The sequence below is a fragment of the Cryptotermes secundus genome, unplaced genomic scaffold (genome assembly GCF_002891405.2).
Source record: "Cryptotermes secundus unplaced genomic scaffold, Csec_1.0 scaffold843, whole genome shotgun sequence".
NCBI classification, from domain to species: Eukaryota; Metazoa; Arthropoda; class Insecta; order Blattodea; family Kalotermitidae; genus Cryptotermes; species Cryptotermes secundus.
The window spans coordinates 766953-839041 of NW_019731994.1; the positions used below are offsets into that span (position 1 = coordinate 766953).

At 43.8% G+C, this 72089-nt stretch overlaps 1 protein-coding gene across 1 annotated transcript; it reads right to left on the bottom strand.

Moving 5' to 3' along the window:
* Nucleotides 1–1316: 1316 nt before the first annotated feature.
* Nucleotides 1317–52117, bottom strand: LOC111867483 (follistatin-related protein 5). The gene is made up of 16 exons (XM_023857407.2): nucleotides 51965–52117; nucleotides 43197–43353; nucleotides 30467–30694; nucleotides 29468–29646; nucleotides 28068–28208; nucleotides 27097–27229; nucleotides 22807–23091; nucleotides 22269–22366; nucleotides 20409–20604; nucleotides 18289–18410; nucleotides 17099–17236; nucleotides 13027–13242; nucleotides 10984–11134; nucleotides 8362–8562; nucleotides 5874–6020; nucleotides 1317–1820 (listed from the first exon to the last, which is right to left on the bottom strand). The coding sequence occupies exons 1-16, from the start codon at nucleotides 52115–52117 to the stop codon at nucleotides 1591–1593; spliced, it is 2775 nt and encodes a 924-aa protein (XP_023713175.1). The 3' UTR covers nucleotides 1317–1590.
* Nucleotides 52118–72089: the final 19972 nt, after the last annotated feature.

Genomic DNA, 72089 nt, shown 5'->3' on the forward strand with positions numbered 1-72089 from the left:
GAGGGAGCATGATGCTTCAATGCAACATAATGCCTCTATCTTCAGGGCTGAAGAGTAAGCCAAGCAAGATACAAGCAGAAGCAGGCAGCAAGCTGAACTGAGTTCATCCTACTGGAACTTGGAGATGTACAAAGAGCTGTTTCTTAATTCAGCAGATCAAGAGACATACATCACTTTCCCATTCCAGAAGGATATTTGGGGTAAATGGCCCATCTACAGTTCAGCAGACAGCTTATTCTTGACCCTGTTCTACCCATCCAGGGAGGGGGACAATGAGAAACTCAAACTTCCATCCTGTGATAAATCAAATGAACCAGTTTGCTGTGCAATGAGGCCTGTGATGGTGGACACTGCATTTTTACATGTTGGAAACTGTAAAGTAAAAAATAAAGTAAAAGTATACCTGTAACAGGCCATGGAACCCCATAAAGTTGTGAAATGTTGAGGTTCCCATATTTTCTAGGCAATCGGCTCATAAATGGCGGTAAAGTTGTCAGCCTTATGTGCCGGCTGCCCTTTACTTCCAAGAATATTCCTGGTACTCATTTCTGTTAAAGGCTGAGTCGAAACCAGGGCCACAGTGCGGCTGGAACGGTTAGGTAAATTTAAAAAAATCCAACTCATCAGGATTTGCTCCCACGACCTTCTACTGCGTGCCCTCTTACGTGTTGGAAGCTATACCTCATAAAACTGAAAATCAAGTGAGGGGGTGACATGCGAGAAGAAGGTTGACTGTACACATGTTTGTGAGTAGCTATATAGGCTAAGAAAGCTAGGTGTTGGTTGCTGATCAAAGAAAACAAGTTTACATGATGCATCCATATCTATAAGCAAGCACATTAAAAGGTAACAATATTTATGCTCAGAATATAGAGAACTTTGTTGTCAGAACATTAAACAGGTGTATTATTACACTCCATTAGAATATTCTTATGAAGTAATAACCTAAGGTGCACTTCCTAGTGGTGAAAAAATGTTTCTTGTTAATGAGTGATTTCATTTCATTGTTTTATGTTGATTGCTAAGAGAGATATGCTGGTTTATCCAAACACTAGCCCAGTGAAGGGTAAAAGTGAACTCTACATCAGGCCAGCAGGAGATATGGGTAATCAAATGCTATTATGCCAGCAGGAGATATGGGTAATCAAATGCTTGGTACTTCAAAAGTTAATAACAACAGGTAAAAACTAAGCAACCATCCAAAATATTAAGATTACAGTCTTCTGGAATGTGACACCATGTATTTTTGGTAGATGTGTATGCCTCCAACTTCAGAGTCAGGGAGTGACACTCTTCTACCCTGAAGATGGAGGCAGCAGATTCATCTAAGACACTGGTACCTATTCACCAGACTACCAAGTGTCACAATTTTAATATTCTCTGCAGTGGGAAGCTCAAACCTCCTCTGCAATGTCACTACTCTTTTCAGCATCTGTGCCCGTGTTCAGCACCATCCTCAGTACACTGCACTTCATCACAATGAGTAAAGTCTGTGTAATTCAATTTGCTAAATCACAACAATGTGTCCACCAGTGTAAAATAACAAAAAAAGGCTGTCTGATATAGTATTGTTACTTAGGTCACTTTTGTTCACTGGAGCTGCATTGTCACCCAGACAGCGGTTCTTGGATGAACAAGCCCACCAATCTCGCAGTTCACCGTTCGTGTCTCCCCATTGACTACGAACAGGGCTTCATTGGCCGGTGTGACCATGTAGTGGCCGAACACTCCAGAGGCCGCAATGGGCCGGTTTGGTGCGTCCCACTGGGCAAGGGCAGGGTGCATGGCCCTGCCCACCCCCGTGATCATCTCCACTTTTCCTACAGCAAGATAGCAACAGCATAAGGTGACACAAGAAGGAGGTGTTACTAACAGCCTCAACACATCAAGCAACCATCTCCATACACACTGCAGCCAGACATGTCACATGGCATTTGTAAACATCTGCAAGATCTGGCAGAGACCTTGAAGTTTAGTTATCATCTGTGATATCATGTAATCTGATAGCTCATTACCGACATTTCAGAGGAAGGTCCTGTCTCCAGGTTACAAAGGTTACATAAACATGGGGAAAAGAACAGGAGCCAATAGTGGAGAGTGGTAGTAAGGAGTGACAGACATACTGAGGGCAGATCAAAGTGGAGGCGAGAAAATATAGGAAAAGCCAGACTACATTTTGCCACATCCTAGAGGACAGAATTCTTTGTAAACACTGTGTCATAGAGAAGCCACTTTCTGTCCATTTAAGAAATATCTGTAACAGCATGTGGTCAGACCTTTATGCTGACACAAAACAAGAACATAAGCAGAAATGAAATCCAACAGAAAAACAACCAGATACACACATTTTGATTATAAAAAGAATTTAGACATAATTAAGGAATTAAATATACAACAAATCGTGGAATTCAGAGTAAATTACATGTCTAATTGGATGAACCATATTCTCAAAATGCCCTGCCCAAGACTCCCATTCCAAATGGTCAGACACCAACTAAATGATTGAAGATCTTTTGGAGACCCAACAGACCACTAGGCCTAGGATGTAGAAGGTTAACAACAATGAACGAAGTCATTTCAAGTTATCAGGTATGTGAGTATGGAGTTGGTATCCCGTGTTCCAGAGTGTCTGTCTCTATCATCGGTGATTACTATGACGAATGACTGTCACGTCCACACAAATTTATACCACAGAGAATGCTCTCAGATGTTACAGCATGGACCACTGAGGCAACAGTGGACAGAGTCAGGCAGCCGGTCATAATCCTTGTTGCTTGTCGCCGGTCCTTCCTTACAATGTCTCCAGATGGCTCTCCCTGCTTTTGTCATGATTGTGGCTGGGTACTGCGAATAGCTTACAAGGGAATCCTATATTTGTGTTGAAGTTACAGGGGTACAGTTGAATCTTGATGGCCTCCTTAACCATGAAATCTATGCGATTTGTTGTTCTGGCCAGGCCAGTAGAGTACACAGCTAACAGCCTGAGAAGACTTCACTCTGTAGAGTCACCATGAAAAGTTCAAATAATATACATCTAACAATAACAATGACCCAAGTTCATAACATGATTACTTTAATGATTTATTGTGATGTATTGTTGCAAGAAAGTGATATTTTATAAAGATACGTGTGGTTATAAATTATTGGAGCAGTCAACCATTATAACATCCACATATAATTCTGGATGATGTTTGTTAGAACTGTTTAGGAATAGAATCCTAATACTCCATATAGGTGACAGTGGTATATTTGTGCCTACAATGATGAAGAGAGAGACAAAAATATAGATGATTTTTAGATTAAGTACATTTGAAGGCAAATGCATAAATAACAGAATAAAATGGTATGGGCACATTTTAAGAATGAATGAAGAAAGAATTCCAGAGCAAGTTTGGAACATGAAATTAACCCGTTGCCGTGGTTCGACGTGTATGTTTCATCAGGGATTTAAATCGTCTGGGGGGGTTCGACGTGTATGTTTCGTCCAGCTGCACACCTATGTTATAACGCCCATAATAATTGATGGTTTTGCTGTAGATTGTTAGATTTTTCGCTGGCCTGTTGTCAGTGGAACAGAGTATAAATAAGACACGACTTTATCTGCGCCTAGTCATCGTTACATATGCCTGTCTTGCAGCAAAGTTCCTGTGGCTCTGGCGAGCGGTTCCTACGTCGTAGTCTTATGAAAGGCGTGTTTTCTTTGCTTTGAAGATATAAACAACAGAGACGTGATGTGTACTGTGTTTATCATATACTATTGCCCTGAGCTGGCCACTCTAACACACTCAATTGGAATTCTTAGAATAAAGGTTGTCCATAAGTTTATTCTCGCATGATCCATTGATTTCGCACAGTACAAAGGCCCAGTTCTTAGAAAAACGCCACAATTTAAGGCAGAACACTGTGGTCACCCCCTGAGACGATACGGATGTGTGTGGGGGAGGGAAAAAGAACTCATTCCTTCATGTAATATCGCGCCAGTTGACGCCATTTTATCGTACTGACCTTGGTGGTCGTTTCGAGGGATGACCATAAATATTTTTTTGAGCCAGCTAGGCTCTGCTTTCGTGCTCTACATACCAGCCAGTACTTAGAATAACTTCATGAATTCTGTGGTCACCCCTACGACATCTACAGCCGCCAAAATGGATGGAATATCAAAGGCATAGCAACAAACCCTTGTTATGATAACTCGTAACGTTGAATTTACTGCAGCTGACCTCACTAGCTTTACTGCTCACGGAAGGACATTTCCTTGAACTGTACCCCTCACGGGGAAGAGGATTAGGCCGTACAGAAGCTGTGTGGTTAAAAAAAAAGAGCAAAAGGAAAGATTCACAATATCGGAGCGAGGAATGGGGGCACCGTTGGGTTACACGAGTGCTTCAAGGCCTTTCTTACACTGCTCAAATAGATACCGGGCGCTCATATTATAAGGTAAGGTTATAAAAACCATCTTTTAAGATCATTTTAGTGAAAGTTTCATGCTTCAAGGCGTACCATTCACTGCTCAAATACTAAAAAACCTGCTTCCATTGAAGATATAAAGGGCGCTCATATTATAAGGTAAGGTTATAAAACCACCTTTTAAGATCATTTTAGTGAAAGTTTCATGTTCCTATCTCATAGAATTTAAGAACAATGATGAATAAATCATTTTCGAGCAAAATTTAAATGGCCGGCTGAATATATTACCGCAGGAGACGCAGCCGCGGAATTTAAATTACCGCGTCAAAGGGTTAAAAAGAAAATTCTCAAGAAGTAAACAGGGACCAAAAATGGCAGTAACATTTTACAGAAAAGGAAGGAAGACTATGAGGGGAAACTATGGGGAGCCTTGTGTGCTACAGAATATCGCGGCATGTAGACTCATTACTGGATAACAACTGTGAGATAACCAACAAACAAGCATGTTTCCATGGCAACAACTGAACTACAACAATGAGGAGTGGTGTTCTCTGTGCAGTTACAAGATGTTACAAGCAGAACAGTTTGTGGAAAGACTCAGTCAGTTAGTCAAAAGTTGCTGGTAGCTGAGGCCAGGGACAGTTCAGGAACCCAAAGGATGATGAATGCCCACCATTGGTAGCCACTACCGAGCAGCGGCCAGGGAAGACTAAGAAGACTTTTGTGTGCTATGATTACAGTGATCTTTGGAGTGTGTAACTCAGTGAAACTGTCGTAGTTATTTGTAGTTGCATTCTGTAAGTGTCCAGTAATTCCAATTACCAACACAAACCTCGTCTACAGTCTCATTCAATTATGTGACAATATAAAGTGAAAATGTCTAAGCAAGAGGAGGATAAGAATAAGAAGAACTGCAATAATTGAGATCTCAGGTGGTCACCTGTTTCACATGAGCTGATATCCTGTTTGTCCATAGTTCTGCTATGTGAAGGAGACGCAGCTTGTGGCAATTTGTCCCTACCTGCACAGCATATCTTTACATTCACTGTGAGCTCATCATGACTGACGTGTAAGATAAAGAAGATGCCAGGACATTTATGGTGTTGAGGACAGAGCACTGTTCGCATAGTGGGGGGTTGAGTCCAGCTGGGTCCACTTGGCACATTGCCCACTTACTGGCCCATTGTACCTGCCCTGGGTGATTACAATGATGGAGAATTTGGTGGAGTGAAGATTGGCAGGGGAAACCGAAGTACTCGGAGAAAGCCTGCCTCAGTGCCACTTTGTCCACCACAAATTCCACTTGATGATACCCAGGTTCGAACCTGGGCTGCTGCAGTGGGAAGCTAGCGACTAACCGCTTGAGATACGGTGCGGCCTTTACAGAACCCTGTTACTGAGGCATTACCCCATCAATGGACACAGGTGATGTTCTATGTGTAACATTCTTGCATATATTTGCTTACCTGTCACAAGGTTGAGGAACAAGATATCCTCTTTCTCTGTCGCACTGGCATACAGATCGTAGCCATGTGTGGTTTGTGATGGGTAGAATGTGATGTCACTGATGTTCAACGTTGTCTTCACATCAAATGAGAACTTCAGACCACTTTCTGCCAAAAGAAACTCACAGATCACCAACTAAGATCACAATTCTTGTGGTTTGTTCATATGAAACATCTAATCACATGAAACTACAGCACATTCTTGGGCCAGGCTAACAAACCCGGCCAACTGATTCACTTGTATGTTGTGCTACGATCTAGAATGCATGAAGCCTTGCCACTTACTATGCACCCTCATGGGTTTTGCTTACTTTGGTTTTGGGGGCAGGCATTTAAGAATGGTTTCACATTATGGGCTGGCCACTGAACCTGAATAAGTATGATTCCCATAACAATTTTACATCACAGAACATACAATCAGAAGCACAATCATCTGACACATGCATCACTATCTGCAAGGTATTAGTGTATTTAGTCTTTTACCTGTTTATGGCTTAGTGAATGACCATGTCAATAGCTTGGAATTTAGAGAGAGGATCATTAGTAAATAACCAAATGGAAAGGATGTCGAAGAAGGTGGTTATCAATTAATATTTTCCTGGATGGACTGAGGAAAACCATGACAAAACTCAAACAAGATGGCTGGTCTTCAACCTGAGATATGAATGTGGGATCTTCTGAATATGAAGCATCAGTACTACCTTCTTGACTGTGACATTTGGTAAAATGCAGATCTAAAATGACACACAGTAACTTCCAGTTATGCTTATGAGCAATAATAGGAAGCAAAGCAATCAAATTACAGTCTATTTAGTGTCCATTCTACAGGCTTCCTTCATGATCTCTGGAAGTCTGACTACTTTGTGGTCACATCTCTCAGAGAAGTTCAGAATATTTTGCAGTATTTGAGGCTCTCACAGTAGTCGCCTTGGAGAGTTCTGTCTTCTGGGATACAGTGCCGTTCATTCTATTGAAAATCTGTCTGCCTCATTCTTTGACTCTGGATATGGAGGTGACATTCTCCTCTGAAATGTATGCTGACTGTATGGCATTAGATCACAAAAGAGAATGCTTCAAAACATTCTGCCACAGCTTTTGATGACAGGTCCATGTACCATGGTAACTGATCTAAGTAACCAAGATTTGATAATCCAATGGTGGCAAATATTAAGACCATGGTTTTCTGGGATATGATACCATGTAGTTTGGCAGATAGGTTTCAGAATTTCAGAGCAGAAGAAGCAACCCTGAAGACAGATATAACATGTTCCTCCACAATGTTGGTACAGCTGTTTACCAGAGTATATGGTTTCACTTCGGTGATAAATGTACTCTTCAATAACTAATTAAAGTAAGCGGGTATGAAGAGATTCACAAAGAGCTGTCAGTGAACCCTATCCTCAGTTACTTAGATCCACTTCACATCTATGCAAACTATTTCTCTAAAATTCATTTTGAAACTCTCTCTCTACCTACACCCACAGCTCTGAAATAAATTGTTCACACAGGAACATTGACACAATAATTTTTATGTATTTATTATTATCCCAAGCACATGTTACTGGATACAAGAGCACAGAAAGTCAGCTTGGCATGAAATGAAAGCCATTATATCAACTGAGGAGTTCCAGCTTCTGTGATATACTGCTCTGTAGTCCACTGAAACTCAATCGACATTTTGAATGAAAATTCCACCTCCATATTCAGGATCAAAATATAAGCCAAGCAACAAACCAGCATGAAGAAGGTTAATTTTCAACAGACTACAGGACATTATCTCCTAGAAGATAGAACTCTTCAAAACGTCTGGTGTGAGAACCTCAAAACCTACAGTTACATAAACTGACATGTATGCTTTGGGTAAGCTATGATAAGTCAGTCAGTATTTCCAAGCACTGCAGCCCTCTCAAAGTGTGGTGGAGGTTCAGGAACCAGTCCAAAATTATGGACCTGAATGAGTGAAATTCTTTTATGATTAATGTACCAAATCTTGGTACTACGTTTATGAAGGATAGCTCCTTGTGGCCTTGAAAACCGGCTCATACAGCCAGAAGAGTAAGCCCCTAAAAATCACGACATCAGTCACGAGGATCAATTCAGCTTTTCACTGAACCCATCAGTCAGGAAATTTGGTGTAACAACATTTAATTCAGATTTACAAGTTATTAAATACTGCCCTTAAGTGGATAGTATTCCTTGCTTCTTATTCAAGATGTCCCAAGTTCAAATCTCAGCCCAGGCACCAGGTATCATGACTGAGAATTTCTGTGGTATTTGTCAGTCCCTCCAGGCATGTGCCAGAATAGTTCTTCAAATTATACCATGACTGCTTCCTCAAAATCCTTTCCAATTCATTATTCACTAATTATTGTAACACTCAATGCTGTATAATGTGAGGTATGTCAGCATCATTAAATAAACCCCAAATTATTAAGACCTGCCAACTCACCAGTAACTTCCTGCACCACTAGAGTCACTCCATCATGACCTCTGTCCAATGTGACGACAGAGCGACTGTTGGGGGACACATGAGGATGCCCAAACAATCCAGTTTTGTGAGCGAGCACTGTATCTGTCAGGTAGTCGAGCAGGATCTGCCCTGTTGGCCGGCCTGTGATGGGTTCCTCACATTCCATGATCACAAAGCCGTCTGCAAAACACATGGCTCTGTCTCATATATAGACGCCTGGCATACCAGCCCTTGCCTTTCAATGTTAGAACATCCTTAGAGACTTGCATCAATTAAAGTCTTGAGTGCTTTTCTTTATGGTATCTATATTATCACCCAGTAGAGTCACATCAGCAGCATAGACCAACAGCTGATGTGTCCTGTTTAATTTCAGTACCACCTGGTTTTCCTGGACCTTCCTAATGGCATATTCTAAAGCAAAGATGAAAAGGAGTGGAGATAAAGCATCTCCTTGTTTTAGACCATTCTGGATAGGAAATTTATCAGACAAATGTTTACCTACATGGACTTTACTATACGTTTTGTTTAAACACATTTTAATCAGCCTGACTAGTTTCATGGGTATCCCAAACTCTATCAGAATCTTGTACAATACTTCCCCCTTAACTGAATCATAGGCTTTCTTGAACTCTACAAATAGCTGATGTACTTTCTCATTGTACTCATATTTTCTCCAGATATCTGACGAATGCAAAAGAGCTGATCAGTAGTTGATCTGTTACATTGAAACCCACACTGATGATCCCCAATAATTTCATCTATGTATGGACTTAACATTGAGACAAGAATATTGGATAAAATTTTGTATAAAGTTGATAGCAGTGATATTCCCCGATAATTCCTACAGTCCATTTTATCACCCTTTTTGTGAACTGGTACAATAATAGACACAATTTTTCTGTATGCCAAATAGAATTACGTGTAAATAGCTTATGAATCTTAGAACGTAATATTTCACCTCCTGCTTGAATAAATTCTGCCAGAATTTGATCACTACCTGGTGATTTATACCGTTTCAATTTTGCGATAGCATTTTCAACCTCAAAAGGGCTAGGATCAAGTACTAACAGTTCTGCTGTATGGATTTCTATCTGCCTAACATCACTGACCCTATGTACATTCAATAACTGAGAGAAGTAGTTCTTCCACCTATTCAAAATGTTGTGGGAATCTGCAAGCAGGTCACCATTCTCATCCTTCACTAAGGTATTGCTAGGTTGGTAACCCCTCTTAAAGTAATTTATTCCTGTATACAGGTCTCTAATTTTCTTGTTCTTACTGGTCATTGCAAGCTCATCAATTTTGCCTTTCAGATATTCCCTCTTTTTGTTCCTGAAATGCCTGCTGGTTTCACATCTTATATTGTTCAGATTATCCCCATTTAACTTGCTTGGATCCTGTAACCATTGCAATTTGGCCTGCTTTCTTTGATCTAATAATTTTGAGCATCCTTCATCAATCCAAGGCTTATGCTTTTTCAGTTGATAGTATCCTAGTCTATCCTTGGCAGAAATTTTTATATTCTCTCTAATAGTTTCCCAAGCTCTATTAACATCCACCTCAGTGTCCAAGTTTTCCAGAGCCGCAAACCTATTTGAGATTTCAACACATTACTGCTCTTTACCCTCTACCTCATTTAATTTCTTGAGATTGAACCTCTCCATATGAATTTTGTGCGTTGTTTGCTTGCTCACTGCCAGTCTTTCCCTAACCTTTGCCACCACAAGGTAGTGGTCAGTATCACAATCTGCTGCCCTGAATGATCAGACATCGAGTATACTTGAATGTCGTCTCCCTTCTATCAAAATATGGTCAATTTGATTGTGTTTCTTCCCATCAGCAGATGCCCAAGTAAATTTATGGATGTTACGATGTGGGAACATTGTACTTTTGACAGTAAGATTTTTTGATGTGGCAAAGTTTACTACTCTTAACTCCATTATCATTACTAATTTCATGCAAACTCTCATTCCAAATCATTTGTTTGAAAATGTCTTCCCTCCCTACTTTGGCATTGAAATCTCCTAACAAAATTTTCATAGGGTACTTCGGGAATTTATCAAATACATGTTCTAGTCATTCATAGAACCTGTCATTTATGTCATCAATTTTATCTTCTGTTGGGGCATGAACATTCATAATGATATCACATCAGCAACCTTTTAGTATTATATATGATATCCTATCACTAACGAACTCTACCCTCTTACCTGCTGATACGATTCTCTTATGTATGTAAAAACCTGTATATAATTCATGATTCTCATTCCCCTTTCCATAGAAAAATGTATATTCACCTGCTGGTGCGATGCCACCTCTGACCCATCTGACTTTCTGTACTCCCACTAAATCTAACTTGTAGTATACAGTGTTCCTACAAGATATTTTTGTTCAAAATCCATTGGGAATCAAGAAGGGGGTGAGAGAAAATATAGAATATAGCAAATATTTTCTACTGTTCGCCCTTGATTTTTCACTTGTCATGCATGAGCAGAAGAGCAGGTTTGTTCAAGAATTAATTTTTAATTTCTCTGAACCTACTAGAAGAATATGCATTTCCTGAACTTAATGTTATGAGGTAACATGCACAGGGTTACTCACACAGAGCAGAGAACTGTATGTGGCGTGGCACACAATTGTATGGCGTCAAGTCAATACTTCTAGTGTAGCGCATGTTGGCCAAGTCCAGCTTGTACAGCCCACGCTGGTTTGTGTGCGTCACGTACCCATACTTGAACATGTGCGTCATATCCTAAACAGTACACAAGAATATCTGGTTCAAGGAACAACTTCACATGGTTGGGGAACTTGTTTTTCATACTAGTATTCAATTTCTTGGCTGAGCCACTGTCTTAGTACTAGTGACTGTAAGAAGTATAAAGCTAGGGTGGCCCCAGTGGCATGACTGTTTAGATTTTTAAACTGTCCCTGTGATATCAGCAATGGCCATATATTCAGGCTGGTGGGCTATAACACCAGTTTTTTTTTATGCTAGTGGGGTGGGACTAAGTCCCTTGTACTGCGGCCACTTCTGGCCTATTGTACCAGGCCCAGATGATAGGTGAGGGTGATTGTGGAGAAATTGGTGGAATGAAGATTGGCAGGGGAAACCGAAGTACTCAGAGAAAACCTGCCCCAGTGCCACTTTGTCCACCATAAATCCCACTTGACCAGACCCAGGATCAAACCCGGGCTGCCGCGGTGGGAAGCCAGCGAATAACCGCTTGAGCTTTGTGCAGCCAATATCACCAGCTTAGAAAGACTTTACAAGCTGCACATCTGTACCAATGCCAAACTGTGAAAGTGAAATTTACAGCTCCTATCTGCACGTAGATGACATTAGGGGTACATAATTAATATGGTTTACAAAAAGGTTTAAACTCATGTTAAATAGGATGTTCTCACAGTGGTAAATATGAAGAGAATGACCCTCTGGGATGTGACACCATGCCACCTGGGGGTAGTTTACGAAGATTTTGGAGGAATATATTGTCTCCATCTTCAGTGTTGGACAATAAGTCAAGCAGAGTTTCTTGCTTGGCTTACTCTTTGAACTTAGAATGGGCAATATTGATCTACCCCACAGAAATGAAGTGAAGTACCTGGGCATGCATCTTGATAGAAGACTGGCATGGGCAGAGCACAGCAAATCCAAAAAATGAGAGGGGGGGGGCTTCCTCCACGCTATGTTGGGTCCCATCCCAGGTTACAGTGCTCTTCAACAGCACAAAATACAGCCCATAACTGTGAATTTTCTTGACATCATTTTAGCCATGTGACTAAGTAAATTAAAGTAAGTGTGCATGGAAGATATGTTACACGGTGTCATGTAGTGCAATGTACTGTGGTGTAGTGCAGAATAATTGTGTGTTTCTAAATGATGCATTTGCGAATGTGTGTCTTGGTAACATGTTTAATAACACATTCAATTAAGTCTGTCTAGTAATTTGGCTGAATTATATATGACCTTTGTGTACTGTAATATTACTTATTGTAGGTTTCCATGGTGTTCCAGTGCTGATGCTGACTGTTCTCTGGGTCTTTGCATCATGTCAATGTGGGCCCTCATCCATATGACACAAAGACCCAGGAGAATCAACATCAAAATAGCCAGGCATCCAAATGTTTCAAAATCACAAAATCAGACTACATGTACGCAAGGTCTTGTTGCCCTAGTATCACAATCTTTCAGTGGACATTATCACTCCTTCCATTTGAAACTTGGCTGCCAGTATCAGTGAGAGGCTTACATCCGTTGTACCTGGACAATAAAGGTCAGAGTCTCCATCTCTGATGAATTCAGATTTCTACAGAAGAAAACAGTTGTGACCCCCTAGTTTCCCACAGAACTGACTTTGGACAGTCCTATTATCTGGGATGCTTTGCCATGTAGTCTGTTAGAAGTTCACTGACAGTCCTCCAAAATGTTGGATACTATCTACTGGAGTACACACTGTTACATGGCCTAATTAAGGTCCTTCTGTGACAAGTGTACAGATTAACTAAAGATGAGAGCAAAAAGGTTAGCTGCATCAGTGCCTGCTGGCTGACATCTACTTCCTGTTGACATGATTTTGTAGCAAATTTCATCATTTAAACTGATGTGTGTCAGTGAAGATGTGATGATATCATAATGGTTCTCACCTGTATGGGGGGCATGAAGAGGCCTCGCACGAGGTCAAACTGTCCATCAATGGGCTCAGGGTGCACTGTGTGATGCTTTCTCTTCTGGGCTGCATCCCGGATAATCTGTATGGTTTTGATGCCCTGGTTGTTTTCACTACGCCAGTTCAGGACCCACACCTGGTCAAGGTGTGGGACATAGTGAAGCTCGACTGGGTACTTATCTGTCACCACAACCTACACATGTCAACAGATACCTCCATGTTACAAACTGTTTGCCAGGCACCACGTAACTGGACCCAGTCATGATTTCATATAATTATCTGAGAGATGGCCAAAAATACTGATCTGATCAACAGTAATCTGCAAGGGGTTCTAATGTTGTGTAGTTTTGCCCACCAGTGTTTCAGAGGACTCCATTAGCTCCATCTTCTGGGACATTCAGTGTACTACACAGCATTACAATCCAGAAGACTGTACTCTACAGTCACCACTGTGAGAATTTCAAATTCAGCACAATAATGTGCAAAGACTGCAAATCTTGTTAAGTGGGTACAAATATTTCAGATGAACATGCCTCCTTCAGCTTAGAAGTCAGCCAAATAAAGAAAATGGTAGGTAACATATATAAATGAAAGGAGAAAATTTGTTATGGAAGATAGGCGTGTCTACTTTTATATAATCTACCAATTTCCTAATTTGGCCCATTTCTACAAGCAGGTGGAGGCAATAAATTCCTCTGAAAGTGTTGGCATCTGCCTACCAGACTACACAGCACCAAATGCCAGAAGAATGTAAATATAATATTCACCAGTCAAAGTGCCTCAAGTCTCAACAGTTTGTAAATCTGTTTTAATGTTTAATATTATTTGGAGCAGTTACTGTCTCACAGTTAGTAGCCTGTCCACTCATTATGTCACCATACCACCACTGCTGTCATGGCACTGTCCTCTTCTTTCATCTCGTCTCTGCCTTAACACAAATATCCCATGATTCAGAACACTTACTGCCTCCTGTCTGCTTCTGCTTACATATTTGTGCTACACTGAACTCTACTCAAACACTGTGCTGTAGTGGGTCTTCCTGTGTTGTTATACATGGTAGAGTCATTAAGTTCGTGGAATGTGGTTTTATCGCATCATATTACAAGGCATTCATATACACTTATGCAGATTCACATCGGCCCTCAAGATAGTCGCCATTGGCCACTATGCAAGTCTGCCAACGTTGATATAGCTGTCGAAAATACCGCTGAAACATACTGGCAGTAGCAAATTGAGTGGCCTCCATAGTCTAGAGGTAATGTTCCCACCTCATGACTCGTGGTACGCGGGTACAAACCCGGTGGAGGTCGTGGAATTTTTAAGGGCGGAAAAATTCAGGGAACAAGTCCTCCGGGAGGGACTTTAAGCTGTGGGTCCCGTGTTGTAGCTTTACGGCATGTAAAAGAACCTCATATCTCCTAAGGAGGTCACTGAGCCAAATTCAAGGACGTTTCCCGCCCAACAGTAGTCTCTACTGCCTCTGATAAATGGGGGAAGCATTACAGATACCGCCAAGACAGTAGAGGCCGAACTCGCTGGCTCAGTCAGGACTGATGGTAAGCACCAGTATCGGTAGGGTATAGAGACTGGTAGAATATCATAGAGGGAAGCACAATAGATCAAACTGGTCGCGGTGCATGGGGAAACCCACCCTCTCCAATAACTAACTAACTAACTACTGGCAGTAAATTCCCATACGACACTTTGCAGACATTCCACGAACTTAGTGACCGTGGTAATATACACATATTATAACCTCAAGAATATACCGGAACCTATGTGCAAGTGAATATGGTCCTCCACATCTCTGGAATAGTGCAGACGAGTGGAGGAATCTCGATATTTTGACCGAAAAAGAGATATAGAGGCCATGCTATGCTGCCCCCTGCTCCTTCTTTAGCTCCCACAGCAATATTTTTAAAATTATTAACATGTAAGTAATCACAGATTTATAAAGAATATGTGGGCATACGCAGACTAATATAACACAAAATGGGCTGGAAGTGATATACTTTTGGAGCGTCACTAAATGAATAATGTTCTTGTCTGTAAGAACATAAAACGAATATTTCTTGAATTCAGTGCATTCCAGGAGTAGACTTTAAATGGGCAATGGTAAAGTGGTAATGAAGTAATGGACTGCGAATAGTCAGGACAAGAGAGACATCCAATGCATACAGAACTTTAGGAGGACAAACCTCTTGGAAATCCATGATGAAATTATGGAGAAAAGATTAAGATACATCTCAGAGAAAAAAATTGTGAGGATGGGAGGTGGATGGAATTGGCTCAGGATCATGTCCAATGGTGGGCTTTGGTATTAGCAGTGTTGAACCTTCAGGTTCTGCTACCAGAGAGATAGTTAATTAGTAAGATGAATCTTAGGGAAACAGGCTGTGAGGTGGATGGAACTGGTTCAGGACCACATCCAGTGGCATGCTTTGGTATTAGCCATACTGAATTTTGGGTTTTTTCATATCAGATTTAGTTTTATACATACAGGGTGCGTCAATAAATTGGGCGATTTGGTAGCTGTGTTTTTTCCTGGATTGATTGGAGTGGGGAGGATGCCATTACTGCCATCCAGCAACCTACTTCAAAGCGTTTTAGTGGCAATGGAGCCGTGGACTGGAGCACAATGTGCTTTTCCTGTGAAAGCATTTTACAAAAACGGTGACAGTTTCATGATTGCTCAGTGTGAATTTTGAAGAGAGTTTGGTATTCATCGCAATCATGCTGTTCCATCTGCCCATGCCATCAAGATCTGGGTTAAAAACTTTGAGGCTGCTGGTTCTACACTAAAGAAGAAAGGTGGTAGCATATACACAGCATGTACACCTGAGAATGTAGCAGCAGTGAGAGAAGCCATTGAACGAAGTCCATGCCGGTCTGCGTTTCAGAATGATCACTCATGCTGTCCAAAGCCAGTATTTGATGGATTTTGTACCTCTACCCCTATAAAATTCAAATTATTCATGCACTACATGAACACACTGTGAAAACAGAGTTGATTTCTTCCAGACTTTTTTGCAATTAATTACTCAAAACCAAGATGTCGTTAACAACTTACTGATGAGTGATGAAGCTCATTTCCATTTGTCGAGGTTTGTTAACAAGCAAAATTTCCACTATTGGTCAGCCACAAACCCCAAAGAAATTTATGAGAGACCATTCCACAGTTCCAAAGTAACAGCATGGTGCGTGATATCTTTGTTTGGAATTACTGGCCCGTGCTTCTTTGAAGATGAGTGGGAAAGGGCTGTAACTGTGACTGGACCACATTACAGTCACATGTTGGACAGCTTCTTAGCTCCTGCACTTTCTCGTCTTCCAGTCAAGGAAGAAACGTTTTTCCAGCAATATGGGGCTACGTGCCACACTGCACGATCTTCCATGGCAGTTGTGAATAACCTGTTTCCTAACCATGTTATCTCCAGATATGGGGACATCATATGGACAGCCAGGTCACCTGATCTTTCCACATGTGATTTTTTTCTCTGGGGGGATCTGAAATCCTAAGTTTTCAAAGTTTCAGCACCCAACACAGTTCAGGAGTTGAAACATCAAAATCGGGAAGAAGTTGAACGAATTCCTGTAGAGATACTGTGAAGAGTAATGAGTGACTTTAGGAAGAGACTTAACGAGTGTCTGCAGCGGAAGGGTGGTCATCTGTCGGATGTTATTTTTGGGAAATAGACTTCTGTATTCAGTGAGTTAATTGAGAAAACCCAAATTCTTTTACGTTTACACTGTATTCATATGTGTTAAAACCAAACAGATGCAATAGTTTACTGTTCATAACGTTTCTAAAATCGCCTGATTCATTGACACATTCCTTGTCTTATTTTCACTTCTAGCCATTTAGATGTGTACTCTCAGAGACAGACATCTTCAGAACTATGGGGTCTACACAATACACTGATATTTTCATCTGTGATTGCACACTCTCATCCTCAAAGAGCAAGACAGTGAAGATGCACATTTTTTAAACATAAAAATGCTATGATACCTGGCAAATATAACCTCACAAAGTGTCATGTGATACTAACATCCACAACCACCATCTGAATCTTGCTGATGACCAGCACTCGGTCCTTACGAGGTTGAGCCACATACACGTAACGGTTGGCAACATTGATAGCTTGGCCCCAGCTGCAATTCACTCCCTTATCACCACAGACATATTCCTGCAACACAGTAGTACCAATATACTGATGTTACAAGCTCTTTGTTCTCACATAGACAGACCCATATACTAGTATGATACTTAAGTATGGGAACAACAACATTTTGGACTAATGGACTAATGTCTGATGAAAGAACAACACGGTAGCTTGCAGCGGCCATCAGAATTAGGGATAAATGTAAAGTTATCCTTGCGCTTAATGGAGACATATGGAGAGCAGAGGTATGAAGCTTTACACATCCTTCAGCAGCACAACAATAACAACAGGAAAAACAATACAAAGGTAAAGTTGTCCCTTTGCTTATGCTTTGCACCACAATGTATCAGAAAGTGGAGATAAAGTTCCACACATTCTTAATGCTGAATGTGAATTGTGACATCAATGCTCTGGCTGCTTTAGCCCAGTGAAACAGCCCCCTGTACTAAGTAGATCAAGAAGGACAAGGATGATGATAACAACAACAACAATAACAACAACAGCAACAACAACAACAACAATAATAATAACAATAACAACAACAACAATAATAATAATAATACCATATTACTTCAAACATAAGATGCCATAAAATGTAAAACACGTCCATATTTTGAATGTGGGTTTTAAGGAAAAAATTATAAAGGTGCACATTCCTTGAACTTAATATGCATCCCAATTTATCAACAGGAAAAATGTGCAAAATGTGCATCTTATATTCAGAGTAATATGGCAATATCTAAACTTTCACACAGATGTTACTGTGGAAGAATCAGACAAATACTGGAAACAGAGGATGAAATATGAGGAACTTATGATACAAATGCAATAGAATACACATGCAAAAAGTGACTCCAGTAATTGCAGGAAATAATTTACACAACATCTGGATGGAACTCTGTGGAAGAACGGCACATTTACTGCAATAACACATATTTCAGCTAAAGTGTGTTTACATGTGTCTGTATGCCCCTAAGGAACTAGGCATGTGACTGATTCACAGGTATATATCTATCAAATGGTAAGATTAAAGTGATATCAGAAGTAATATTAGTCACAGCATCAGCTGTGCTTACCTGGGTACCAGGAATGATGTCTGTAGCCTGTATCTGGTGGTACAATCTGCAAGCTGTGGGCTCATACACAGACACGCCCCAATCATGGAACGAAAAGAAGCGACGCTCCTCGTTCGGTGCAGCTACAACAGCATGTATCTTAGAGCTCAAAATATATGAACTTGTTCATACTGTGGTCTTCTGACTTATGGTACCATGTAGTCTCTAGGTGGTTACCAACATTTTGTTTGCCTCCATCTTAAGGATAGGATTTATATCAGATTACAAAATGGTGTCACAACAGAAGACCATAATATGAACTGTCATCATCATAAAAATTCAAATCTCACATAACCTTGTTGTCGTCACTAATGCCAGCTACTCTATTCTTGTATGTATTTACTGTCTCACCAGTGTACAGTCTCTCCAACCTGTGTCATTACATTCAAAAATATGATCCTCCGTAACACTTGTACAAGAATCGAGAGGTGTGTTCCGAATTGGCTTACATTTATATCTGTAATTATTTATGGTTTCTTTAATGATACTATGTGGTCTAGTGGTCAGAGTTCCTAGCTACAGATTCAGAAGTCCCGGGTTCGATTCCCGGCGCTACCAGATTTTCTTAGAAGTAGTGGGTCTGGGATGGGGTCCACTCAGCCTCATGATGATAGTTGAGCTCATTTAAGGAAACAGAGGCTCCAGTCTAGAAAACTGAAAATTAACAGTTGTGGGGATACGTTGCGCTAATCACGTGACACCTCTGTCTGCAAAAGTTGGCACTAACTTCGCCAACAAGCGGCGGTCGCTCAGTCGGTATAGTCCACTTGCGGCCTAGTGCCATGGAGTTTTTTTTTATTAGTAACTCAGTCAATGTAGCACTGAATGATTAAGTGATAATGAATAATGAGTTTGAAAGGACATGGAAGGAAATGGTCAGGGACTAATTTAAGGTATTATCGTGTCATTTGCCTGCACAGGCTGATGACAAGCCCACAACACCTCAATCAGTACAGCTGGTATGCTGGCCAAGACTCCAACCCAGCACATCCCATATACAAGTCAGAAGCATTAATGATCTGAGGTCCTTGCATATTCTAAATGTGTTCTCTAGCATTTTGTGTCCATCATCAGCCTTCACATTCATTCACTGCAGATACAAATGTATTATCGGAAGAAGTATTCTGCATTACAGATACTGCAAGACCCATATAAAAAATAAATTTATATTCTTGTGATTTGTCATATTGCAAAAACGAAGTGCAAAGTCAGTTGCCAGCCAAAACCAGTGACTATATCTTTCAAATCATGCTAATACTGTTATACCTGAGTTAAAATCCCCTCCAGTGCTGGGTGGTTTAATATTCTATATTCAACAAACATGCTCCGTGGCTTGAGTCCGCAATCAAACTATTCTCAGGTAATAATTTGTCAGTGGTTCCTTATGCATGTGGATCAAATAATCTAATAGGACTGAACATAATTCCACTTGACCCTTGGTCATAAATACGCAGTGTGCCAGCCAGAATTGCTGCGAACTGTTTGGGTGCTTAAAGGCTGGGTTTCTAACAGACTGAATTCAGTATGTACAGGCGAGGTTAAGAGAATCTAAACAGAACGCTGTAATGAGGTCACTGGAGAGGGATGACGTCATTAGCTTCTTCCATGAGAGACATAAAGACAGCCTTGTATTTCAGCACCTTGTTGCATTGATATCAGTTATTTCATCAACATATATTTCTGTCACAATGCGACACAAGATTGTTACAGTCACTTTAATCTTTATTCACAGCATGTTTCGGCCGTATACGGCCATCATCAAGTGTCCTCATTATGCTAAACTGTTCATTGCACTGCTTGTCTCAATTTTAAAATTAAAATTAAAATTAAAATTAAAATAGGTCCCAATTTTAAAATTCAAATTAAAATTGCAATTAAAATTCAAATTAAAATAGGTCGCAATTTTAATTTTAAGATTGAGACAAGCAGTGCAATGAACAGTTTAGCATAATGAGGACACTTGATAATGGCCGTATACGGCTGAAACATGCTGTGAATAAAGATTAAAGTGACTGTAACAATCTTGTGTCGCATTGTGACAGAAATATATGTTGATGAAATAATAAAGACATTCAACTCACTGGGGGTGGGGTCCTCTTGCACAACAAGCGATGAGATGTCACGAGTCATGCCCCCAACATTGCTCGCCTGGCACATGTATGCACCCGTGTCAGCATATCCTATCTTGTGCAGTTGCAGTTCTGTCCCGTTACCGATAATCTTGTACTTGTGTGGCACATCGAACCTGAGGGGCTCATCATTCTTCAGCCAATCAACCTGCAAGCAGCAAGACAACGCTGAGGATCTGTTCATACAACGCTTATTATATTGAATTCATACATTATAAAACACTTTAACCCAAGGAACTGGTGGCAGAGTTAAGTTATCCCTGTGCTTAATTAAACACCATACCATGAAGATGTATGGAGAGATGGGGTTATGGCTCACATTCTTAACCTCAGGACTGGATAGAAGTTGGTGGTCAATTTCACACACCCTCACTTTCCCCTTAAGAGAAATAGCCTCTAAATAACCATTGGGCAGAAGGCCTGGTGGGTCCCAGATCTAAACTGGATGATGTGGACAAGAAACAAATTTCTGCACCAATCAGGAATCAAACCTCAGTTCCCAGGTTTTCCAGTCTGTAGACCAGGGGTAACTGTTCAAATGGTCATAGGTACAATCTATCATCATATGTGCATAAAGACTTTTCTGTGCTTTACTTTTGTCAAAGTGATGCTTTGGGTTACTTGGAGAGAACAAGAATCCACAGGTTCTTCCGTAATTCATTCTGACAATGGCCCCATCACTGGAGAATCAAAATGTGTCTTACAGGTATGTCCACCTCACAAACAAATTGCTATATCTCATCAATCAGCAGAGGTCAAGGAAGACACACATTCCTCGAAGCCTAAGTAAAAAAATACAACACTTTTCTTGTAAAATTTGACTTGCTACAGAATGACTGTGGTGGGAAGACAGGACAGCGCAGGCAGTTGCACGGAGGGGACAGTTCTCTGACACATGTAGCACGGCTCTGACGTGAATCACTCCACATGCTGAGCTGTACAAAGCCAGCTCCCCTCAGTGTGAGATGTTCCCAGCCCACAGGCTCACCTTCTCTTCACATCATCTTGGCCACCTTGCCAGAGCAGATATTCTGTGTGTGTCTGTGTGTCCATAACACGCAGATATTGTATCATGGGATCCTGTATCTTCCAGCTTCCACTACAGCAGCAGTATCAAGCAATGCCCTTCACAAGCTCAGCCTTTTTAGCCTCAGAACAAGCTCAGACATCCCACTGTACCATTACAATAGTGATAGCCTTACAGATACTATGAAAAATTTACACTGAGAAGCAGATTTCAATGACAAAGTTTCTCTTCAACTGAACATTACAGTCTTCTGGTGTGTGACATCATGCAGCATAATAAATCATTAGCAACATTTTCAGGGGCACATGCTTCCTCTGTTTTCAAGGCAGAAAAGAAAGTTGAACATTTAAAGCAGTACAGATATACGGGGGGGGGACCAGGGACCAAAGCTCACCAATAGAATCACAAACAGTGAAAGAAAACTGGTCCTCTTGGCTTTGTTCCCTTTCTTTCTATTGGTACACCTAGGGTCCCAGTGCTGTCCTTCCTTTTACCATGAAGACACAGGCAGAAGGTTCCTCTGTAACACTGATGATGATCTAGGCAACTACATTATGTCACATCACAGAGACAATAACCTATATAGCACTGTTCTGAGGAGCGTTGAATTTCTCTTCAATATTTTATGTTTGCTTTATCAACTTGGTGCTCTTGTTGCACTTATGTTTGTGAAGACCAAGAGCTGGCAATATTAGAAACAGAACATTTTGTGATCTAACCAACAGAGAACTTAACATTTCATTGATCTAGTTCCACACATTCATACATTAAGTGCTGCAACTTACTTTGGGAAAAGGCTCTCCGATCACATGGCAGAACATTGAGGCGTCTTTGCCTGGTCGCCGAGACTGGATCCGTGGTGTCACTTTCACTTCTGGAATAGCTGGAAATAAATTTCTTCTTTACAACATCCACTACATAACATAATTACCAATGTTTCCATTGCAACAAAATCATACAAAACCTTGAATGATAAATCATTTTATTTTTTATGAATGCAGCTCCATATCCAACAAGACTACACTGTATGATATTTGAGTTCTCACAGCGTTGAACACTTGATTATTTCATAGTCACAACACAGATATCTCTGTGCCTTCAATAGGTGGTCATGAAAAAAAAAACTACATGGTTTTAGTCCACAAGTGAACTATACCAACCAAGAGACCGCTGCTTGTCGGCGAAGTTAGTGCCAACTTTAGCTGATAGAGGGTGTCGCGTGGTCAGCGCAACGAATCCCAACGGCCATTAATTTCGGTTTTCTAGACCTCAGCCGCTGTTTCCTTGTCATGGCCCCAAAATATGCAATGAAGTGAGACTTACTGTGCACAGTGAGCACATGTGTCTGTACAACATCCTTGTTGCGCTGTGCATGACATGTGTAGTTGCCGGCATGGATGAGTTGGATTCGAGTCAAGTACAAAGATCCGTCACTGAACACCCGCACCTCATCCTCATTGAGAGCTGACAGATCGGCCTCATTGCGTCGCCACACGATGGGAGGTGGTGGAGTCCCAGTCACGTCACACTTGATCTCAACATTGTCTCCCACACGGGCTGATAAGTGGTTCACCTCCAGGGCCTTGTCTAGTGACACCACCGACACACCTGTGAATGTATGGTATCAGGTGCGCTGAGAGCTGGTGCTCGGCCCCCAGCTAAACTCAAACAACCAGATGTGTGAGACAGGGAGGGGAGAAAGCGCAAGAGAATGAGCCCTTGCTGCTTCTCACATGCAAGTAACGCTTATTTATTATTTCAGACACTCCATGGTCTTAAGTTTCTTCAAACATGTCTTGAAAACTGGATCTGCTTTTGCTATCAGGCATAAGGAATGAAAGCTTCCTGTTCAGTTGGGGCCATCAGACAGTAAAATCGATCACCGGTCAAGTGACATTGAACCCATCTCAGTAGGAAAAATTCCTGCTTTACACCAGTTGATAGAAATAGATCCAGTTTCCAAAATGTCATGTTTTGAAAAGCTCAATGTGATGGGCAATGTCCATGTTTACTGCTACACACCATCATCAGAAACATTTGGACTTAGCTCAATGTCTTTATTTATTTAATTGTTTTTATTTCTTAGAGCAATGAGTAATATAAGTATACATATTACAAGTATAAAACATCCTATTCATTAGGCGATGAAGCAATTCCCTTATTTTATAGTTGTTTCTCAACTGGAGAGATGTGTCCCTTTGGTGGGAGTTGACGTTTTGGTACATGGGATATGAGGTCTCAAAAACAAGAACTTCAGTTAATGATTAAAAATGTTAAAATATATATAATTACAAACATACACTTGAAAAAATTGAAGGTTTGTTTTTACTGTGTTTTGGCTGTACTTTTTTATAATATGATTGGTGGGACACAAGAATTGTCATCATCGTCACCACTAAATCTTGCCATGAGACCTTACCCTGAGATAATTAAATCCAGTTCACATCCACATTTTTTTTAAAGTTACGTATGAATATTATCGTGTGATATAAATCTCAGACTTCAGAGAGTTCTGTAAGTAAAAATGAGGGTTTCTGACAAAAAGAAAACTGTGTCAGATGTTTCTTGTTTCCTCCACAGCCACTACATGCTCCACTGTTATGATGCTTAGTTATTTAATTACCATGATAATACCGGAGGAAGGATACTAACATGAAGCTCTCTGGTCTCTAATTTTCTTCACTGGAGGAAGGATACTAACGTGAAGCTCTCTGGTCTCTAATTTTCTTCACTGGAGGAAGGATACTAACGTGAAGCTCTCTGGTCTCTAATTTTCTTCACTGGAGGAAGGATACTAACGTGAAGCTCTCTGGTCTCTAATTTTCTTCACTGGAGGAAGGATACTAACGTGAAGCTCTCTGGTCTCTAATTTTCTTCACTGGAGGAAGGATACTAACGTGAAGCTCTCTGGTCTCTAATTTTCTTCACTGGAGGAAGGATACTAACGTGAAGCTCTCTGGTCTCTAATTTTCTTCACTGGAGGAAGGATACTAACGTGAAGCTCTCTGGTCTCTAATTTTCTTCACTGGAGGAAGGATACTAACGTGAAGCTCTCTGGTCTCTAATTTTCTTCACTGGAGGAAGGATACTAACGTGAAGCTCTCTGGTCTCTAATTTTCTTCACTGGAGGAAGGATACTAACGTGAAGCTCTCTGGTCTCTAATTTTCTTCACTGGAGGAAGGATACTAACGTGAAGCTCTCTGGTCTCTAATTTTCTTCACTGGAGGAAGGATACTAACGTGAAGCTCTCTGGTCTCTAATTTTCTTCACTGGAGGAAGGATACTAATGTGAAGCTCTCTGTTCACACACTTAATCATTAATGTCCACATTCGTTTTCCACCTTTTAACAATTACAAGTTGCATTTTTGTTGCAAGATGGCTCTCTTCAGTTCGTTTAATGATGCTTACCAGTCACAAAGTAAATGTCGCTTGTATAACTGCAAAATTCTCCAGAGAATGTTGAAGCTTATATATTAAATTAATCCAATGAGCATGACTCTGAGGCCCATGTTGTCTCTCAATTTGACAGTGTGTTATATGAGAAGCCATTTGCATACCATCAGATTATTAGGATAGTTTGGCCCACATTTACTTTATCTACTGTTTTGGAGCTCCCTCCATTCTACAAACCAGCTTTGGTTTAGGGGTGTTATGGAAAGTTAGGTTAGGTCACGTGAGCAGTGCTATTTGGATCCATAAACACAGGAACACAAATATTATTTATGACTACAGAACACAGTCAGTTCTGCAAATATTTGTATTAGAAAGTTAAGAACCAATGATCTAAATATAGACTGGAATAAATGCAGAGTAATAAACACTTAAACTGTTCACATTAATGAATTTATAAATATAAGAAAATTCTTGTGAGATGGAAATATTATACTGAAAGATGAATAACTGGGCCAAAGTTACAAGCAGCATAATATTTTAACACAATGACAGTACAGAACTTCTTCATAGGCAGCTCGAAATTGGATTAAATTATGAAAGTGGAAGCAAAGCAGTTTTTGTCTGCAGAAGTCAAACCCTGATCACAGGGCACCCTGTAACACTTCTGGTGCATCGAATGGCTCTGAGACAGGTTCCCCCCCCCAGTCTTCATTCTGTACCACTGCGTCTCCATCCAGAATTGCATGATAAATCTGACAAGCATCCATACTCCTTACATAGGGCTCGGCTTCACCTCTGATTGAAGTCAGGGGAAGGAAATTCTTTTCAGTGCAAGATGTAGGAAAACTTTAAGTCTCCAAGGAGGAAAATTGGCATCTAGATTACCTAATGACGCTGTTTCAACTGCAAGGTTATTTAATGTTGCAATCATTACTTCATTTGTAACACAGTTTACTAAAAATCTGAATAGATAACGTAGTTTTTATAAAAACAATTTTCCTTTGAAATAGTTAGATTACTTCTGATGACAATGGAGAAGCATTAATAATCTAAAAATAAATAAAATAAAAGTACAACTTGTAAATGGATTTATTTGTGGTGTTATCTGTGGAATAATTCAAAGTGTGTATGCTAAGAAACATAAAATATGGGATTTGTGGCAGCTTGAAGTGCTGTAACAGTGTTTTGTTGCCAGAACGCACTCACTGATAATTTGCTTCAATAATTCAAAATTACTTGTCATTTTCTTGTGGACCTGTAGAGTCGCATCCTGATGTAAGACAGTGCAAGATGTATACTGCATAGCAGCAGTAACTACTGTGTCCAGCGGCCTCCGTAGTCTAGAGGTAACGTTCCCATCTCATGACTCGTAGTACGCGGGTTCAAATACCCGGCGGAGTTCGTCGAATTTTTAAGGGCGGAAAAATTCTGGGAACAAGTCCTCCGGGAGGGACTTTAAGCCATGGGTCCCGTGTCATAGCTTTACGGCACGTGAAAGAACCTCATATCTCCAAAGGAGGTCACTGAGCCAAATTTACGGACGTTCCCCACCCAACAGCAGTCTCTAATACCTCTGGTAGATGGGGGAAGCATTATAGATACCTCTCAGCTAGTAGAGCCGGTCTCGCTGGCTGGGCGGGACTGATGGTAAGCACCAGTACCGGTAGGATATAGAGACTGGTAGAAATCATAGAGCGAAGCACAATGGACCAATACAGGTCTAAGTGCATGGGGAAACCCACCCTCTCCAATAACTAACTAACTAACTACTGTGTCCAATTAATAAATAACTAATAAATAAATCTACAAAACATGTGGCAGAAATGTCTCATGCTTTTATTTATTTTAGTGTCTAGATCCCTACTTCAATTCTACTCCACAAGCGTGTTGCACGAGATCTATCAGCCTAAGACTGGAATATCAGCTAAGCCACAGTTACATGTCTGTGAGGGCAGTTGTAATAAGAGTTCAGATGAGATGATTAGGTATGATGGTTAGAAATGATTGTGGAGGAAACAGTCCTGGCCTGTTTCAATGTACAATGCCAGCATTTGCCTAGAAGGCCCAAGGAAAACTATGAATAGCTGTAGTCTAAGGAACTCTTGAATACTCAACAGATGGTCTAGCCACTTCATCAAGAAGCTAGACCTACCTGACAGATGGTCAATTAACTACGCTAAGTTAAAACCAAGCGGCGTAAGCAGGTGAAGCAACTTACTGTATAACTTACTAAACGCCATATAAAACTCATTTATGTTGAGGCGGCCATCTTTGTCGCTGTCATCAAAAGAAAGCATGTGGCCGAGACTGCAGCCTTTGGCTAGCTGGTTCAGATGTTCCCGACTAGCGATCTGTGAACAGCAGATGGCAACGATGTAAGCTGTGAACACTAACACTTACCACTGTCAGGAGCGAACCCATCTTGCTTTAGACTGTGTCTTACTTCACTTAATGATTCTTTGTCAACTGCACATGTTATATGGTATCAATTAAGATTTAAAGGAAAGAGACCTATGGGAAGATTCAGAACAAGATGGTTAAGCAAGGTACTGGAAGACATTAAGGAACTGGTGGACCTGGCAAAAAACTGAACAGGTCAGGTTGCGGGAAGATAGAACAGACTGGAGAATTTTTATTCATTCACATACATAAAATAGAAACGATTCAAGGAGAAGGAGGAGGAGGGGGGACGGGTAGGGTTGGATGAAAGAGCGAAATATGCAGTGTGAATGATAAACTGAAAGGGGTGTGAGAGGGAGTGGTCATGGTATTTGTATGTTTTAAGTTACTCTTTCTTTATATATTTTCCAATGTATTTTTTTTAATCATCATTGCTCTTAAAGTTCATGTAGTGCATATATAGACATATCATTAAAGACCAATCAAGAAATACAGAGACTACACTGTAAAAGTCATAAATTATTTTTCCTTGAATTTTATTTTTTTATATATACCATTATTTCAAAAAGATGTTCCAAATAAAAGTAAGAGTTCTAGCACCATGATACTTGTCTCAGAGATCTGATAAAATTCAACCATTTCTACTAAAAAAAAATGTATTTTAAATGACTAGCATGGACAAAAATGAAATTTGTGCGACAACAAATTTAGTGAAGACATCTGTAAACTTGATGTGAAGCCACTGAGCGCTTCTGAAGACCAAGACGCACGGACAACGGGCCAACACACCTGTTCGAGCTCCTCTCTCTCAAGTGCCCCATTGTTGTTCTGGTCGTAGTGACTGAACATGATGCTCACCAGGTACTCCTTCCCGGAGCTGTGGTTGTCCTCCGCCATCAGCTTGGCATGGTTGTACAGCAGCAGGTTATCCTTGGTAGCAGAACAAGCACAAAGTGACTGGACCACTCATCTCAATAAAGGATGAGGTTAGGGGCAGGCAGTGAGGCCCTGCTTTGCAACGTTAATTTTAACAGGTTTAGACAGCATTTCCATAAGTAACCAGAGGCTCTACAGTTATGGAACACATAAGGTTGAGGGCTTCACGCTGTCTGATGACAGTTCTCACATTGATTTGCTTACAAATGTGTCCTCAATATGCCGGATTTGAGGTTCTCACAGCGGTAAGTATGAAGAACACTGTCATCTGAGATGTGTCGCCATGTTGTCTGTTAGAAGCTTACGAACATTTCAGGGAAACATCCTGCCTCCATTATCAGGGTCGAAGAGTAAACCAAGCAAGCAGCCAGCAAGGAGAGAGCTCTGATCACTCTTTGACCCTGAAGATGGAGGCAGTACATGCATCCAACACCCTGTAAACTTCTACGAGACTGTATGGAGTCACACTCCAAATGATACTAGTATTCATATACCAAATTATTTTCTAAGAAACTTTCCTTTAAAATTATATTACCTGAGATATATGTCAACAGCCTGCTCATCCCTTTGAAGCCTGAAGTTCCTATATATAATATTTAAAAAAACAATTTCTGCTTCACGGAGAATATTCTGTGTCTCCATTACACAGACCAGTGGGATGATATATTTTATGAAAGTAATCATCAGGATCGTGCGAGGAGACACATGAATGTGCAAATGCAATGCTTTTGAATGTTAAAGCAGGTGAGACACAAGACAATATCCACAATTTATTGTTATATTCCAACATCAGAAACCTTTAGGGCCAGCCCAGGACAACCTCCTTTTTCATTTCTGACCACCTTCCACTGGGGTTTGAAATTAACATTTTAGACTATTTCTTGTTTCCTTCATAATTTTTTTAATTTGCTTAATGGAGGGTGGAGTCCAACTGGGTCCACTTGGCACGGAGGCCACTGATTGGCCTATTGTAGCCTGCCCCGGGTGATTATGATGATGGAGAATTTGGTGGAATGAAGATTGGCAGGGAAAACCGAAGTACTCGGAGAAAACCCGCCCCAGCACCACTTTCTAAACCACAAAGCCCACTTGACTAGACCCGAGTTCAAACCCAGGCCGCCATGGTGGGAAGCCAGCGACTAACTGCTCGAGCTCATACTCTCCCTTAATACATCCTAACTGTACCCATCATACAGGCTTAATTTCTCAAATGAAGCTCTAAAATATATGAGAATCTGCGGCTGGGTCCCAACCTTCATTATCTCGTACTCTTGGATGGAACAATCATCTTTGTCATAGTATGAATCTGGTTCCAGTTCTGCCTCATTGTCCTCCGGGTTATGCTTGAGTGGTGTAAATGTTTCATTGGGGACGGCAGTGGGGACTGCAGATGGCGACATCACATCTAGAAGGCTATGGTCCTCTGGCTTGTCTGCAATTAACAATGTCACATTTTGTCCATCATTCATATGAGATTAAATCTGCTTCATCATTTTGCTAAGGCTTCAGTGCATCTGCTGCAGCCACTGAATTCATCAACAATAATGGATTTGGTGAGTTCAGCTGATATGAGATCTCGATCAGCACAGTCGGAGGTGTATATAACAACAGAATATTAATAACATCCAAGAAAAACAAAAATATCGAAAACTGTATACTCAGTATTGTAGTATACAAGATTCTAATTCAAAATATGAACGCTACTTTTGGATTTGCCTGTATGGCAGGAGGGATTAGTACACATGCAGACAGGTTCCCATTATTGTTGTACCACACAAACTGGGATTTGATGGCCTGTATTCTGAAAGAAATCTGCTGATGTTTCGAGAGAACATGTTGCCTCCATCTTCAGGGTCAATGAGACGGAGATTCTGGCAGCATGTTCCTCTGTAACATCAGTAAACATCTACCAGACTAAATAGCATCACATCCCAGGAGACGGTAATTCTGAACGTGGATTCTGTCTTCAGATCTGTCTGGGTTGTTATGACATTACACAAAAGCTGAGTACTGGTACACTGATGCCACACAAAGAAATCCCTCAAGCTGCTACGCTTCGCCCTTCAGCATACTTTCCTACATTCCGTCCAGTCTCTGACACACCAATGTTGGTGCAAGCATTTCAGGCTGGTTGATATAAGCCAAATGAGAAGGTGGGGAATGCAAGAGAAGATAGAAAGGGCGAAGCGTCAAGCGCTGATTTCCGCTGTGCAGATGCCGACAAGCGGCTCCAGCCTCGGCGGTCCACTCACCTGGCTGAGGTCCCTGCTTGATGCAGCCATAGGCGTGGTCCACAGCGATTGCTCTGCCCTCCAAACATGCTGTGCGATGCAGTTCGCAATGGTTCGCGTACAGCTCGCCATCCGTCCCACACACCAGTTTCTGGTGCCTCCTGCAGCGACGTTGACAGATACACTGTGCCACTCCGCGGCTTACCTGGCACTCCCGTCCTTTACCGCAGTATTTCACCAGGCATGGGTCTGTGGGTACAGCTCACGTTAGTGCACTGACATATAATGACGACTATATCCGTCACGGATCTGCAGAAACCAAGGTGAATCATACATTGTGTCGGCAATTTTACAGAAGAAAAGTCCTGTGTGAGAATGTTGAATTTCCCGCCGGCGTATGAATACCACCGGAAATATGTTGAAAATAGAATCCAGTAAATTTATAATGATGACGTTACGGTCTACATCACTAAGTGACGATGACGCACTGCCAGGGCTAGCGGCATCCGTAGTCTAGGGGTAACGTTCCCCCCTCATGACTCAAGGTACGCGGGTTCAAACCCGGCGGAGGTCGTGGAATTTTTAAGGGCGGAAAAATTCAGGGAACAAGTCCTCCGGGAGGGACTTTAAGCCGTGGGTCCCGTGTCGTAGATTTACGGCACGTAAAAGATCCTCATGTCCCTAGGAGTCCTCTGAGCAAAATTTGCTAACAATTTCCCGCCCAAGTAATTTCCAATGCCTCTGGTAGATGGGGGAAATATCACGTACCGACGGCCGACCTCGTTGGTTGAACGGGGCTGATAGCACGCACAGACTAATCGTGTCTGCAAGGATAAGTTGGTTAATATGTATCTAGGGAAAGAATCTACGTCTTTTGTGAGAACCGAACGGAAATTGTTACTTCTCAGTTTTGAGACCGGTGTATGAAGCAAAATGGATAACGTAAAACCAGATCTGCTTTGCTGCTAAATTTACCTCCACGTGATACACCGTTACGGAACATGTCATTCCGATAAGGGAGTGAAAGCAGTTTTCATACGCTTAGTGTACTGCCAGTCGCGAATAACCAGGGCAGATAAGTTTACGGTTATGTTCACCCTTCTACCGACCGGCTCTGGGGCCCACCCAGCCCCGTATGCAATGGATACAGGAGCTTTATCGCCCCCCCCCGAAATGTTCATTGCTTGATGCTTAGACACAGGGGTAGCTGTAGCTTTACTTGTCATCAGGCATTAAATTTAAGGCACTCATGAACGAACGAATCAACTAAACAACTAACTAACTAACTACTGTACAAGTTGGTCTAGCGGTAACGCTCTAGACTTATATTCGGCAGGTTCATCACAGTCTTCACAAGAGCGCATCACTGGTATCTATCACAAGCCAGATGAATCCAATCCATACTCTCCAATCCTATTACTTTTTGGTCCATTTTTAACAATACGGGACATGGAGGAACGTCTCCATACTTGACCAAATCATATGTTTATGCTCCGACCACCTTACTCCCAAGGAAGCAACTGGACGTGGCGAGGAAAAGAAAAGTTCTGCTCCTCTCAGGAATCGAACGCTGGTCGTCTTTATGCCGCATCTGCCGATGGTAATGCAGTGGCAATCCGCCGATCGCATCAATAGATCAATCGCAGCTGAACCATTAGGTTGCGGGTGCGCCGGCATTACTGCCTCGGCTGATAGCATTCGATTTCCGCGCCGTAAAAACTTATGAAATCGTCAGACTGGAGGGTGCGGGGAGGGGGGTGACACAAGAACACTCGCAACTTGCTTGCCAAATCAAGTCTGGTTGCTAGGCTGTCCACTGTTGTGTGTTTCTACTAGCTTAATTAAACACCACACCATGAAAGCGCGTAAGGGAGTGGAGGTACTGTTCTACGAATTCCTAACCTCGGCATTAGATGGATATTCACGCCCCGCCTGCTTTACTATGTTGCTATGTGGGCCTCAGAACCGGTCTGGACGCTGTCAAGAACAGGAAGATCTGACTCCTCGTCGTAGAGTACGCAGCCCGTCACTGTACCGACTGAGCTACGGGCCTCAACGTGCGAAGCACAGAAGGGTGTCATAGCTAGTCTCACCGCGAAGTCTCGGGTCACCCCATGGCGGCTTCACGTCATCACCTGCATCTGTATTCTACTGACAGAGTGTGGTTTTCATAGTAAACACAGGGATTGACGTGCTGGTCTTTGCAATGAGGGTGAAGAGCAGTGTCCGTGAGGTAGGAATTCATTTACTAAGATTATTTACGCCGGTTTCGAATCAAGGTATAGACATGTATTCCGGAAGTGCCCGGTTCGAATTCCGAGCAGTACACCAGATGTACCGAATGTGGGGTTTCCGTGATTTTCCTCAGTCATTGGAGGCTAAAGCTGAAGCCGTACCTTAGGCTACGACCGCTCCCTTCAAAACCATTTGCAATCCATTATTCACCAGTCACCCACCATTCAAGCAGTCTCACTCATGTGTTCCAGATCGACTGATCACAAATTCAGCACTCGATTGTGCCACTGATGTACAGGTTTACTTGCCAAGAGACCACTCGAGTACAATGCACTGTTAAACCATTTCCTCAATTGGGGTAACAGAGGGCGGACATCGTCTGCAGTTGTCGAGGGAAGGTGCAAGAACCGACACAGTAACACAGGATCTGTACGTCCTTACGCGGTCACTGGGGGCCAGTACCATTATCATTATTTTTATGATTATTTAGTTTAGTGGGTATAGTGACTGCGCTATGGGCTAGATGGCTGAGGAATCGGGGTTCGACTTCTGGCAGCGGCAAAGATATCTTTATCTTTTTCCATAGCATCCACTTAGCCTCTTATTCAATGGGTACCGGAGGAAAATCTGGGGATGCGTGAAGCAGGTGACTTTAAGAAAGCATGGGACTAAACCTCTACTCATCCACACGTCTTCATTGCGCGGTGATTATCTAATTAAATATAAGGACAAATTTATCCGTCGCCTCTGTCATTATGCTCGTGCTAACTTTATAATTTGTCTCTGTGCTGTTAAGATTGCAAGTAAATAAACAAGAATTGAATTGAATTATTATTACTATTATTAGTATTATTGGCCACACACACTCATCACACCTATCTCTATATCCATTTTAATATTATATTCCCATCTACGTCTAGGTCCTCCAAGAGTCATCCTGCTTATTTAATAACTCTTCTGCAAATCCATAGGTTATATCCCATCGTACAGATTAAGAACTCAGAAGGCATTGGCCATGGCCTGTGTTAATTAGTAAGATGGATCTTAGGGAAGCAGGTTGTGAGGATGGGAGGTGGATGGAACTGGCTCAGGATCGTGTCCAGTGGCGGGCTTTGGTATTAGCGGTGTTGAACCCCCGGGTTCTGCTGCCAGAGAGTTAGTTAATTAGTAAGATGAATCTTAGGGAAACAGGCTGTGAGGATGGGAGGTGGATAGAACTGGCTCAGGATCGTGTCCAGTGGCGGGTTTTGCTATTAGCGGTGTTGAACCTTCGGGTTCTGCTACCACAGAGTCAGTTAATTAGTAAGATGGATCTTAGGGAAACAGGCTGCGAGGATGGGAAGTGGATGGAACTGGCTCAGGATCGTGTCCAGGTGCAAGCTGTGGTATCAGCTGGGTTAAACTTAGGGTTCTGCTACCAGAGAGTTACGTTATCTTCAGGATGTCGCTTTGGCAAAATCAGTATCAACTGAAAAGAAAATTAAATCTTATGCAACGTAGAAGACGTAAGAACCAAACAAAACAACGATCACAATGGAGAGTCGGACGTACGGCAGTGTTGCCAACACCCGAAAGAAAACTTTTTTCATATACAGTTTGTGCAGAGATAATGCGAATCACGTATGTTATGAAAGAACCTGTTTTGCTTTCGTGATAGTATGCGTGGTTTTCCCCAGACGGCCTTACGGATGCTGTTATATCGCGGGTCGGCAGGCTTCCTGTGCTTGTCCCGCTTCAGGTTTCATTGTCCTGCAGAAACTAATCAGTGCTGAAGCACCACTCCACTTGATTGAGGGCTATTCGGTCACCGCGTGTCAACTGCTGAGGCCGCTTAACGTGACTGATAAGTGATTGTATTTTTTGCATAGCCTCTGGAGGGACCTGCCGGCGGATTAGGGTATTAAAATGAATATAGATGACGATGATGATGATGATAATGATCGTGATCATGATGATTGTGGTGGTATAGTCCCTTTGCTTAAGTAAGCACCACACCATGAAGACGGATGGGAAGTGGAGGTGCAGATCCAGGATTTCTTAACCTTGGCAGGAGATCGGATGGGTGGTGAGCTTCACATACCTGCCGCTTTACCTCCGGGGAAATATTCTTCGGTACTGTTTAAAGAGGCTTCATAACTTGTACTCTTCTCGAAGTATAATTAGAATGATCAAATCATGGAGGATGAGGTGGGATTGGCATGTAGCACGAATGGGGGAGACGAGGAATGCGTATAGGATATTGGTGGGAAAGCCAGAAGGAGAGAGACCACTGGGAAGACCAAGGCGTAGGTGGGTGTACAATATTGAAATGAATCTTAGAGAGATAGGATGGGATGGTATGGATTGGATTGATCTGGCTCAGGATAGGAACACGTAGAGGGCTGTTGTGAACACGGTAATGAACCTTCGGGTTCCATAAAATGCTGGGAAATTCTTTAGTAGCCGCAGAATTGGCGGCTCCTCCAGAAGGGCTCAGCTCCATGAGTGAGTAAGTAAGTAAGTAAGTAAGTAAGTAAGTAAGAAAGTAAGTAAGTAAGTAAGTAAGTAAGTAAGTAAGCAGTGCTTAAAGAGAAGGCTGGGTGGTCCGCAGAACCGGTCTTAACGCTGTGGAGAAGATAAAATCTGTTGCCCTCGCTGGAGATCGAACTGTAATTTCTCGGCCAATCAGCCCGTAACAATAGCAGTAGGTTTCTGTGTTGAAGTCAGTCGCAGAAGCGGGGAAGTTCAGAGTCCCTCGGTGCTGCTGTCTGCTTTACCTCCCATGATGGCAGATGAGTACGGATCACTAGTAGAATGACAATTGTCAGGGGAAAACCGAAAAATTCCCCCCCTTGCCACTTTTGTCAAACATAAATCCCATAAAGACTGCCCTGGGGTTTAACCGAGGCTTCCACAGTTGGGAACGGGCGAACTGGAATGACCTGGGAGCATATGGCACACACTGGGAAACATGACATGTATGTAGAAGTTTTGAAAGGAAATATCGAGGAGGCTACTTATGTTTTTCTGTTTTTCTCAGCCCATCCAGGCGAATATTGGAATAACAACTTAACTAACCCTCTGGTAGCAGAACCCGAAGGTTCAACACCTCTAATACCAAAGCCCGCCACTGGACACGATCCTGAGACAGTTCCATCCACCTCCCATCAACACACCCTATTTTCCTAAGATCCATCTTACTAATTAACGACCCTCTGGTAGCAGAACCCGAAGCTTCAACACCGCTAATACCAAAGCCCGCCACTGGACATGCTCCTGAGCCAGTTCCATCCACCTCCCATCCTCACAGTCTGTTTCCCTAAGATCCATCTTTTTTTTTTAATTCGCTTAGTGGGGGTGGAGTCCAACTGGGTCCACACGGCACGGCGGCCACTGATTGACCTATTGTAGCCTGCCCCGGGTGATTATGATGGAGAATTTGGTGGAATAAAGATTGGCAGGGGAAACCGAAGTACTCGGACAAAACCCACCCCAGCGCTACTTTGTCCACCACAAATCCCACTTGACCAGACCCGGGATCGAACCCGGGCCGCCGCGGTGGGAAGCCAGGGAGTAACCGCTTGAGCTATGGCGCGGCGAAGATCCATCTTACTAATCAACCAACTCTCTGGTAGCAGAACCCGAAGGTTCAACACAGCTTATACGAAAGTTTCCCATTTTTCAACAAATTTCCTTACAACATTTTTGTGCGCATTTCTTAACCTCCCCAATATGTGCCACACGCCTGCCCAGCATACCTCCCTCCTTGACTTTACATTCCCACTAATATCGGGTGAGGACGCGCCAGAGCTCAAGCGGTTAGTCGCTGGCTTCCCATCACGGCGGCCCGGGTTCGATCCCGGGTCTGGTCAAGTGGGATTTGTGGTGGACAAAGTGGCGCTGGGGAAGGTTTTCTCCGAGTACTTCGGTTTCCCCTGCCAATCCTCATTCCACCAATTGCTCCACATTCACCCTCACCTATCATCTGCGGCTGGTGCAATAGGCCAGAAGTGGCCGCAGTACAAGGGACTTAGTCCCACCCCACTAGCAATAAAAAAATATCGGGTGACCTACACGAATTACGAAGTTCCTTCTTACGTAATGTTCCAGACTGCACGAGCATGGCTACTTCACCTCTCTCGTATCCACACTGCTGAGAACTTCATTGCCAAACAGGTGTAATTACTATTTTGCTTGGCTTGTTCGACCCTGAAAATGGAGGCGATATGTTCCTCCGAAACTTCGGTGGACTACATCACTACATTCTCGAAGACAGTACACTTTATAGCCACCGCTGTGAGAACCTCAAATCCTACAGACGTAACTTACATTCTAACGTCAGAGACCAGGTTTCCCACCCACACAAACCAGTATTACCATTATCCAAATTCATGGTGGAGACCTTTTCTGCGCCGAGTTTCCGCATTAATTGCATGATAGAGGGCACTCAATCATGTGCAGCGCCGTAATCCGCTACCTAGCGTCCTCACTGCCCCCACTGCAGCACTTCGCACGGCACGGCACGGCACGTCAAGTAGAAGTGACTGAAGACTTTGTATTCGGGGAGCTCCGGATTCGAAATCCGTCCCAGAAACAGTCTTTAATGAAAATGACTTGTTGCGTGTTGCTTGGCTTACTATTCCACCCCGAAGATGGAGGCGGTACGACCCTCCGGATGTGGGCGAACTTCTACCTGACTATACGGAGTCAGATCCCAGAATAAAGTGCTCTTCGGTTATTCTCAACGTCACATATACTTGAATTCCTTCTATTACAAAAACGATTGGGCACGTGGTAGCGTAGTTGGTTGAGGCTGCAAGCCGGAAGGCCATAGGTTCGATTCCCGATGACGTCATTGCATTTTTAAATTTACCTAAACCTTCCAGCCGCACTAAGGCCCTGGAGTTGACTCAGCCTCTAATAGAAATGAGTTCCAGGAATCTTCCTGCTGGTAAAGGGCGGCCGACGCGTAAGGCTGACAAACTCACCGCCATATGTCAGCCGATTGTCTAGAAAATGTGGGACCCTCGACATCTCACAACCCTTTGGGCCTCCACGGCCTGTTACAGGGATACCTTTACCTTTTTTATTACAAAAACGATAACAGATGGCGTTGCGATGTTAATTCTCCTAAAGAAGACAGAACAGAGCTCCCACTGCTCTGCTAACTGTGCTCAGCTACAGAGGGTTGGTCACAGCAGCGACGGGAAAGTGTTTGGCACATAAATATTTATACCCACGGATCGAAGCCCGCCCTGCAGTAATTTGTAAAATCTTTTGATGAATACGAGATCTAAGTGACACAGAGCACTTAATCAGCCGGCTTATGCCCGCCTGAACTCACAGCAGCTTTCAACTGTTCCGAAACAGAAGAGCAGCGTCTGCCGACATTCAGAAAACACCTTGCATTTTGGAGTCCATATTCTAATCTCTCGTTCCTCCCCGTCTCTGAAGTTCAAATCCCCTAAAGCACAGCGGTAACTACATGCACCGCGGGCTTTAACATTCGGAAAACTCTGCATTTTCCCTGCACATTCTATTGACTCGTTTCGTACGAATCTCAGAGCAAAAGACGGCCACATCCACAAATAAAAAAAAAAAGTAAAGCTATCCCTGTACCAGGCCGTGAAGGCCCATAGGGCTGTGAGACGTTGAGGGTCCCACACTACCTAGACAATCGACTCGAAGATGGCGGTAAGGTTGTCAGTCTTACGCGGCGGCCACCCTTTACTCTCCAGGAAGATTCCTGCTACTAATTTCTATTTAGGACTGAGTCGACCCCAGGGTTATAGTGCGGCTGGAAGGATTAGGTCAATTGAAAAAAATCCAGTGACCTCATCGGGACTTGAACCTGCGATCTTCCGGCTTGTAGCATAGTGCCTCAACCAACTACGCTACCGCGTGTCCCCTCCCCCCACTTCCGTAAATATAACATTAACCGGTAGGTCCTTGCAATGGAGACATACGTAGTGTGTTGCCTGTGAGGAAGGAAATGCATCTCTATACGCTGTCTGGGGCTTTAAGTTCCTTTCAACTGCTTAATGATAATAATCTATATTCTCGGGGCCTAAACCTATCTCCACGGCGTATGAAATGATCCAGCATTTGATCTATTAACAAAATCTGTATTTCAATTACAATATTAGAAACTAACATATAATAAAAGGCCATTGCATGGAGATTTATCCTCTATCATTCAAGTGTTCAGTATGACCACCATTACGTCTGGCAACTTCAACAAGACCTGTGAAGTTTTTGATTATCGGCGGCACGTATCCTCAGTTATCTCGTTGCAGGCCCGAATGATTAGTGCTCTCAGCTCCATTATTTTTGCGGCTTCTTCGGAAAAATCTTTTCCTTCAGGAGTCTCCAAAGAAAGTAGTCACATTGGTTTAAATCAGAGCTATTCGGCGTCCAGTTCCATCCACATGCAAAAGATTATGAAATTTGTTTGAGGCGACATGCGAGTGGAAAGTGTCATGCAGAAAGTCCAAAACAACATCCGTTGTGTGCGTCCTGGCTCCATTCTGCATCAACTAGTGAGTCTGTACCGGCAAACCTGTAGCCAGAAGGGGAGGCACAGAAGTACTGTGCAACATGCTTAAATAGCGCTCACTGTTCGCTGTCTCTTCAAAGTACATTGGCCCTAGCAGTCAATAACTTGAGATGGCAACCCACACTGTCATTCTCGGTGCATGATGCACCTCCTCATGAATTACATGCGGATTTCTCGATGCCCAAAATCGCACATTTTGTTTATTAACCACACCATCCAAGTGGAAATGTGCCTCATCAGAAATCCAAACACTGTTGAGCGATAACTCATTATACTGAACCCATTTAGCAAATGTCATGATTTGAGGTTTGTTTGAACTTTAAGTTTACGCAACACTGTCAATTTGTATGGACACAAATTCAAAGCACTTTTCAATATTCGTTGCTCCCATCGTCTGGATATCGCTGCAGCCTTCCCTGTTGATTTACTGGGGCGTGTTTGTAGCGCCACTCTGACAGCGTCAGTGTGCCCCGAAGAACTCACAGATGAAGATCGGCGACGTTTCCTCTCCAACACTGAACTATCATTATTAAACTGGTTATAAATGAATGGTTTTGAATTAAGTCGGCCATTGCGTTTTAAAACGGGCAGGAAACCGCCTCTGTGTGACCACAACACTTCTTGTTTCAGTAAAGGACAACACTGCTTTTATGCGATGTTCTACAGTCTTTCTTTGTCAGCCATTTTGTGTAAACTGGCTTATGAGCAGGAAGAGCGCGACACTAGCGCACGGCAAGAGTAAGAACTAATCTCCAAGCTCTACTGTCAGTGTTATCATGTTACAAAACATGGTTCATTGCATGGTTGAATAATTAATACTAAATCAAATACTGGATCATTTCGCGCGTCACTCTATATTCTCGCGGGCTAAACCTCTCTCCGCCGGTCACGGTAGCCGACCGGTCTAAGGCATGCACTTTCTTCGCTCGCTCGGAAGCCGCGATCGTGGGTTCGAATTCCACTCAGAGCATCGATGTTTAGTGTTTATGTGTGTGCATTCTTCTGTGTTTGTGTACAGGTAGAGGGCTTGCGACGAGCTGATAACCCGCCCAAGGAGTCCTATTGAATGTCTATGATTTAGTAAACCGAAGTGAAACGGAAAGTTTCGTGGAGGTAGGCCAAGGCCCAAATTGCGGCTAGAGTGCCAAAGAAAACAAAAATCTCTCTCCATGGCCATCTATATTCTCGCGGAATAACCCTCCCTCTATGGCCATCTATATTCTCGAGGGCTAAATTTCTCTCTATGGCCATCTATATTCTCGCGGCCTAAACCTCTATCCATGGCCATCTATATTCTCGCGGCCTAAACCTCTATCCATGGCCATCTATATTCTCGCTGGCTAAACCTCTCTCTACGGCCATCTATATTCTCGCGGCCTAAACCTACTTCTCATTGGTCAGTGATTTTGGTAGAACACCCGCTCCTTTATCGTATTTCCGTCTGCCCGTCTCTGATAATCCGAAGAAGAAAGGAGGGAGGGGAGGGGGCATGGAATGAAGGATTCCTTCAAATCGGATTTCGATACGAACTTCACTCTGCCGGAAGTGGAGCTTACTGTGTGCGCGTCTGTTTAGTGGCCCTCATCACAACTTGCGAACTCAAAAATCGGCCAACCTTAATTGCAGCGAGCTATCTGGATTCCGAAAACGACTGCAACTGTTGAAGTTCATTTCCTGCGTTGGTAGCAATGCCTAGCGCTACAGCGTGCCCAATATGGCTTGCTTTAGCGACGTTAAATTTAACAAGAAGTTCTGTGAAGAAATAATTACCTAATTTCCTTTGTTACGGCACGGCCCGCACATGAAACATGTCCAATAAGTCTTCTTGCATGCGTATTCGTTGCCGCGGTAACGTTTTTTTACTGAACCCTTGCCTATCAACGAGAGAGGACACACATACAAACACACAGACTGATGGCAGGGATATATGAAATACGCCGTTTGAGATGGGCTCAGGTGCCATAATACACGTACTAAGTTTCATAAAGGCCGCGCCATAGCTCAAGCGGTTAGTCGCTGGCTTCCCATCGCGGCGGCCAGGGTTCGATCCCGGGGTCTGGTCAAGTGGGATTTGTGGTGGACAAAGTGGCGCTGGGGCAGATTTTCTCCGAGTACTTCGGTTTCCCCTGCCAATCTTCATTCCACCAATTGCTCCACAATCACCCTCACCTATCATCTGGGGCTGGTACAATAGGCCAGAAGTGGCCGCAGTACAAGGGACTTAGTCCCACCCCACCAGCAATAAAAAAAAAGTTTAATAAAAATTGTTTCAGGCATTCAAAAGTTAATGGGTGGGGGGGATTCTCAGTCGCACAGCATGGTGATATTTTTTTAAATAAGGAAATTAGATAAAAATCCGCTGTTTGAACAACTGCCTGGAGCCCAAAAGCCCCGTGATACCGTCTCGCGCTACAGCGAGTCACGGCCTCTCAGACGGACCGCTGCGAAACATTTAACGCACAGTGTGCTGAGCTATTGCGTTCTGAAGATTCCTGCACTCACAAGCTTAACAAAGGGGGAGCGTCTCTTTCATCCGGCGCCTTATCTCGCCGCTCTCAATGTGCGAGCTAACATTTAAACGTAAATCTAGTTACAGCGTCAGGATTTTGCAGCTCAACACCCATCACAATGCAGCAACATCCAGAACAGGGGAAACGTAATGCAAGTTGTCTCTGTGCCTAGGCGCAGCAACATGAAATCGCACGAGACACGAAAGTTAATCTAAATGCATTACAATCCTTGATACTGGGTGAACATGAATATACAGCCGGATGCTTCGTCTGCTTTACCCAATGGAAAATGAATCCCTCTACCTGTTGGAGTGGAAAGTAAGTGGGTAGCAGAGCTGATATCGACGCGGTAGCGAAAATAAAAATTCTGCCCTGCTGGGAATGAAACCCCTGGAATTTGACTGAGACATTTGAGCTCATCAAAGACGAAATTTACATATGTCTTATAATACAACACATCACAAATGTAACGAGCAGGGCCCGGATTTTCATGACCTGAAAATATTAAAAAATTGCCTATAAAATGACCGAAAAAAAATCCAGAAAAATGACCCAAAGGAGAAAGAGAAAGAGAAAGAACACTTCGCTTCCATGTTATTCACATTTCAGAAAACATATGAAGAAAAATTCCCTAAAATTTTCCAAAAATGACAAGAAATATCCTTAGAAGTCCAAAAATTTACATTTCTGTAACCAGCAGCTCAAACCCAAGATTTATATATTTAAGAGCATCGCATAGGATACAAGGAAAAAAAAGATGACATGTCATTAAAATCCGGGCCCTGGTAATGAGGTATGTCCAACATTTAATTCAGTTATGAAAACAAACTGTTAAATATACAGAGTCTATGAATTTGATTTCTTTCATTCTGGTTCGTCATACTAACAATATCATGAAAAGTTAAACAGTTCCGTGTAGTGTGACTGGTGAAGATTTTTCTTATTTCAGTTATTTATGCCCTTACATGTTTCGGTCTCAGATGCCATTATCAGAGGGACACCTTTACATCAGTACAGCTGGAAGCCACTATTACAATATATGTTCTGAACGCCAAAATACATACACATAGTATTAATAACATACAACTGGGTATAAAATCTAAAGTTTTTACAACTAAAGCGGCTGTCACAATACATTAAAATATTTGTAACTGGTTTGTTAAAAATTTTTATTGGAATTTATAAACCAAGTCGGTTCGTGTCGTCTTTCTTATCATTTCTCTTGACGGGGTGGAACGTGTGCCGCCTTGCCGTTCTCGAGAAGAGGGTTCTTTGATGTTGTCCTGTATGTGTTTGTGGCGCACTGTTGCATTTAAAAAGCAAATAAATAAATAACTGAAATAGGAAAAATCTTCACCAGTCACACTAGACGGAACTGTTTAATTTTTCATGATATAGAATCTAAATCATTACGTGGGATTGTTAATCGAAACACCCTATAGATAGGAAGAACAGAGACATGGGCACTCACTCTGCTTGGTGAGAATCTCATCCTCCGCCGGATCGTAGTCTTCGTCTTCAACATTATCTATTTCTGGAGGAGGCGGAGGGCTGGGCTCCGGGGCGGCAACCGTAGGCAACAAGGGAGGCGGGCCCAGCGTGAAGTCTCTATGGTGACGGGACTTCTGCTGGAAACAAAACCAAAATAGATGTCTGTGAATGAATGTGCCCTTTGATCTTGATCTTTTTTTTTTTTTTTTGCTGAACAAGCCTCGTGTTCCTTCAAAGCTAATCCATAGGCATAAAATTATTTTGCTGCAGATCTGGTGTATTCGGCATATCGAAAAACTTTTCAAATAAGAGTCGTACAGCGAAAGAGGGCCCACAGTTCGTTTTACAGCAAACACTCTATAATCCGGATCGAAATATGAAAAATGCTGTTCACAGTTGAGTACATACTTAAAGACACGTAACGTTTAGGAAGGCAGATGAGCCACTTGTCTGTTTAGAAAAGAAAACTTGAGAGTTTCTTCAAAACCGCATTATTACGTTCAAAAAACAAGTAAAATTTCTGAGTCTTCTATCGATGAATATATTTTTTAAACAAAGGCTTTACAGTGATATTGTTTTTGTTTATTTTCATCAGCACTAATAGCATCATTAAATTCTCCAATTATTTGTGTTCTAATTTTTCATTTTTGGCTTTTAGTGCTGCCTTGATTCACTAATCCAGTAGACCTCTCCTCCCAATTGCTCCGGATTAGCGAGGGTTTACTCTTTACCGATTCCTATAGTATGAGCTGTTTGAGGGGAAATTATAAATTGTACTTTGAGGATCAAGACTGAGGCCTGACGAAGTTCCGTTTAACGTGGCATGCGTCCTACAAATGTATTCAACTGCTGTTAAGAGTTCTTGGTGGAGACACCATGTCTGTCCCACTGTGCAGTGTCCGCCTGTCCATCTTTCAACCTGACGCGCTCAACGATTTTAACCTCAGGCACTCCGGAATCACTCAGAGGTCATCACATGGAGTCGGCTGTTTGTAGTTTGTCGTTGAACGCCCGAGTCACTTGAAGCTGGTGCTGCCACCTAGGGATTTGTAGTTTAACGAAGCATAAATGCATCTGCAAGGCGGGAGTACTGACTCCTCAGGGGACGTATGGATGCGATGCTTCAAACTAAGTTTCCGCGCTGACGTAACAGAGGAATGGCACATTCCTCAACTTGGCAAGACTGTCTTTAGCGAGACTGACACACCACAGAACAGGGGTTTCATCATTTCTCGGTCCGCGCCCCTTTCCAGTGGTTCCTACTGAACGCTGAAATGACCAAAACTGATGTCAGGATTTTCAGACAGATTTTTCATGGTGATTGGAAAGCTACTAGACGCGCTGACGTCAGAAGCGGTCCCCAACTGATTCTCCACTCAGCGTCCGAGGATTGGCTTTGCAGTCATAGCAACCATCTCTATTTTAAATTCCGCTTAACCCCCCCCCCCCATAANTCTTTTCGCTTCTAATTCCGACGTATCTCATGTAACAATTTTTTAAAATTCATTTTTAATTTTAATTTCTTTTTTTCACATCACTGGTGCACTTCATGTTTCGACCAATATGGTTGTCATCGGGTACTCTGAAAACTGCTGCACTTCCGTCATGAATGTAACTCCAAAATGGACCCTCGTTTATGCGCCCATGCGTCTACAGTGCGTCTGTAGCGCTGGGTGATTCAACAGCAACCTGAGAAGCACCTGATGGCACCATATCCGTCGAGACATGTAGTGCACCATATGGTGTAAAAAAAATTAAAATTCGAAGTGAATTTTAAGATGTTAACGCATGTCTGCATGTGAGAGGGCGAACAAGACCTGCAACAGGATGCTGCATCTTGTGCCACATCTGCGCGTCTTCAGGACATACAGTAACAGAACATGTAGTACGCAATCCTGCGCGCCGGGAGGCAGCAAGAGCCGTAGAAAGGTGACAGAAAATACTGAGTCACGTTCTCTGATGACCACAAAATTTGTGCGGCTAGAAGACATCAAAAAAGGAGCCGGGATATAGCAGTCGGTATAGCGATTGGCTATGGACTGGATGACTGAGGGGTCGGTGTTCGAGCCCCGGTAAATCATACCGGGTCTCTTTCCCCGGCGGTAAAACGGCCGGGGCGTGAAGCTGACCACACTTCCAACTAGTGCCGATGTCAAGAAAACATGGATCTACACAGCCACTCCCCCATACGCTTTCATGGCGTAGTGCTTAATTGGTTAAGTATAGGAACAATTTTACCTTTGTTAAGATCCATAGAAGAAAAAATGCTCTAATCCTGTATGCATGTGCTCTGTGAAGCTTATTTATGAAGGAAATTCCCCCAAAATGAGATAAGCTGATTCCTTGCGGGGCACGCGGAAGCGTAGTTGATTGAGGCACTATGCTACAAGACGGAAGATGGCTGGTTCGACTCTCGATGACGTCACTGGATCTTTCAGTTGACCTAATCCTTCTAGCCGCACTATGACCCTGGGGTCGACTCAGCCTCTAACAGAAATGAGTACCAGGAATCTTCCTGGGGGTAAAGGGTGGCCGGCGCCTAAGGCTGAAATCCTCACCGCCATCTGCGAGCCGACTGTCTAGAAAATGTGGGTGCCTCGACGTCTCAGAACCCTGTGGGTCTCCATGGCCTGGTACAGGGAGAGCCTTCAACACCAGAAGGCAGCACCGTTCACATAGGGTGCGTGGCTATAGCAAGTGGCGGCCACGCACTACTCAGACTCAGCACTGTCTGACGCCGCTGAGTACCGTGGGGTGACATGAATGATGGACCAGGACAGGTGCTGAAGGAAGACAGTGACCGAACCGAGAGGAAATGAGTAGAACTATGAAGGACCTGAGTAAGGATAGCCGGCCCTAGATTTGAACTAAGCATCTCCCAAATATAAGTCAGGAGCGTTACCGCTATGGCAACCTGAGATCGATGCTTCATAACAAAACATTGGTTAACAAGAGTGACACGAGACTGACGGCCCCAAAACCACACCTGCCCTGATAGAAATGCAATTTCGCGATGCTGTCAGCAGTTGACCGCCTCTGTGGTCCAGTGGTCAGAATTCCTGCCTACAGATCCACAGGTCCCGGGTTCGATTCCAGGCGATACCAGATTTTCTGAGAAATATTGGGTCTGGAATGGGGTCCACTCAGCCTCATGAGAATAACTAAGTAGCTATTTCAAGGAAATAGCGGCTCCGGTCCAGAAAACCGAACTTAACGGGCGTGGGGATTCGTTGCGCTGACGTGACACCCTCTACCCGCAAAAGTTGGCACTAACTTCGCCAACAAGCGGCGGTCGCTCGGTCGGTATAGTTCGCTTGCGGACTACAGGCCACGGAGTTTGTTCTGTTTTTTTCAGCAGTTACACTGTACTCGCATAGGGTCGGATGATAGGATGGATAATACGAGAATGATGAATTCGAAAGAATTTGAAGGAATTATCGTCTCACTTTCCTGGAGGGACTGTGTGGCCCCATGGCACCCATAAGCGCGGTACTTTATTCTAAACCGTGTATAGACTATAGATAGGACAATTCACTCAACATTAGATAGTGTTGTTACTTAACTAGATAGTTGCTTAGTTAATCAGCTACTTAGTCTGTTAGTCAGCCAGCTAATTACATGGTTTGTTACTCTGTTAGACTGAGACTGTTTGAGAACAGGGTGGTGAGGAGAATAGTTGGACCGAAGAGAGATGAAGTGACAGGAGGTTGGAAAAAACTGCACAATGAGGAGCTTCAATCTTCTCCAAGTATAATCAGAATGATCAAGGAGGATGAAATGTGAAGGGCATTTAGCACGAATGGGGGAAGAATGTATATAGGATATTGGTGGTAAAGCCAGAAGGAAAGAACCACCAGGAAGACCAAGACGTAGTTAGTTAGTTAGTAGTAATCTGTCAGACGACAGGTCCACAGCCTCTTCCAAAACAGTTTCTCCACTTAATGCGATCTTCTGTNCGGTAAAGCCAGAAGGAAAGCACCACCAGGAAGACCAAGACGTAGGTGGGTGGATAATATTATAATCGACCTTAGAGAGATAGGATGGGATGGTATGGACTGGATTGATCTGGCTCAGGATAGGGACCAGTGGAGGGCTCTTGTGAACACGGTAATGAGGCTTCGGGTTCCACAAAATGCTGGGAAGCTCTTGAGTAGCTGCAGAATTGGCCGCTTCTCGAGAAGGACTCAGCTCCATGAAGTTGGTTGGTTAAGTATTCCATGCGTTTGTTTGCCATAAGATTGGAACTTGTTTCTGTGGCGATTTCCACATTTTTGAGAGCCCCATGAGGCAGCTACCAGTCGAGATATTTCAGGTTGCGAATTCTGGCACATGCTGTAGCACCGCGGAGCACTAAACCTTCGATTTAAATATTTGACAACTGCGGGGGCGAACATGCAGCCACTGTGAGGCATGCATAAGGAATGCTGAGCAAGACAGCGCGACGTGTAAGACAGGAGACGAGCGCAGGGACACAGAAACGACTGCACTAAATAATTCAGTCACGAGGAGGTAGCGTGGGAATTGGACGGGGATTCGGGTCGGGTCCAGTCCGTTGCTCCCGCCAGCCCGGAAGCCTGCCCGTTCCCCCAGGGGCTTCCTGAGGAACGTAAGAGTGGTTCAGGTTTTGTGGGGTCGGTGATGAAACTTTGTGAAGCGTACTCTAGAGGCTCTCTTTTCGAATGTAGAGCCGGGACACCGGCTATCCTGACCGAGATTTTCCGTGGTTTTCGTCCGTTCCTCCAGGCAAATGCTGGGATAGTACTTCGATTAGGATACGGCCGCTTCGTTCCATGCTTTTCAATTAATGATTCATTGAAGCTATTTAGTATAAAGTCAGAATTCTAAGATCCCAAGCAGTGTCGTCTTGTATAAACGTAACAAAGTTTCGGAGTGATTTTCTGCCTCTCTTCTCAGAGTAGTAAAGTAAGCCGCGAGGATAAATGAGGTTAAATACAGCGAAAGTAACCGCAGCTGCGAGTGGGGCGATGGGACAGAGCGGCTCCTAAAAGTGGCGGGGGCAAGTGTCTGAGGGTGAAGGAAATTGCAACCCCTTCCTGCATCTTCTGAATCTGTACCATCGTACTCTCGCATGGCTTACTCTTCTACCTTGAAGATGGAAGCAGCAGATTCTTCCGTAACGATGATACCTTTCTACTAGGCTTTAAGGCGTCACATCTCACAATACGGTAAACCTTCATATATCTCAAAGTGAGAACCTCAAATCTTCAATGAACTTTTCTGTTCTAAAACAAGATCGGGATGAAACGTCGACGTGCGTCACATTCTGATCCTCGATCCGGAGATCTACGTTTCGTAGTTTTCATCAGTCGTTCCAGATAAAAACTGAGCCACGGTTCTGCATCCGAGAGCGAACTCATTTCATACACACAGTGTCGCCATAAAACACAATAACAGAAGGTATATTTCGAAACAAGCAAGCGAATTGTGGTCGCTTTTAAAAAAGTAAATCAAACACAGCATCCATGTCTGTCAACACGGCAAGTCTGTGGGGATTCCCTCATCACTTCACCCGTTTTTGATGTTCGCCTCCAAACGAGGTATTTGCAACCGCAACGCTAGTCAGGCGCACAACTGTCACATATATATTTCAGGGAGTCTGATAGCCAAATAATTAATTAAATAAAATAAATCTGGTGGCTGATCCAGATAGGCTAACAGCATTACACAGAGGCTACTAATAACTGATTAGCGGGCAGCAGTTGGAGCAGGGGTCTCCACGTACAGACACCGAAAAATGCAGCGTTATATGAAAAGAGTAAAGGGTGACGTAGGGGGCAGGAGGAGACCTACTGTGGGCTATACTATTTTTTTTTCTGTGGCGCTACAGCCCCAATTTGGGCCTAGGCCTACCTCCATGAAACTCTCCGTTTCACTTCGGTTTACTAGATCTTACACATTAGGACTCCTTGGGCGAGTGATCAGCTCGTCGCAACGCCTCTACCTGTAGACAAACACAGAAAAACGCACATAAACATCCGTGCCCTGAGTGGGATTCGAACCCACGATCCCGGCTTCCGAGCGAGCGAAGACAGTGCATGCCTTAGACCGCTCGGCTACCGTGACCGGCGTGGTCTATACTATAGGCCAAGTAAATGTCATTATATGAGACGAACATGTTACGAGAACTAAATGTATCAATTTTGGTGCTTTCGGCTAATTTTGTTTAATATATCGAAACCGTAAGATTTGCGAACAATTTTTAATGGATACAAAACAGGCTTTTCACATATCACTACAATTTCTGTTCAGCTACGGTCGAGATGTCCGCAGAAACGTGCGTAGGTCTTCACGTGAAGTGTGTGAAATTGCTCTTCGATTTTAACTAAAGGCAGAACGCGCCCATAAATTATATCGAAACTAAACAACATCGACTTCATGAAAATACGTGCAGCGGTTCTTGAGCTGTTATGTGAGGACTACAGTACACACACAGAAGCTAACTGATGTACTTCTGCAACTGTGCGCTGTGAACGCGCTAAATGCGATCCCCGAATGGACCAATGATGGCAAAGGAAAAAAAAAACAATAAGACAGAACACGGAGTTCGCAACTGAATAACCGCGTAACATTTCAACTCGTGCTGACATCTAACACTGGGAGAAGAGTCTTGACCACATCGATCACTGTCAGCGTGTATCTTGCATGCTACTGTCTTCAAAACGCTCTATTGGCGAGCCTATGAAAAATGGTACCCTGTGCCATCTCATGCGCAGTGGCGTATAGGCAGATTCTGTAAGCACAGCATCTTCACGTACAGTGGCGTATAGGTAGAGTCTGTAAGCACAGCATCTTCACGTGCAGTGGCGTATAGGTAGATTCTGCAAGCACAGCACCTCCATGTGCAATGGCGTATAGGCAGATTCTGTAAGCACAGCATCTTAACGTACAGTGGCGTATAGGTAGATTCTGCAAGCACAGCACCTTCATGTGCAGTGGCGTATAGGCAGATTCTGTAAGCACAGCATCTTCACGCGCAGTGGCGTATAGGTAGATTCTGTAAGCACAGCACCTTCATGTGCAGTGGCGTATAGGTAGATTCTGTAAGCACAGCATCTTCACGTGCAGTGGCGTATAGGCAGATTCTGTAAGCACAGCATCTTCACGTGCAGTGGCGTATAGGTAGATTCTGTAAGCACAGCATCTTCACGTGCAGTGGCGTATAGGCAGATTCTGTAAGCACAGAACCTTCATGTGCAGTGGCGTATAGGCAGATTCTGCAAGTACAGCACCTTCATGTGCAGTGGCGTATAGGCAGATTCTGCAAGTACAGCACCTTCATATGCAGTGGCGTATAGGCAGATTCTGCAAGCACAGCACGCGCCCTAACGTTGATGTGCGTAAGTTTCCAAGGAAGCAATTTCGATACCAGCTCGGTTCTTGTGAGTTATGAGGCAAATTGTTTGGAGAAGGGATCTGTCATTTTTGGTTGAGGTCTTAGCTCCCTTTCTATTCACAAGTTTTCATGCAAGCAAGTTTTTTGCGTTCATATTAAAAACACTTTAAAGGTCGGTTCTGATTTAGCATTAAAGTTCTCGGTGTTTCATCCACAGTCTATTTGTGCTTCATTGGGTTCTCCCGAAGCCTATCACAGAGGCCGAGCAGTCTAAAGCATGAAGTGTCTTCACTCGCTCAAACACTGGGATCTTTGGCTCGCATCCCACTCAAGGCGTGGATGTCTGTGTGCGTTCATTCTGTGTTGTTCTGTGTGTAGGTAGAGGTCTTGCCACGGCCTGATCCCCCGTCCAAAGGATCAAGAAACTGAAAAGGCGGCTAAGGACCAACAAAGGGCTGCAGAGACATAATAATAATCACAACGATTCTCCCAAAAAATAAACGGTTATTCATTCCCTAAACAACATTAACCCTTTAAAGCCCAGTGGTCACTAGATGTACCATCCACCTTAACATACAGAAACTTTGAGTTCGGCTCACAGAGTGTTTTTGATGTGTTCCGTATATTCTCACAATAAACACAGACTGTTTCCCTAAACAGCATTAACAGGTTGGGCTTTGTAGTGGTGACGTAATATGTTTCCTGTGAGGTACGAAAAGATTCTTATATATTATTTAAAACAAAATTAGTCTTTAAAGAGTTAATGGGTTGGTCTGTGTAAAGGATACAATGTGTGTTTACTGTGGGGCAGGGAATGAATTTCAGGTTTTGGAGGGTTAATTTCTAAACACAATTCTATCAAATTTATAAATGAGAAATTAAGGTAAACGTATCCGATTTTGTACTACGACACCCTGAAATCGACAAGAAAGAAACTGGTTTGTGTTCCACAGTCATTTATGAAAGTCATCCACAGATGGCTCCATTAGATCGTAGCACGAAATAAACTGCGCATCTTCGCCATGTTCATCTCACGGGGACACGAAAACTGGCGAAGTCCCGGCCGATATGAGAACGAGCGCGTCTTCCCCATGTTGCGGATGATTTCGAAGACATAAAAGCGATTTAATACAGAATGTTTCGACGTGTGTTATCATGTAACCACCAAATCATATCCCTTAGAAACACATGCAGACACAAACAAATCAAAATTCTGAAACCAAACAATTAAATATCCTCTTACTAAAACAATTTCTTTGTTAAATTTGTCACGTGTTTGAGTGTGATTCTCGACAGTGTTTTTGGATTGGATATTGGACTTATCACCACTCCAATACAAAACCTGCAGCTACACTTAATCACCGCGCCATCTCCAACATCCACACTCTACAAACCACTAAAAGTCTTCCCCAGCCCGCAGTGCCCCCACCAGACGCCTCTCCCTCGGCAACGGCCCTCAATAATGACCACTCTTCCGCTTCCGCGCTCAAGTCCTCTCCAAATGCCAGCTCCCTTCCAACTTCTATTCTTGCTTCAATTGTTCTCATATCCCCTTCGCACGGACCGAGTATAAAACACCGTTTCCAATAGTGCCTATAATGTAAACGTATACGTTGCCGCAGGAACATGTTTACCGAGCCGGCTCTGGTAGATTTGTTTATCGTTGCATAGCAACACCGTACACGCTACAATATCATGTGTATTTTTCTCGCCAGTGACATACGATCGTATTTGTACTGACACCAACGAACGTCTTTGATTATAGGCAACACCAGTGATTAAATTACGTACGTAGTAGAACAAAAACCTTAATTAAGAACATTAAACACTTATCGAAACACATTTCACACGACAAATGAATCGTAATGACATGACGTCTCTCATGATCCCAGAGCTTAGAGTGTTACAGACAGACATGCAAATCCAATTTCAGGGGAGCGTCTAAAATATATTTCCTTTAGTAATCCATGCTTTATTGTTACCAATTAAATTTAGAATGAAATGAAGTCAATAAAAGTGTACGGAGCGCCTCTATAGGTAACCACAAGAAACAACTCCATCTCGCCACAGCCATAAAGACCCCTCCCAAGAAAGAAATTTCCCCAGGGCGCAATACGAAGCCTCGCGATGTTTCAATTAGGCAGACGACACAGCGCTGTGAAGGAGCACATTATTTTTGTATCTTTTCTGATAACAGGAACAGAAGAGGATGAAAGCGAGTGACGTAACATTATTATGAGCGTCAGCCATTGTTCGCGCACACGACAAAGGCGAATCACGCGGCGCTCCTTGCTGCGGTTTTCCTCAGTTTTGTCTTCAGAACGCTATAAATCTTACAACAACACTGTCACATGTTACACAGGCATTAATGCCGCGCCATAGCCCAAGCGGCTAGTCGCTGGCTTCCCACCGCGGAGGCCCGGGTTCGATCCCGGGGGTCTGATCAAGTGGGATTTGTGGTGGACAAAGTGGCGCTGGGGCGGGTTTTCTCCGAGTACTTCTGTTTGCCCTGCCAATCTTCATTCCACCAAATTCTCCATCATCATAGTCACCCGGGGCAGGCTACAGTAGACCAATCAGTGGCCGCCGTGCAGAGTGGACCCAGTTGGACTCCACTCCCGACTAAGCGAATTAAAAAAATTAATTACACAAGCACTAGATTCGAGTCTCGGTCAGAGCATGGGTTGCATATCAGTAATTACAGAAGCCAGTGCGTGCATGTTCACGTACGACGCATCATGGTAAATACTGTCACGTGTCCGGGGTTGTTCAACAGCCCTCTCAGTTTCGTAACGTGAAGCTAAGTCGGAATATTCACGTGATGAATATTCCTGAACTCAGTAATGCGAACTCATGTTCAGTTCCCAGTGCCAAGCATCCAGTGCCGTTTCGTATATTCTGACACGGAGAACCAGGTTCTCGCTATTCCTTTCAAACAAATGCTGGGATATTTTGTAATAGGCCACGATCGCGTCCATTCAACTCCTTTCTAATCTATCATCAATAATAATCTGATCACGTGATACTTTTCTTCAGCGATGTGTCTGACTTCTATTTTGTAGGTACCCAGACAAAATCTCGACGTTCGTACTGCCTTCTCTAGGTGTATCTCTCAGTGCCTTCAGCCAAATACACGGATCATATCTTCAATACACGAAGACCGCTTCCAGCCAAGTCCACAATACATAAACATTCTACCATTTTTAGCCTAGGTAGCCTATAAAATTCAGCAGTTGATGCAGCTCCATGAACAGCTGCCAGAACAGAATGCGCGGCACCACTCATCCCCCCCCTCCAATTACGGCGCGTCATTTCTTTTAGGAGCGGCCGTCAGCAGAGCTTACAACAAGCCACTTCCTTGGTACAGTCTTGCGCGCAACAAAAATTAATCTTATTCACGAGATTGCCCTTTGCATAGAAGAAGAAGAAAAGCTCAGAATCTTACATCTTTCACTGGAATTACTCGTGTTAAAGTAAAGTAAAGATATCCCTGTAACAGGCCATGGAGCCCATAGGGTTGTGAGATGTTGAGGTTCCCACATTTTCTAGACAATCGGCTCATAGATGGCGCTAAGGTTGTCAGCCCTACGCGCCGACCGCCCTTTACTCCCAAGAATATTCCTGGTACTCATTTCTGTTAGAGGCTGATTCGACTCCAGGGCCATAATGCGGCCGGAAGGATTAGGTAAATTGAAATAAATCCAATGACCTCATCGGGACTGGAACCCGCGACCTTCCGGCTTGTAGCATAGTGCCTCAACCAATTATGCTACCGCGGGACTCGTGTTAGGAAGGCACATATTTAGCCCCGCGATCGGCAGTGACCGCGATATTCTGTGAAATCCCAAAAGTCTTGTCAAGCAGATGACAAGACAAACTCACGCTTTTAATTAACATGTACCATCTGCTGCAACGTCCACTAAGTCCTGATTCGTCACGCGGTGTATTTGTACATCTCACAGCGACGAGCTATTGTTTCCCCAAACACTGACCGACTGATCTTTGTAACGGAAATTCAGTATTTCCTTTCAGATAAGTTCGGCGGCCTCTGTCGGTAACCAGAACTTCTAACCCATTCCAACGCCTCCACTTCCATACAACCCTTATCAGAAGCATGAACGGGCGGAGCCTGGGAACCTTCTTACATAATTCTTCTATTTCTCCTCTTCCACGACTTTCCCGTTTTATATTTTTTTTCCTTGGCACTACAGCCCCAGTGGGCCTAGGCCTACCTCCATGAACTCCGTTCACTTCGGTTTTTCTAGATCTTACACATACGGTAGGACTCCTTGGGCGAGTGATCAGCTCGTCGCAAGGCCTTTACCTCCCTTTTTATATACCCTTCTATTATTCTTTCTTACCCCCGCCTGTCACACAAACCACGTGCATGCTAGTAAGCGTTAACTTGACGATTGCTAACGTCGGGACCTTCAGTTTCCAGGCAACTTCCAGACATGCATTGGAGGGACCGAGGTAAACTGCGAAAATCCGGGCAGGATAATTCTTTTCGGAGCCGAGATTCCAAACGCCATCTTCCCTAATACAAGTCAGGAAAGTTGTATGTTCAGTCACAGAGTTCGATCTACCAGACTGCATGGCGTCACACTCCAGGAAACAGTGATCTTCATAATCACCGGCGGGAGAACATGGCATCTGAAACTCCCTGTAAGACAGAAGGGCAGACAACACAAAGCAACAGCAAATAACATGAGTAATAACTCCCATGAGCCGTTTCCCAGAAACGGTTCTACACGCTACGTTAAGGAACGTGAGAATACCAACAAAATTGGATCATATGGTAAAGGACACAGCCTTCAACAATTCATATCCCGTTACCGACTGAAGGGACAATTCCTGTCGTCTGTTAAACGTCCGTCTGCGGTTCCAAAACTGCTAAGATATACGGTCGAGTGGGCCGCGACTTTCAGTAAGTTTAACCACCCCTGGTATATATTTACATACTAACAGCGTCGTAAAATAAACCTTAAAATACAAAATGGTGTCAGAAATTTCAACATTAAGCACGTACTATTTTTTTTTTTTTTTGAAAAAATAAGTGTACGTACGAATGAGTATACAGAAAAATGATACAGGCAATGCCCATCCGGCCAACGTACGGCAAGTAGCTACATCTGTTGTCCTGTAACTAAACTATTTCGATTATTATTTAACAGTTCATATCAACCGAAGTGGCTAACGAAACTGAAACGGAGGAGCGTACAACAACAGTTAAATATGCCTGAGGGATAAAAGCACAAAGTGTTCTTCAAACCCCGTTCACATATCCCGCCCACCTGAGGTTCTATGCCAAGTGTGAACAAAATCTTTGTTTTCAGCAGCCGCCCATGCTACCAGCAATATTACGGCATGTCATGTAACTATTTCCTAGGTTCAGTGGACTCCAGATCCGGTGCGAGACGAGACAGACACAATTCTGTGAACTTATCTGGTCCTCGGTTCCAGAAATTGCAGCCCCAAGCTCCAGGAAGAACTTCCTGTTTACAGCGAGAGTGAAAGCTCGCTTTCATTATCGCAGTCGATTATGCAAATCGATAGCAGAACGTGCTCCGAACAGCAAGCTCCTTGTTTTTAGCCTGCTTTCCGACTGTTTGTGTAGATGATCCTGCAGGAATATCACCATCAAATTGACAGGAATATAATGCGGTCAGGTGAGTCGAGCATTATGATAAATTAAGACCGAAACAAACAAATCACGTGGTATGTAGCGCATTTATTTTAAACATGAACCTCTGCCTCCATCTTCAGGGTAAAATATTTCTGACCTTGGAAAACGGCCCGTTCCAGTTATCCAGTATTGAGGGGGTGGGTTTCCCCATGCACCGCGACTAATAGTCTATTGTACGTCCCCCTTTTAATTTCTACTGTCTCCATACCCTACCGGTACTGGTGCTCGCTATCAGCCCCTTTCTGCCAGCGAGGTTTCGACCCTCTTCTGGCAGTGGTATCTGATAATTAGTCCCGTTCTGTCAGCGAGGTCGGCCCTCTTCTGGCAGCGGTACCTAATACTTCCCCATTTACCGGAGGCATTAGAAAGTACTTGGGCGGGAAACTTTTTGCCTAATTTAGCTCAGAGGTCTCCTAGAGACATGAGGTTCTTTTATGTGCCGTAAATCTACGACACGGGACACACGGTTTAAAGTCCCTCCCGGAGGACTTGTTCCCTGAATTTTTCCGCCCTTAAAAATTCCACGACCTCCGCAGGGTTTGAACCCGCTTACCTTGAGTTATGAGGTGGGAACGTTACCCCTAGACTATGGAAAACGGCTCATTAAAAGGCCAGTGCTCTTTTAACTCTGTTTAACTCCTATTGGTACGCTCAGGGCTCCAGTTCCGGTCACCTCCCCTTCTCCTCATACCGGTACCAGCATCCCTACGCTAGAGTTTTTCTTCTGCCCTGAAGATCCAAGCACGACTTTCCTCCAAGGCGTCGGGGAAGGACTCGCAGACTACACGGCGTCGTAACCCAGAACAAAGAGACGCAGCGTGTTTTCTGGGCGGTACAAACTGCAGTTTTATATATCATTAAATGACGTTCGGACTTCAAAACGTCAAACTTTACCATAATTTATTTATGTATTTACCGTTATTCAAAGATGCTCTCAGCGTAAATAGCATCGAATGGCAGGAAATGGGAGAATAATGAATCGAAAAAGATATGGAAGTGGTCGTTGCCTGCTATACAGGCATTTGTCTAGAATGACTGATGATAACGACGGCACATGTCTCCTGGCCGAGATTTGAAGCCGGGAATTCCCGGATACGAAGCAGAAGTCTACCCACTGTTATACTGCGGAAGGATCTGTCTCTGTATCACGTACAGACTTGACCTGCATTCTGGTGTCGAGACATGAACGTAACGAATTACACAATAATCGACAAACTTGACAGTAATAATGACGTCAGGCCACAACTCGCTAAGTTATCCAATTAACTCGTGAACATCGTAGAGTCAAAGTTGGAACATTAGACATAATTAGGTCGGGCCCGAACAGGTTCATTACATTTAACGATCCAGCAGCTCCCATTGTCGAGCTTCAAGTATCAGAACGAAACTTATCCGGGAGCTCTCGCAAGGCCGCCAACTTCAACGGTAAAATGTCCCTGGTTCCACGCCGAAGCACAGTGATGCCACCAGATATAACCAGAGCACTCCCTGTAGAGTGTATACACACCGTTTTTTCGCTTAGTGGGGGGTGGAGTCCAGCTGGGTACACTCTGCACGGCTGCCACTGATTGGCCTATTGTAGCCTGCCCCGGCTGATTATGATAATGGAGAATTTGGTGGAATGAAGATTGGCAGGGGAAACCTAAGTACTCTGAGAGAAACCGCCCCAGCGCCACTTTGTCCACAACAAATCCCACTTGACCAAACCCGGGATAGAACTCAGGCCACCGCGGTGGGAAGCCAGCGACTAACCGCTTGAGCTATGGCGCGGCCTATATACACCGCTACCAAAGGGTTTCGCTTGGGGCTTCATCGCTTCCATTTTGTTTAGTATGTTCTGGATGGGTTCTGTCAGCTTGGATCTGGTCTTGTCTTATTTAACTGAGTCTCACTTTGCTTAGAATAATTTTGTCTACTTTAAATCGGCAATCCGACGAAAACGGCTTAATAAGGAAGGATTACGTTACCGACTTGTGGATTGTTAACCGCAGCGAAGGATCGCGGAGGCCGTGAATTGTCCTTAAAGGTTGGCAGCAGTGAAAAATAATGGCGTTGTCATTATTACGCGGAAGTATGTAGTCCTGTTTACATTAAATTACACGGGCTTAATTGCCTGACTTGGCCGCAATTAAACGGGATGAAACCCACATTCACACTGCAGACTTTCGTGCAGCCCCAGTGCGTCTGTCCCCGCATTTCGTGCGGCCAAGTAGAAACCAACCTCACCTTCATACCCTCAATATTGATTAGTAAGGCACACGCCTATTGTTGGAGGTGAAAGAAAGGTAAAGCTATCCCTCTAACAGACAGTGGAGGCCCACAGGGGTGTGAGATATTGAAGCTCTCACATTTCTAGACAATCAGCTCACAGATGGCGGCAAGATTCTCAGCCATATGCACCGGCCGCCCTTTACCCCACAGGAAGATGCATGGTACTCATTTCTGTTAGAGGATGAGTCGGCCCAAGGACCATAGTGCGGCTGGAAGGATTAGATCAATTGAAAAATCCAATGATCTCATCGGGAATTGAACCCGCGACCTACTGGCTTGCAGGATAGTGTCTCAGCCAACTAATCTACCGCGTACACCAATTGTATTAATAAAAGATACAATTTAAAGTGTAACATGGACGTCGCCAGGATTAGGACAGCCAGTTTCTAAAAGGTGCATTAGAACATTTGCTTCCGAGCTTAAAACTGTTCTTATTGGTCGCCCTAGTTTATTCAGGGCCGAACAATGATCTTTTTAAAAATATTTTTAATTTCTTGGATTTTTTTTTATAAATGTCGATCCTGACCCCCACTCCCCGCGCACATGACGGGGCATGTGGCAACCATAGAGAAAACAAAGTAACATATTTCGGGTTCGAAACTCAAAAGTTAAGATACCATTTTGGAGAAGAATGCCTGGATGGAAAGATATTATTAAAAGATATATTGGAGAAATTGGATGTGATGGTGTAGACCTGATGCAACTAGCGGGGGAAATGTCGAATGATGAAATTCTGTGAACACTGCGATCAATCTTTGGGTTCCACGGAAGAAAGGAATTACTTGACAGCCCAGCTTCTAAAGAGTGACCCCGCATCAATGAATCAGAGTTGGTGTACGATTTCAAGCAAACACAAAACTTTATATCCGCTGTGAGCCTACTGCCAGACACAGTTCATGTGGGCCTTTTTGTGCAAGAACTGAACCCAAGCTGAGAAACGACCATCATAATTTCGCAAAACATGAGATGTAGTAGTTCGCACTAATCAGAGTTAATACAAATTCCCATGATTCAAAGCAAGAAATGAGGGCAGAACTGGCTCTTTGAAAGTTGGAGAGGGGGTCGACGTCTAACATGGAACTCAGTAATTACGCCAGTTAGCAAACAAAAACAGAAAACTAACGCAAAGAGGGCAGCGCACAACACGAGCTGAATGGAAGTTGAGATCTGATAAAACTTCATAAAGAACAACGGATTAAATTATTTCTCGTACTTAATTGCTCCCTGCTCTTAATTAAAGTCTGGAGACACAAGCCGGTGCCCGCCATCTCTTGGCGCTGGGCAGCCACGTCTCGCGTTCATTTCTCTCTGTTGCCTGTTTCCTGCGTCGTATTCAGAAGGACAGAGCTTCTGCTCTTCGTTAACCTGCATCACTTCCGACGAATTGGAACACTCCCTGGTCCTCATGTTTACAGTCGCGAGTTATGTCGCTCCAAACCGGCACCATATTCCCCATGGCCAATGGACATTAGAGGCCGCTTTGAATTACAACGCCCCCCCCCCTTGCTTAATTGTTCAGTGAGACAGTAAGTCCCCCACCCCCTAACGGACGGTCCCAGTTTATGCAATAAGCAGTGCATATGCGACAAGTACGGGCCATCTCAAAGTTTCGGAGTAAGAGTGGCTTACAGAACAGTGTGAGGTTTTAGAGTAACATCTGTCGCTACATTTACAAACTTCAGGAACACACACTGAACAAGCTCTAAAGTCGTAGCCCTCCTGCTTCGTATTTTGGAGGCATCGGGTTCAAATCTCGCTATGGATACCGGCTATCATATCACAGGTACTTCACTGTTTTACTCAGTTCTGGTATATATACTGTCACGTGTAGGGGCGTTACTAGAGACGGGGTTTGGAAAGCGAATATATTGCTTCACCATTTATATACGCATTCGTTAAGTACATGTAATTGCAGCGACACCCCTAATCATCATAATTCACAAAACACCAGAGCACCCGCTAAGCCTTTTCCAGCCTGTTGTGTCTTCACCAGCTGCTCCCTGGCAACGGCTTCTAACAGCTGTGGATTCTTCAGTTTCACGCCCTCAAGTTCTATCTTCACAGCCTCCCGTAGAGAAATGCCTAACACCCTATTTTATCCCTTGCTTATGGCATCTCAGCGCGGACCACGTAGAAACACCAGGTTTCCAACAGTACCTGCGCATTCGTTGCCCGCGAGAATGTGTTTACCAAGCCGTTGTCCAAAAACGGTCGCTGTTACAGAATGACCGCTTAGCAACGGGTCTATACCGGCATTTCAAATTAGACCCCGACCGCTTCCTTCCATATCCATTCCAATTCATTATTCACTAATCATCCCATCGAGAAGGCGGGCACAGCGGTAACGCTCTGGACTTGTATTCAAGACGTGCTCGGTTCGAATTTCGGTCAGGACACCGGCTATCATCTGGTTTCTCGTGGGCTTCGTTTGTCCTTCAAGGTAAATGCAAGGACAATACCTCGATTAGGCCATAATCACTCCTTACAAATCCTTTCCAGTTCATCACTCATCAGGCACCCTAACATTCAACGCTACTGAGAATAAGCTACTGTAAATGTCCTCAAATAAACCCATACTGAGGAGCACGAGAACTTTCACAAGTTTGGTAGCAAGGTAAACTATGCAGACATCTTGTCTCTGGTGGCATGACATTTATACCGAGTTTTCAATTACTGTGCATAACACTCGCCGTTGACATGGTTACAACACACAACACAGCTCCCCTGGGACCCTAATGAGATGAATGTTTCATGGCATGTAATTGCGTTCTCTTCACACTGGCCATCAAAAAGTAAAGTGTTCTAATCGGACAAGTTTGTCTAATTCCAGCCTGCCTCTCTGCATTTAAGCTGGACAAAATGTCGGAATATTAGCCTGAAACTCGTCTCTCTCACTGACAGTAACAGAGGCAACCTAGTGTGAAACAAAAGAACGGCTAGCGACCGCCCGGCGCATCATAATAAAAATGTCATATCGCACCGCCTCTTCGGAAGTTGCGTCATTTCAAAACAAAAGAATTTCCCGAACTTCCAGAGGCAGCTGCACGGGTTCCTATTCTAATCTCCACTAGTCTCCGCAACAGCTACCAACTACGTCATGTCTGCAAACCGTGGTGCCCGGCCAGAGGACGGCGAGCCAGCCATCTATACGCATATGATATAAGATGCAATCCTGTATCAACTGTTGAGGTTGTGGCTGATTCCTACCCGTCCACCGATGCTACAGCCCTGGTAACAGGGCCTCATTGATCCCTTTACGTTGCAGGGATGAAACACGTGCCCGCCAGGCACCTCGCCTTCCCCCTCGTCCTCTCCCCATCCCTTCAACCTCCTACCCCCTTCCCACATTCATTTATATATCGGCGAGTCCTTTAAGTCCAATTTACCGACCGAGACGGTGTAGTGGCAATGCTCTTGATTCGTATTCGGGAGATGCTCAGTTCGAATCTCGAATTCCATACCGGCTGTGATCCTCCTTAGTCCCTCCACCAAAATTCCGGGATAGTAAGTCGATTAGGCCACAACCGTTTCCTTCCAGATTCTCTCCAATTCATCACTCGGCCAGCTAGCTATTGATGGCGTCGTTAAACAATCCACAACTCATTCTCTTCTCAAATATTGGATGGGGTGGTATGGATTGGGTTTATCTGGCTCAGGATTGGGACCAGTGTCTGGCTCTTGTGAACACGGTAATGAACCTTTCGGGTTCTATGAAATAATGCACTTCTCTTGAGTAGATGAGCAATTATTGACTTCCCAAGGATTCGGCCCCATGGAGCTACTTAGTCCAATCACTTCTCCAGATTCCCATTTATCTACTTCCCTCTCTGTTCATTTTTCCTCCGTATTTATCTTTGTGTCTCCTCTCCGTAAGCTTCAATCTCGCGTCTCACAGATCCTTAGTCCACTGCTGCACTCATCCGCTCCGACCCAGCGAGAAGCACGTAATACGCTATTGTGCTGTCTAGTAAATCCATTCTCTGAAACATGACGACTTCCACTCCATTTAAACCTCCTTGAAGCTCTTCCATAATGCTCGCTATACACGAGAGAGTGTCCAACACGGAGCGCTTAATGCCTGTGATGGGTGTCCAACTGCACTTGAGTTCCTAACAATCACAAAACACTGTCACACATTCCATTCCTGGGCGTGGAAATCATCAGGAGCGGTTACACGAACCGAGTTACATCATCACTGACGCACACAAATACACATGATTCGATCATGCGTATTATTACTCAGTCTACAACATTCTGGTACAAACACAGCAGGCATTTCCATGTACTACATGTTTCGGCCTGCTATATTTCCTTACACTGGCCGTGTTTACACGTTGGGAGTGCACTGTACATGTATGTGTTTATACAATATAATGCCCTTATGCTATAAAACGTATTGTGACATGACGCCTGAAAGCCGGAATAGCGGAGCCAGAGTAGACGTTCATTGCGACTCGGTAGACATGTTCGTACGGAAATGAACACGCACGAAACAATAGAAGAGCTGCCGTTTCTATGCAACGGTGAGGTAAGCACACCTCTATAATAATAGAGGAACTGAAAGGAAAAGATGGGTTTCTGTTGGGGCCGCCACGAGATTCAAAGGCCGGCAGAATCAAAATTGAAGAAATCTTGAGATGACAGTCGAAGATGGCTGAGAAGAGACTGCAACAAAAACATTTGGCTGTGCGGAGAAGACCTCACGTGTGCTACAGTTACAATGAGACTGGTACAATTACTATGTTTCAATCCGTTGCCAGGATACGACAAGTGAAGACTGAGAACCCTAATGTATGTAGATCAGCGACAGTGCTGTATCACTTGTAGTAATGAGTTGGGTGTATAAGTGCAATAAATCCAAACCAAACCCCGCCTAATAGTCACGCACCCCTAAAACGCGTGAGAGTTATTAAATATTAAAATTTATATTAAATCGTATCAACTGAATAATAACAATAATAAACATAATACTGCACACAATATGACTCTACAGTATACTATTCCTAACGATTCGCTCAATTCGTTCAAAGCTTAAAGAAAAAAATACTATATTTACGAATGTGTAACCTTCTGTAACATCCAGTAGTTCGTCATTTCTCCCACAGAGTGCATGTCTCTGTTTTTCCTTTCACAATAAAGAGCAACTGTCTTATCAGATCACGACGGCAGAAGGTTCCACCAGGCTATACAGCATCACATCCTACAAGAGGGTACGCACTCTTCAGAGACTGGTCCCTTAAGACTGACCGATCTTTGTAACGGAGTGCCGCTTCTTACACAACCCGAAGTTTCATTACCGTGTACATAACAGCCATCCATTGAACTATATCCTGAACCAGATGAATCCACTTCACATCCTCCCATCCTAATTCTCAAGACCCATTTTAATATTATCTTAGAGAAAAGCTTACGCAAAAAACATACTGTCACGTGATTGTGACTAGAGACGGGGTTTGGACGGATAACCGGATGTACTGAACACATACAGAACGTAACTACAAATAACTACGACAGTCTCACTGAGTTACATATTCCAAAGATCACTGTAGCTATAGCATACATAAAGTTTTCTGTCTTCACTAGCCGTTGCTTAGTAGCGGCCTTAACGACGGACGTTCCCTTCCTCTGAGCTCCCGAACTGTCCCCGAACTCCGCTACCAGCTTCTCACAACTGCAACTCTCAACTGACTCAAACAACAACCGGTAGAGAGAGAGGGGGGTGGGGGGGAAGTAGTGAGGGACACTACATTCGGGGCTGGGGGGAGCAAGAAACTATAATTCTGGTTTTGAAGGTTCGTCCTTCTGACAGACGTAATGTTCATCATCGGAATTAATTTTTTTATGATGTTGGAAGGGCTCCATTGCAGCGAAAATTGATCTAACATTGGGAGGGCTGCGTGTGAAGCATATAGCGCAAGGTGGAATTAGGGTACCAACTCAGCATTTTTTCTACGATCGAGGAAAACCACGGAAAATCCTGATCCGAGTTGGCCGGTCATAGGACCTTCCGGATGCAAACTGACTTCTAGCTAATAGTCAGGCCTTAAATATGTGAGCCCTGACGTTAATATCTATCTGGCAACCACTCAAGTCAAAGTCAAAGTCACATTGTGACTGACGGTCAGTCGGTCTGCCTGTCTTGGTGTCGAGCCCCAACTGGGGCTCATGACCAGATTTTTTTTTCTTTATATGAAAGTTACTGTCCTCTGACGAGAGGTCTGGTCTGTCATTTGTCAGTCATAGTCTGGGTTAGTAAGTCCATTGTCAGTATTTATAAATATTTACAATTTAACCTTAATTCCTATTTCTATGTACAATATATTCAAGGCCTCTGTCAATCCAGGCTCGGCACAGCAGATTATGCCCTAACTACTAGTCCTCATTAATAGATCCTGGCATGGACCTCACAGAAAACGTCTCTTCCATTATTGCGTATATTCTCGCTGCCGGGGAAACAACGTGTCCACAGAACTGTTCCATAGCAACGGGTGTTGTACTGTCGTCTGTTTACACAGCTGTTACTTGGAAATGTGTCTCGAATTTTAGAGTAACTATAGTCCATTCGCGGAGACGAGACAGTTAGTGTAAACAAAGCAAGCCCCGCGTCGCCACAGCTGACAGCAAGGAGTGGACAAAGTGCGCAGTTACTTCAGTGTACTCACTGCATTCGGACGCACGTTAACCTGCACTCAGACTGAAGAGTGAACTTTGGACGCCCCTGCATCTGTACACGCATCACGTAATTGCTGCATGATTTCATTCAAAGAGCGATGGAGATACCGCGTGCATTTGTTTACGAGGACTCTCTCGTCTCCGCGAATGGACTGTAGCTGAATGTCCGCTGATATTGCTTCCTAGTAGAGGCGGTAGCGTCATGACGCGTGCGTCCTGTCAGCATAAGCTGCGCACGTGAACCTCGTCCCATTTCTAAACTCAGTTCTATCCCTGGACACCCCTCCATGCTTAGGACAGACGTTGCCAGGACCCCTTGCGGCTAGCGGGCGAAACTTGTCGCATACAAACACAATTTATATTCTCATTTCCGAGAGCTCAGCGGTAGAGGGGGAAGCAAGCCCTTGGTTTGTCGTGACCCACTCTAACCATGAGTCGCCGTATAAAACGTGTTTGGCCATTATACGCGGTGGTGTTCTCCATGCGGTCAGACCCCCACACTTCTACCCGTAGTTACAGAAAATCTTACCCCACCCCATTCTTCTATCCATATACTTAAAGGGACTAAAAGGGGCCCAAGGGTCTATTTTTCCAGATCTTGTTTGTGTAGGATTATCCCCTTGAGGCTCTCTGTGGCTTTGTAAAGGCTCCGGAAAATGTCTGGATAGTTTTGCTCCTCAAGCAAATACTAGCCCTCCGGCTGTGGTTCGTGTTAGCTATGTTTCTCTTTCAAAATCCCTCCTCATCCACCAATTTGTTTAGTTTATCCCGTCTCTCCAACATTTCTTCACTTTCCTTATCCCTATTCCTCCCCCCTTTCTATCCTCTTCTCTTCGTTCATTGCGCCCTTAAAGTAGTCACTTTAGGGACACTTCCTCCTGCCACACAGCGGTTCGCTCAGGGTCGTCGTTTCTCCACAAAAAAAAATAGCCTTTAAGGGCCAATGTTTTGTACTCTACTCTCCCTACTCCTACTGGTTCCCTCAGGACAACAGTCTCAGATCCCCTTCACCCGATATCAGTACCGTATTCCACGCTCCGCCCATACTACTACCTGGAGATCCTCCAGAGTAGACTACACGGAGTCACAGTCACCGCCGTGCGAACCTCAGTTGTTACAAATTCTCCGATTGTCTTCTGGCGAACTGCTTCTATGGGAAACAAGTAGCCTACAATTCTACCCTGAGGATAACGGCAGTAAGTCAGTTCGAAAGTTCGGTAAATGTCTACCAGGCTACGCGGTGTCACATCCTAGAAGTGAATACTCTTCCCGTTTCCTTGTTTTCCTTCTATCCTGTTTATTCATCTTACATTCCTCCGCCCTCAAGTTCTTTCTTCTATTCTTACGTCTTGTTCTGTTGGAGTGCTTCGCTTCTTCGGTTGTTTTTATCCACTTTCTTTTTTCCTCGCTTTCGCTAAGTGCTATTTCATACACACGCATTCCTCTGTTTCCAAATTTCGTTTATTTACACCTCTGTTTATCCTTTTCTTTCCTTTCTCTGTTTACTCTCTTCCCTCAATTCGTATCTTTATTTATTGTTTCTTATTTCATTGCTTTCGCTTCTTTCTCCTTTATATCTCTCCCCCTCCCCCATTTCAAACGAACCACGCAAGTTCTGTGTCCAGCGCTGAGCCGGCTTTGTGAGTCATCCCTCCGCGACGCCACAATCGGACAAGCGATTTGCAGTAAGCAGGAAACTGGTCGTCCCTGAGGGACCGCAGCAGCCGCCCCCCGAGGGCAGTGACCAGTACGACTTTCTTCTCCTTTGATTCTGCCGCGATGCATCTGAGTATGCTTGCGAAATCACATTTCGTTTCATGAAACAGAATGCACAGAGGCTTCCAACAGTAACTACCTTAGGGATGGTTGCTCAAACTGTGGGTCGCGACATCCTACTCTTGCTCTATGGTTCAGCTTACTAATTATCAAGCACAAAAGTAGCAGAATCCGGAGGTTCAACACCGCTAATACCAAAGCTCGCCACTGGACGCGATCCTGAGCCAGTTCCATCCACCTTTCATCCTCACAGTCTGTTTCCCTAAGATCCATCTCACTACTTAACTGACTCTCTGGTAGCAGAACCCGAAGGTTCAACACCGCTAATACCAAAGCCCACCACTGGACACGATCCCGAGCCAGTTCCATCCACCTCTCACCCTCACAGTCTGTTTCCCTAAGATCCATCTCACTAATTAACTGACTCTCTGGTAGCAGAACCCGAAGGTTCAACACCGCTAATACCAAAGCCCACCACTGGACACGATCCCGAGCCAGTTCCATCCACCTCTCACCCTCACAGTCTGTTTCCCTAAGATCCATCTCATTAATTAACTAACTCTCTGGTAGCAGAACCCGAAGGTTCAACACCGCTAATATCAAAGCCCGCCACTGGACACGATCCTGAGCCAGTTCCATCCACCTCCCATCCTCACAGTCTATTTCCCTAAGATCCATCTCACTAATTAACTAACTCTCTGGTAGCAGAATCCGAAGGTTCAAGAACGCTAATACTAAAGCCCGCCACTGGACACGATCCTGAGCCAGCTCCATCCACCTCCCATCCTCACAACTTGTTTCCCTAAGATCCATCTCACTAATTAACTAACTCTCTGGTAGCAGAACCCGAAGGTTCAAGAACGATAACACTAAAGCCCGCCACTGGACACGATCCTGAACCAATTCCGCTCACAACAGTCCCACACGCCCTTCATGTGCCAAGCTTCCGAACAGCCACAGAGAACACAGTAACGCATCCCGCCCGACATCTCCCAGCCACGGACCGTGAAATATTGCCCTCTCTAAGGCGGTTGTTCCTGCGACGCGAACTGCATTTAATCGCCGGGCCAAACCCGTTGCTAGGCTACCGAGTACTGTTCGCATAAAGAATCCCAGTGACTAAGTGTTTCAGTCGCAGGCTGCTGGTTGCGTGAGAAGTCGCAACGCAGAGGGGCGAAGGCTCACTACACATCCTTTGCAACTGTACATAGCTTGTGGCCAGTGATGTTCATTTATTGCAGAAACAGAGGCATCATGAAACACAGGCATGTAAAACTCAACTTGTACGGAGGGCCACCTCAGCCCTATAAATAATAGTCCAGGGCCGCACTTCAAAATGGAAATATACATTAGATTTTGATACAAGGAAATTTAATTCTATTTATTATTTAGGAATAATTTCAATATAATTACCTAAAGTCACATATCTTATAGTTTTCAAAAGCAAGGGAATGCCATTTTTGACAGCTTTTCAATATGTAACAAGAGAGATTACACAAGAAATTGTGTTAGAAATAGCAAAGCATTGAATTTCCCTCAGCCTGCTAATTTATGTCTGCGTGAGACTTCGTGTCTTCTGGTCTGTTGGAAAATTGTCTTTACAAAAAATATTTCTACTAAAATTTTAATATTGATTTTAATATCAATTAGCTCTAAAAGTTGAGGGGCCGCACTTCGTGGCTATGGGGGCCGCATGTTTGACACGGCTGATGTAACAGAAGTAGATACTATGAAGCTGACTATTATTCCGAACGCTGTCCTCCATCTTGCGTTTTCTCAAACAGAACGTTTCAGAAGAAGGATCTGTTTCAGAGACCACATATGGGGGGGGGCTCCTTCTCAGTTGGGCTTGTCAGATACAGCTGAATCGCTGGACTAAAATAGGAAGCAGGATCTGGCAATGCGACGGAGACAACACGTTCCTGCGCCAACCATCACATCAGTGAAGACCAAATATATGTATAGTTTCCCCCGTGTCTAGGTATCAGGCTGGCAGAACGGGTACTACATCAACATAACGTCCTGCCATCCTAACACACGTCTCGGCCCTCGCAATGGTGCCCTTCAAGGCCTACTCTGCTTATCACACCGCCCCCTCTCCCCCTCACATGAGTTCATCAGTTGTTGCAGTTTCTCGGTTCTAACTCCAGGAAAGCACTGTACCCTCATATGCTCAGATTCCACGTTGCGTATAATCGAGTCACCCAACACTAGGCACTCTGCAGCGTATCCCGCCTGCCAAGCTCGCATCCAGCCACCACCCCTCGTAACTGATCTTCCAGCCCCTTGTTCCTCCGTTTTAGTTCTTCAATTTGTTGCAGAGCGTTTTCTGGTTTCTCCTCCAGAGTCTGAAACCTGTCCCACTTCCCACTGTCTGCCATATGGGCCTTTACGTTACCACAGCTGTGGTCAAACCACCGTCCACATGTGTCGCATTGTGTTCTCGATTTTAGATTAGTGTCACACCCATTACAAAATATGTGCAGAATGTTCTAGCCTCCATACCAGGTCCAGGATTTTGGTCCACACCGCCGATTACTAATAATACGGCTAGAGCCACTGCGCAAAGAATCGTGTTGCCTATGTACTCGTAGCTACTCGCTTGCCCGTTGTTCTCCCGGCGCCCGGGAGTCCTCGCAGCCCTGGTACCCACGCGGGCTCGATAGTCTTCCAGGTAGCAACCCATTGATACTATCTCTCTTGAAATACGACCGCTCTCGACAACCCTCAAGACCAGACGTTTCCTGGTAACGGCTTCTAACAATGGCTATTCCTCTGCTTCCGGGATCAAGTCCTCTCTGATCGGTGCCATTCTTCCAACTGAACTAGCACCCAGGCCGGCGGCTATTTCATACCAACTTCATAGTCTTATTTTCACCGTCTGGCTATTGACTGAGCAATGTCTAAGCTCTCAGAGCCAAAGTCAAAGTCACATTGCGACTGACGGTCAGTGAATCAGGCAATAAGTCTTGGTGTCGAGCCCCATCTTGGGCTCATGACTAGATATTTATTACTGCTTGACGAGAGGATGGGTCTATCTACTGTACATGCTGCTGGCCCTTGCCAGCTCAGTCTTTCTCGGGTCCGAGTCCCTTGGGACTCGAGACCATATTTTACTGTCTCAGATTTGAGACTTCCCTTTTCGTCGCTTCCTACGACCCGCAAGGTCACAGTGGAGGTATTCGAAGCCGCCTCCACACGGGTTTGTCTAAGCTCTGACCACTCACTAGATACATTGCAATCCTGAAGATGGAGAAAGCATCGGAAACAATGCCCATATCCACACCGTGCCAAGACCCAGTAGCAGGATCAATATCAACAGCGAAGCACTGTGAAAGTCAAGCACGAGTCATTGTAATGCGTTCACTTTCATACTACGCTTACTAGAAGGACGAGAGGGCGAAGTCTGGAGTTCTTTTGAAACAATGACGCTTTTCTTCTCCCGAAATAAATCTCTCACTTCTCTCACGACTTTCCGTGTTCGTCTACTCTTGTAGTAGTATCCTTTTCCAGCTCTCTGCCTTCGCTACCCCAATTCTGTCGAAAGAAACGCCGCATTGGTACGGCAACTTCTCCGACATGGGTGTCATGCATATACTCTAAACAGTGTTCTGCAGGCTGAAACTTTACACAGCGTGGGCGGTTTTGGGAATTACGGAGTTCATGTGGGCAAATTTGAAGCTTCAGTAATCAATGGTACACATTACGGTTATGTAATCTGTAATTTTAACATTTAATTAAATTAAATATATCAACTAATTACAGTAGTCGGTGTGTGGGACAGTTCAAATGTCCCTCCCACAAATAACATGACATCTGATACTGTCTGCTTTTTCATCAGGTCACAAATGTCCTTTGTGATGTCCGAGGTGACAGGTCATGTCCTTCTGAACCATAACACCAAGAGGAATAACGTTCAGAACTTCAGTTCCAACCTCATAGAAAACGCAACGAGTCTGCATTACAAATACCAAATGGATAATGCATTCTATGGAAACAATTGGTGACACTCTTACGGCGGAGCAGCTTAGTCAAGTGGTAAAGCTCTTGACTTATATTCAAGAGATACTAGGTTCGAATCTGTTCTGGAATATCGGTTATTGTCGTTGAAGTTTAGCGTGGTTTTCCGCGGGCCTTCCTGGTAAATGTTGGGATAGTACAGCGATTATACCACGACCGTAAGATTTAAGGTTATCACGGCGGTCACTATGAAGAATGTCGTCTTCTGGAATGTGGCGCCGAGTAGATATTGTGTTAACTGACGTTTCGGAGGAACGCATCGCCTCCATCTTCATGTTTTTATATCCTGAAGATGGAGGCGATACGTTCCTCCGAAACACAATATGTACACGGCGCCACATCCCAGAATACGGCATTCTTCATGCCACGACAGCTTCATTTCAAGCCCTTTCTAATTCGTCATTCATCGATCATGTTAGCGTTTGATGCTGCAGAGATTAGCTGCTGATGGCAACGGAGAGTAACATACGAGGAAAAGAAAGGGAGCATACGAAACGCATTCATGCTACGTGCGGCAGAGCTGGCGGTGCGTGTATCAGCCACGGTGCTCTGAAGAATGAATTCACTTTGCAAACGTTCGTCAGAAGGACTGGCTTCCTCCCGTTTACATCTGCCCTCTCTGTGCAGATGTACCGAGGAGCTCCCCTACCTGGCCTGGGTTCTCGCTGCGCAAAGCCGTCGCATAGGCCAAGAGGGGTGAACTGTACTGCACTGAGCTGCACCTAGCCGCCCGCACTGCTACACGGATGGAGCCCTGACAGGAAGCGCATTTAGGCGCTCACAAACGCAGTTCCAGATTATACATACACGGCGTCTGCTACTGGAACGAGCGTGTATAATCTTGAGTTAATGACGTACAGTTTTACGTCACGATTAGGTTTTTTTTTCCTTGGCACTACAGCCCCAGTGGGCCTAGGCCTACCTCCACGAACTTCTCCGTTCAATTCGGTTCTTCTAGATCTTACACATTCGGTAGGACTCCTTGGGCGGGTGATCAGCTCGTCGCAAGGCCTCTACCTGTACACAAACACAGAAAAACGCACTCACACAAACTAAACATCCATACCCTGAGTGGGATTCGAAACCACGATCTC

Bases quoted from the DNA above. Each gene is read 5' to 3' on its own strand.
- LOC111867483 (XM_023857407.2), bottom strand. From the start codon at position 52,117: ATGAGAACAATTGAAGCAAGAATAGAAGTTGGAAGGGAGCTGGCATTT. The intron at 13,243-17,098 runs GTTAGTATCACA...TGACATGTGTAG, and splicing joins TTCAGATGGTGGTTGTGGAT to GTTGTGGTGACAGATAAGTA. The intron at 1,821-5,873 runs GTAAGCAAATAT...ATCTTGCTGTAG, and splicing joins GTTCCTCAACCTTGTGACAG to GAAAAGTGGAGATGATCACG.